At 46.1% G+C, this 70,969-nt stretch overlaps 11 protein-coding genes across 11 annotated transcripts; 4 read left to right on the forward strand and 7 right to left on the reverse strand.

Annotated features, from left to right (window-relative positions):
- Positions 1-12,890: 12,890 nt before the first annotated feature.
- On the forward strand, positions 12,891-13,691 carry CLAFUR5_03624 (uncharacterized protein; the record flags this gene model as incomplete). The annotated part of the gene is made up of 1 exon (XM_047902772.1): positions 12,891-13,691. The coding sequence occupies one exon, from the start codon at positions 12,891-12,893 to the stop codon at positions 13,689-13,691; it is 801 nt and encodes a 266-aa protein (XP_047757431.1).
- Positions 13,692-14,700: 1,009 nt separating this feature from the next.
- CLAFUR5_03625 (uncharacterized protein) lies at positions 14,701-15,240 on the reverse strand (the record flags this gene model as incomplete). The annotated part of the gene is made up of 1 exon (XM_047902773.1): positions 14,701-15,240. One exon carries the CDS (start codon positions 15,238-15,240, stop codon positions 14,701-14,703), a length of 540 nt encoding a protein of 179 aa, XP_047757430.1.
- A 208-nt stretch (positions 15,241-15,448) lies between these two features.
- CLAFUR5_03626 (uncharacterized protein) lies at positions 15,449-16,402 on the reverse strand (the record flags this gene model as incomplete). The annotated part of the gene is made up of 1 exon (XM_047902774.1): positions 15,449-16,402. One exon carries the CDS (start codon positions 16,400-16,402, stop codon positions 15,449-15,451), a length of 954 nt encoding a protein of 317 aa, XP_047757429.1.
- A 12-nt stretch (positions 16,403-16,414) lies between these two features.
- Positions 16,415-17,059, reverse strand: CLAFUR5_03627 (uncharacterized protein; the record flags this gene model as incomplete). The annotated part of the gene is made up of 2 exons (XM_047902775.1): positions 16,415-16,774; positions 16,796-17,059. The coding sequence occupies 2 exons, from the start codon at positions 17,057-17,059 to the stop codon at positions 16,415-16,417; spliced, it is 624 nt and encodes a 207-aa protein (XP_047757428.1).
- Positions 17,060-17,662: 603 nt separating this feature from the next.
- Positions 17,663-18,577, forward strand: CLAFUR5_03628 (putative NADPH-dependent quinone reductase tdiC; the record flags this gene model as incomplete). Its single annotated transcript, XM_047902776.1, has 1 exon — positions 17,663-18,577. The coding sequence occupies one exon, from the start codon at positions 17,663-17,665 to the stop codon at positions 18,575-18,577; it is 915 nt and encodes a 304-aa protein (XP_047757436.1).
- A 205-nt stretch (positions 18,578-18,782) lies between these two features.
- CLAFUR5_03629 (uncharacterized protein) lies at positions 18,783-20,115 on the reverse strand (the record flags this gene model as incomplete). The annotated part of the gene is made up of 3 exons (XM_047902777.1): positions 18,783-18,854; positions 18,908-19,746; positions 19,800-20,115. The coding sequence occupies 3 exons, from the start codon at positions 20,113-20,115 to the stop codon at positions 18,783-18,785; spliced, it is 1,227 nt and encodes a 408-aa protein (XP_047757435.1).
- A 577-nt stretch (positions 20,116-20,692) lies between these two features.
- Positions 20,693-23,607, reverse strand: CLAFUR5_03630 (uncharacterized protein; the record flags this gene model as incomplete). The annotated part of the gene is made up of 3 exons (XM_047902778.1): positions 20,693-20,731; positions 20,896-21,030; positions 21,091-23,607. The coding sequence occupies 3 exons, from the start codon at positions 23,605-23,607 to the stop codon at positions 20,693-20,695; spliced, it is 2,691 nt and encodes an 896-aa protein (XP_047757579.1).
- A 510-nt stretch (positions 23,608-24,117) lies between these two features.
- Positions 24,118-25,284, forward strand: CLAFUR5_03631 (2-oxoglutarate-Fe(II) type oxidoreductase ppzC; the record flags this gene model as incomplete). Its single annotated transcript, XM_047902779.1, has 1 exon — positions 24,118-25,284. The coding sequence occupies one exon, from the start codon at positions 24,118-24,120 to the stop codon at positions 25,282-25,284; it is 1,167 nt and encodes a 388-aa protein (XP_047757580.1).
- A 335-nt stretch (positions 25,285-25,619) lies between these two features.
- Positions 25,620-26,329, reverse strand: CLAFUR5_03632 (uncharacterized protein; the record flags this gene model as incomplete). Its single annotated transcript, XM_047902780.1, has 2 exons — positions 25,620-26,099; positions 26,153-26,329. The coding sequence occupies 2 exons, from the start codon at positions 26,327-26,329 to the stop codon at positions 25,620-25,622; spliced, it is 657 nt and encodes a 218-aa protein (XP_047757581.1).
- Positions 26,330-27,508: 1,179 nt separating this feature from the next.
- Positions 27,509-27,969, reverse strand: CLAFUR5_03633 (uncharacterized protein; the record flags this gene model as incomplete). Its single annotated transcript, XM_047902781.1, has 2 exons — positions 27,509-27,726; positions 27,789-27,969. 2 exons carry the CDS (start codon positions 27,967-27,969, stop codon positions 27,509-27,511), a joined length of 399 nt encoding a protein of 132 aa, XP_047758478.1.
- Positions 27,970-29,107: 1,138 nt separating this feature from the next.
- On the forward strand, positions 29,108-32,287 carry CLAFUR5_03634 (Phospholipase D; the record flags this gene model as incomplete). Its single annotated transcript, XM_047902782.1, has 3 exons — positions 29,108-29,257; positions 29,306-31,609; positions 31,658-32,287. 3 exons carry the CDS (start codon positions 29,108-29,110, stop codon positions 32,285-32,287), a joined length of 3,084 nt encoding a protein of 1,027 aa, XP_047757582.1.
- Positions 32,288-70,969: the final 38,682 nt, after the last annotated feature.

Here is a 70,969-nt window from a genome sequence, read left to right on the forward strand (position 1 = left end):
TCTACTAGTCCGAGGTAGACCTATGTCTCCTAACTTATACTAAGAGAGACATTATACTACTTATCTATATAGACGACATACCTATTATAGTACTAAGGTTAGCCGACATCTAATAGTTCAAGAAGTAGTTCGCGTAGCACTTTAAGATTAAGGATCTCGGGGAACCGGAGAAACTATTAGGGCTAAAGATCACTCGCGATAGGCGTAACGGTACCCTAAAACTCGACTAGAGCTATTATATCCGTAAGGCCCTTACTAAAATAGACATAGCAAAAGAAAAGGCAAGCCTAATACTCTCGCTAATAGATAGTTACGATAATCTCCGTCCTATAGCCCCGAACGACGAGAGATATAGTAAGGATGACTACTAGAGCGATAATAGGACCTAGATATAGCTAATAACTATAACGAGACCGGACCTAGCCTTCCTACTCGGGAGAACTAGTATATATGTCGCGGATCTAATAAAGCGGTATATAAAAGTACTAAAGAAGGTCTCGAGATACCTAAGGTCGTTCCCCGACCTAGGGTTAATATTTAGACGTAGTAGCGGTACCCTAACCGGATACTTAGACTCCGACTACGCGATAGATCGAGTAGATAGGGTCTTAATTCTAGGACATGTCTAGCTAGTGTACAGTACGCCTATGTCCTAAATAAGTTTAAAGCAAAAGTCTATAGTAACCTCTACTATAGAGGTAGAGTTTATAGCGATAAACGCCGCCGCGAAACAATCCTAGTTCCTAGCGGCTATCCTCCGAGAGATAAACTACCCGGGGCTAGTAGGAGACTACTCTTTCTAACTAATAGTCCTAGCTAATAAGAGCACCGTCGACGAACTGAGACTAGTGCGCCTTATAGGGGATAACTAGGCGGCTCTAACCTTAGTTAAGGACGCCTATATCTATAAAAGATCTAAGTATATTAATGTTACCTATAACTACATTAGGCACCTCTAGTAGTAGAGGAAGATCAAAGTAGAGTACTACTATACTAAGGAGATAGTAGCAGATAGTTTGACTAAACCGCTAGCCGGTCCCTAGTTCTAGACCTTTGTATAATAGCTATAGCTAGTATAGTAGGAATAATCGTTCCTTACCTTACGACCTAAGTAGGAGTGTTACGAATATAGGTCAGTAGGTATGTCGTACGGTACTAAGACTGACTTAGTATATACTAAGCTAGTCGAGATAATAGTACGGTAATACTACTATAATACCGTACGAATAGTAGGAGCGACTTAGAGGACCTAAAGTCGCTTAGCTAGTTAGTACGAGACTATCGGAGGAACTACCGTCGTAGGATAAGATATAGGTAAAACCAATAAGGCGTAGTAAAATAGAACTAGGACTAGAGTAATATCCCTCTATATAGGTATAAGAGACGTAGTCTCTATACCGATAGTAGAGATACCTTTAGTACTAAACACTATTCTACTATATACCTTCGTATACTATATTAGTCCTTCCTCCTTCCCTATTACGTGTCCTGACTTCCGTGTATATATATACTATACCTGTTTAATAGGAATGCCCTATAGTCCGGATATAATAGTAGCCTTATTTAGCCGTCTTACTATTACTATAGAAAATGTAGGACCTCGCTTCCCTACTCTAGAGAGTCCGGAAAACCCCTTCTTTAATAGTAGGAACGCTACTAAGTTCTAGGAGAAGTTCAATAATCTTATAGACTAGTATCTACTAAGGCTATTAATTAAGAAAGATAACTTCTAGGGTCGTTTCGAGCGTAACTACGAGACTACTATCCGACGTTTAGTAATAAGATTAGAGGGATAGTAAGTAAGGCGGAGTACCTTTAGGAGGTCCTTCTTAGCTAAATTTTCGAGATTTAATACCTATTCGATATTAGGAAGTCGAGAATATCTTAAAGAGATAGTCCGGGCCGAGAAGGGTAAAAGCCCTAAGGAGTAGGATATAAAGGAGTTTATCCGTCTCTTCGTAGCCTCTAGTAACCTAATTAATCCTAAAGACCTTAATAATAGCTCCCGTAGCTACCTTCCACTTTAGGGGCTCCTAGAGTTAGTTACTAAGGTAGTTTATAAGAAATATAGACTCTATCCGAAGTAGCCTAAGAAGTCTCGGCGCTTTTAAAAGATACTAGACGAGGCGACAAGTATTACTAATAGTAAAGAAGGATAGAAGGCCGTATATACGGACTTTCCGCTTACTTTACCGTAGCTTTATCGGTTAGTTATAAAGTAGATACCGCGCTTAATCTCTAAGATTAATATACTTAATAAAATAGCTGTTTCTACTACTATTAACAATGACCTTATTTAGAAAATAGTAGAAATAAGTATTCGGGCTTACTAATAAGGGCGCGCGGCGGACGTTAGATCCTTTAACTCTAGTAAAAATTAAAGGTCTATATAACTAGAGAACCCCGATCGAGTGCCTAAACCGTAGGTTTACTTAATATAGCGCCCGTAGTTATAGAACCGCGAGTAGTCTAAAGCGCTTAATAGGTGCTATTATAAATAAATAAATAAAAAAAATAAGTAAATAAAAAAATAAATAAATAAATAAATAAAGAAGTAAATGAATAAATAAATAAATAAAGAAGTAAATGAATAAATAAATAAGTAAATAAGTAAATAAATAAATAAATAAATAAATAAATGAATAAATAAATAAATAAAAAAATAAATAAATAAATAAATAAATAAATAAATAAATAAATAAATAAGTAAATAAATAGATAAATAGATAAATAAGTAAATAAGTAAATAAATAAATGAATAAATAAGTAAATAAATAAATAAATAAATAAATAAATAAATAAATAAATAAGTTCATAAAGAAATAACCAAATGAATAAATAAATAAATAAATAAATAAATATATTTATAATGCCTATCTAGCTCCTAAAAGGTCTATAAGGCCGGGGGCTATTAAGGAAGAGAGAAAGGAAAACCGTCGTACGGAGAAAACCCCTCTTTAGGTATTAGTAAGATCTCTCTATTACTTATTAGTTAATCTATCGTACTAGAAGCGGTAAGTACTAGGTAGGTAGCCGCCCCGAGTACTAATCTACCCGGTACCTAGAAACGAGTATTAGTAGCTAGCCGACTATCGAATAGATAATAGGTCGACTATTAGTAGAGGCGGGTCGCCTATCGAGTAGGAGACAGGTCGACCTTCGAGCGGAAAGCGAGCTAGCCGTCGAGTAGACGATAAGTCGACCCTTCCGGGCTCCTATACTCTATTAGTGCTCCTATTACTATTCCTCCTACGCTCGGGGTCGTTATAGGCTACGGTCTACCCGCCTACGTAGTCGTCGGTACTAGCGGAGTTCTACTATATCTATAGATAGGGCGCCTTCGGAGGCTTCCTAGAGCTCTTCCTCCTAGGCTATCTCCCCTATTCTTACTACTTTCTTACCCGCTATCTAGAACTACTATAGTAGGCCGGTCTATATTACTATTCGTACCGCTACTCGTATCCTCCGCGCTATACCTATTATATATTAGAAGTCTATAGCTCTAGTCTCGAGGCGTATTACCTACCGGACTTCTATAAAGCGTAGGTAGAATAGTACGACGTATTTCGGCGTCTAAATACCTCTATATTCGTATAGGCTACTAATACGGGTCTAGGCTACTCTCGGTAGGTAAAAGGGGATCGTAGCTAAGTAATCGAATAAGTTCTACGGAGAAGAGAAGTTCTAGCTAAGGCGCGTATCGAAGATAAGCGCGACGTTCGCCGAGCCGAGGCGTTACGTTATATTCATAAAGTCACGTGACCCGAAGGCCGTAGGCAGTAGGGCTATACCGTAATACTACCCCCCTTCTCAAATCGCCTTAAGCGCCTACGAGGCGGTATCTATCAATTCAAAATAAGCAACGCTCTATAGGGTATATCTATCTAACTCTATAACCTAAAACTCCGGTATATATAAAGATACGACTATAGACGAGCCTAAGTTACGAGCAAAGCGACGTTACTAGCGGTAGCGAGTCCTAAGCGTAGATCGTAGAAACGAAGTGACTATTTATTATGCCTTAGTACGCCTTAGGTTATATCGTAACTAGTACTTAGCGTTAGCGGTACCGGTCGCGTCGTTATTAGTAACGCTAGTACTGTCCGCCGAGTCTATTAGCTCGGTTATATTAGGCTCTAGTGCTTACTATCCGCGTAGAGGTCCTAGAGCGCGAGAGTTCTTTTAATAGTAGTCTACTATAAGTTTGTCTATAGTGCCTTTTAAGTTAATATAAGATTCTTTAGTATATAACCTATCTACCTATTTAATAGTATAGCTAATACTCTTCTTTACTTTTCTAGTCTAGCGACTGTCTACTACTACTACGGTATCGTGCTATTCCTTAACTCCGCTATCGACTTCGGTAAGCGTAGGTTCGTACGTCTATAAAGGGAACGGGTCTTCGGCGGATAGTTATAGTAGGTCGGTATAGAATACGTAGTATATTCTTATACTCGTAGGTAGGTCGAGTTCGTAGACATCGGTCGCTACTTTCTTTATGATCGTGAAGGGGCCTACGTTCTTATAATTAAGCTTCTTTACTAGTCGTTTAGTACGAATATTACGTAAATTGAGCCAAACCTTATCTCCTACCTTATATAACCGCGTAGGTCTCTAGCTATATTTCTAATAGGAATCTAGACAGCTTGAAGTTCTCTTCACCCTGTTTCTTTAGCTCTAAACGCCGCGGAGGTGCCTAGCTACATTAGGTAACTCCTAGGTAATAGTAGCCTAGGCTACGGTACTAACGGCGCCTACGGCTCTAGAGGCGAAGCTCCCCTAAGATAACTAGTAGCAACTTATAGAGGAAGTAAAAAGTATAGAAAGTAATGATCAGCTCCTATACCGGTCTCTATAGGTAATAATCACTTAGCTACGTACGGCGCTTATACTGTCGTATTACCGAGGGTAATAAGAAATAAGGACGACGTCCTAGGCGATTAATAAGGCCACCCGGAATCAATACCCCTATAGCTAGGTATCGGTCGCGGCATCGATACTAGGCCCCCGCCTAACGTACGATACAGTTACGATCCGCATTATAGTAAAGGAAGACTAGGCCGAAGTTACGAAGCTATCGAACAAGGAGCTCGCCTAACGAATTAACTAACTAGGGGTAGTCGTAGTGAACTAATAGTCCAACGGCACTCTATAGATCTATACTAGCTCTACTACTACTAGGAGGCACCTAGAGGTATAGCTATAGTAGGCATCTAAGGTTACGGCATTAGCGAAGGTCTTAACGAAGCAATTCACGATCCTAGTCTACGACATACCTAAGGAGTTCGACCTAACTAACTAAGGTCACCTACGTACTCTCTAAGAGGACAACTCGGTCACCCTAAACTCTCTGATCTAGAAGGCGACTTAGCTCTATAGGAAATGGCCAGAAGGTAAGAAGGCCTCGGCGCTAATAGTATAGCTATAAGACGCGAAAGCGGCGGATCTAGCGATAGAACAAGGCCTAATCTAGTAATATAGCCTCAAGATAGTAGAAAAGTACTCCTTATCCTTTCGTGTCCTCTAATGCTTCAAATACTAACAGTATAGACACCAAACCTACACGTATATAAACAAGTAGGCCTGCTCGAACTATATAGGAGACTATATATCTAGGGACTATATATCGGCTACGAGACGGTACGCGAACTATCCGGGGCACTACCTATCGTATAGCGCGGAATGCCTATAGCGGAAACTAGCGAAAAACAAGGCAATTACAAACAGAACCGTCGCCCTAAGGTTCTACGGCGACCGCGAGGCTAGCCTATACCGGAACTAGCTAGCGGCGGTCGGGTATAAGCGCCCTAGGGCCGAGAACGATGTAAAGGATGCGTAACCTAGGGCGTACGGGAGGCCACGTGCTCTGCTAGCTACGGCGAGGGAATCTAACTAGGCCCGGCTCCCCTTTAGTATATAGCCGATAGGCGTAGACTAGGACGTATAGGGTAGTAGGATATAGGACGATATAGAGGAAATGATTGTCGATACCGATAACTAGCCTCGATACGCTTAGTATTATCTAGTATAACGTCAACTATAGTAAGGATATAGTCTAGAACCATTTCCTATACGAGGCGGACCCGTACGTCTACTACGTCCTAGCAATCTAGGAGCTATAGATTAGCCCGTACTATAAGAGACTAACGACCTATAAGTTACTAGGCTATACGACATACCTACGAGGCGACGGTAGACCCCGTACGTGCTTCTATGTTAGTAAGGATATACTAGAATCCGACTAGGAGGTAGTGTACTACGTAGACGAAGAAGGCGGGGGTAATATTACCTCCCTCTACGTAGGTAGTACCTAGATATATAACCTATATATATAACCGCTAGCCTCGAGGTCTAGCCGCGACCTAGGGGTCTATAGACACCTAGACAGTACGCTTAAGAGACAAGGGTGCTACATCGTAGTAGGAGACTTTAATATATACTACCCTTCCTAGGAAAGCCTTATATAGCCGCACCCTATAGCCGACGAAGTACTCGACTTGATAGCGAGTAACGTAAATGCCCTTAATACCCCGAAGGACCTAGGCACCTAGAAGAGAGGGGGACTCTAAGGCACGATCGACCTCTCCTAGATCTTAGATAGCCACTACTATACGGTAACCTACTATAGGATCGAACATAAACTCGAGGCGTCGTTAGACTATATACTAGTTAGGACCTCTATTAAGATATAGATATAACGTATACTAGCGATAACCCCTAAGCTAAACTAGGGAAAGGCCTACTAGGCTAATATCTAGGCGTACCTCGGTAACTCCGAGAGGCTAGTCTAGATCGCGTAGTAGCAATATAATAGTAAAGACGAGATAGACGAGGCAGTCTAAGGGTTAATAGACGAGATAAGAAAAGCGACCTCGCTTTACGTTCCGCTTGCCTAACTAACGACATAGTCTAAACTATACTAGACGCCGAAGTATACTACGGTAGTAAGAGAAGCTAGGAGAGCCCGCCGGGTATAGACGAGTAGCTATAGCGAGGAGGCTTAGAACGTATATAGGGAGGCATACTAATAGAAGAAAGCTATAATACGGAGGGAGAAAGTAGTCGGCTAGAGGGCTATAGTAGAAGAAATCGCCGGCAAGCTAGCGAGGATATAGAAGCTAGCGAAATGGGCCCGATAGGACCCTATATAGGGCCCCTCCTTCTCTATCCTAGCGCTATAATCGCCTAGTAGCCCGGTTAGTAACCCCGAGGCCAAGGCGCGTCTACTAGCTAGCAAGTTCTTCCCGCCCCTAGTCGAGGCTAATCTAAGCGAAATAAATAGCTCTACTCCCCTAGCCCCTAGTATCGCGGTCTAATAGGAGGTGTCCGAGGGAGAAGTTGCCGCTATACTTAGGAAGTTGCCGGCGAAGAAAGCCCCGGGGCCGGATAGGATCCTAAACGAGCTACTAAAGAAGTGTAGAGCTCAACTAGCCCTAGTAGCTATAGCGATCTTTAACGCCTACCTATAGACCGGATACTACCCGATAGTATTTAAACAATCGACGACGGTGGTCCTACGTAAGCCGCAAAAGGAAGACTATACGTAGGTGAAGTCGTACCGCCTAATTACGCTCCTTAACACTCTTAGGAAGGCGCTTAAGAAGCTAGTTATAACGAGACTCTCCGAGGCGATAGAGGAATACTCCCTACTCCCGGACACCTAGATAGGTACGCGCCTATAGCGATCGACGCTATCCGCGATAGAACTTATTACCTCTTAGGTAAAGGCTATCTAGTATAAGAATAGAGACAAGGTGGCTTCCTTACTTAGCCTAGACATATCGGGAGCCTTCGACTATATATTATACCCGCGGCTACTCTATATCCTAAGGTCGAAAGGACTCCCTAAGTAGCTTATTAACTTCGTACGGTCCTACCTCTAAAACCGTAGCACGTCGATCCTAGTCGGCTAGTATAGAAGCCTATTTTAAGTAGTCTATACTAGAATCCCGTAAGGCTTAACACTAGTACCTATCCTATTCCTCTTCTTTATAGCGACGCTACTCCTAGCTCTAGAATCCTAGAACACCGCTACGAGCGGCTTCGTAGACGACACGAACATCCTAGCGTAGTCTTCCTCGACTAAGGAGAACTATAGGCTATTAGAAGAGAAGTACAAGATCTACGAGGACTAGGCTAGGAGGCACGGGGCTCGGTTTGCCCTAGAGAAGTACAATCTAATACACTTTACGCGCCGGCTACGGTTCTATAATATATAAGCTTCTATCTAGATATAGGGGTATACGACTAACCCGGTAAGTCAGCTTAGGATCCTCGGACTATAGGTAGACCCGGCGCTACGGTAGAGGAAGTACGTATAGGTAATATTACGGAAAGCTAAACAGAATATAGTATTATACTAGAGGCTCACTACGTCTATATAGGGGGCGGACTTCCGGTAGTCACGACTTCTATATACGGCTATTATACGGCCAGTCCTTACCTATAGTAGCTAAGTGTAGTCCTTAGGCGAGAGGGCCTACCTATCGAAGGGACTCGTCGCGCCGCTAGCGAAGATCTAAAACTAATGCCTAAGGAAGGTTACCGGGGCATATAAGTCGATACTAATAAGGATACTTAAGCACGAGATCGCTATACCGCCGATCGACCTATATATCTAGGGACTACGGACCTCCTACTTAGGCAAGTCGGTATAGTACCTAGTATAGAAGGTCATCGCTAGTATAGTCGTAAGGGCCCGCGAATTAGTACTAGCGTATAAGGGTATTCGACCCGGAAACGAGCCGAACTATCGGGTAAGGGACGAATAGCTAGTAACGCGATAGGAAGGTAAGAAGTCGTTTATAGAGCAACTATAGAAAGAGAGGTAGAATAACTAGGGTCTAGGGCATAGTGGACGCCCTTAGCTAGCGGGACAACCTAAGGAATAGTTAGCTACGAAATCCGCGGTTAAGCACCCCCCGAAGCTTATCTACTACCGCCTTACGAGGGTATAGAGTAGTATAGTAACCTAACTACGAAGCGAACATATCGGCCTCTAGGGGTACATATTATAGAGGAAGGTTCTAGGATACACGAATACTAGCTACCCCTACGGCTATCGCTCCTAGAACGTACGGTACGTACTCCTCGTCTATCCGAGGTAGTCGCTAGGAAGGGGGAGTAGATAGTAAAGGCGAGGAACCGGACGATTAGGGCACTTCTTAATAACGCTAAGGACCTACGGCGTATTACGAACTAGATACTAGAGAAGGGCTAGCTAGAATAGTACCGCCTAGTAGGAGTAGTATAGGAAGAGAGGATACGACGTAGCGCGACGAGACCGGCTAGGAGCGGGGGCTAACGGGGTAGTGATATAGACTACGTACGTTCAGAGGGAAAGCTAATATAGATAAGGAGTAGTCGGGGGCGGGAAGGGTTTCTACCTATTCGGGTTTCCCTTTGTACATAACAATAGATATATACCTATATAGGCCGGATAGGGTCCTAGAATAGGGGAATAACAAATCTATCTATCTATATTTCTAATAGTCGGCTTCAAGCTATACTTATATATACTTAAGCTAGTTGATACAATGTGTGTATATACGACTTATATAAGTTACGAAAGCGTCTATATCTTGCTAGCTAATTTTCTACGTAGCTAGTAGTACGTCCGTACGGGTAGGTCTACTAAGAACTTCTATTCTTAGGTTTCTACCTAAGGTTACGAAGAACGGTAATACGCCGGCAGTACTTTTTATATTATTTAAAGCAAACTCCGCTATTAGTAGCTAGTCGTACTAGTTATCTTAGGCGTAATTAATAGATATATATAGGTACTGCTCTATAACTTAGTTCGTACGTTCGGACTAACTATCGGTCTAAGGGTGCTATACCGTCGACATCTTATACTTAATACCTAGGCGTTCGCAAAGCGTCTTCTAGAAGCGACTTACCTACTACGAGCCGCGGTCTAAGTAGATAGAGCGGAATAGGCCTTAATCCTTAATAACGTAGCGGATAATTATATCTATAGCTATCTCGGGCTCTATGTCGACGACTAGTATAAGGTACTTACGCTTTATAAGACGACATATTAAGGTAAGGATGTTCTAAGTATATTAATGTTACCTATAACTATATTAGGCATCTCTAGTAGTAGAGGAAGATCAAAGTAGAGTACTACTATACTAAGGAGATAGTAGTAGATAGTTTAACTAAACCGCTAGCCGGTCCCTAGTTCTAGACCTTCGTACGATAGCTATAGCTAGTATAGTAGGAACAATCGTTCCTTACCTTACGACCTAAGTAGGAGTGTTACGAATATAGGTCAGTAGATATGTCGTACGGTACTAAGACTAACTTAGTATATACTAAGTTAGTCGAGACAATAGTACGGTAATACTACCGAGACACCGTACGAATAGTAATTGCGACTTAGAGGACCTAAAGTCGCTTAGCTAGTTAGTACGAGACTGTCGGAGGAACTGCCGTCGTAGGATAAGATATAGGTAAAACCGATAAGGCGTAGTGAAATAGAACTAGGACTAGAGTAAGATCCCTCTATATAGATATAAGAGACGTAGTCTCTATCCCAATAGTAGAGATACCTTTAGTACTAGACACTGTTCTACTATATACCTTCGTATACTATATTAGTCCTTCCTCCTTCCCTATTACGTATCCTGACTTCCGTACATATATATACTATACCTATTTAATAATAGGTCGAGATTATACTACTATCTTAAGCGTAAAGCTTCCTAACTACTCTAAACCTCTACCTAATAACTAACACCTTATAGAATACGGCCCTTAAGATACTAGATCTAGGTAGTAACTAACGGCCGCTAGTAGTTACTAGATCTAGTTTAAGGAAGAAGAACCGGCTCTATAGGGGAGTAGGATTATAAACTACGACGAGGTTAAGGTTAAGGCCTACCTAATCTAGAGTAATAAATCTCGAGGTCAAGCTCTAGTAGGGATTATAAAGAACCCAAATCCTCGAACTAGGTCTAGCGCGTAGGCATTAAGAGTACGAGCTAAGGCCGCTAAAGCTATACGACGAGAACTCGAAGAGGAGATCCGGTAGGAAGAACTCGATTAGTAGGAGGTAGAGATAACTAGAGACGCCGGTTCTAGGGCTAGTAGAAGCTAGTTAACGGTAGCATTAGGGGAGATTCTTAGAAGAAGGACGCCTAAGCCTCGAGCTAAGTTAAGGTCTACGCCCTCGGAATAGCCGGTAGGGCCTATTAATACCCTATTCGTATAGCGTAAACGGCTATAGAATACGAAGACAATAAGGATTAATAACTACGTCCGATAGTACGGTACTAGAGATAGGCCCGTTACTAAGGAGGAGGGAGTGACCTATTAGATTAATTAAATCCTTTAGACTACGTTTCTAAACGTTAATACCCGGGACTAGTTTCGGTATAGTCGCTAGTTTAAGACTACCTTATTCGGGAGAGTAGTAAATACCCCTAATCTATAGTCTAAGCTTACTACCGTCCGTAAGTTAGCTAGCTAAGAAGGGACTAAAGTCCGTACGAGTTATATCGCTACCTATAAAGACGAGGAAGAGGAGGCTAACGAAGAAGTCTTTCGGGATAATTATTAAGCTCGCTTTATAGGTATATTCTTAACAATGTTATATAGTAGGGATACTATCCCTACCGCCGAGTTGTACGAGAACATTAAAAAGATCGGTCTCTCTAGTATACTAGACGATTTTGTAATAGTACCTAGCCCTTAGGTAGTTACCGAGCTTAGGACTAGTAAAGGTTAGACTCGAGCCTTGCTTAACGAGGGATCTAAAGTCAATATTATTAGCCCGAGGATAGTATATAAGTTTGGCTTACCTATTGTACCTAGCGCCTATCTATCCTTTTAAGGAGCGGGTAGAAGAGCAAAGTTTAAGGGGGTAATTTTAAAGCTTAATACTTACGTATTTAGTATATACTACTAGATCGATATATTTGTCTCCGCTAATCTAGATTTGCCTACGATCCTTAGCCGCCCTTAGTATAGGAAGGTACGACTAATAGGCCGTAACTATAACGATAGATTATAGGAGGGAACAATCGCTAGTAGGAAAGGTAAAAGTATAATGTTCACGGCTATTATAGGTACTAACAAGTACAAAACTCTTTAAGAACTTCTATAGTCCTCGAAAAATACAAACGCGGGTTAATTCACGGTAGTCAACCCGCTATAAGTATTAGAAGTCCGGTTTTGAAACAAGTCCGCTTTTCGAGTCTAGTCGGGGAAACCTTAGTAAATATTAAGATGTAGCATCTTAAAGGGAGTCAACAATGAGGAAGTAATCTAGTAGCCTAAGGCATCTACAATAACTTAGCTTATAGGGAGATACCTTCTCTCCCCTTTAGCTTAGATAGACATCCAACACAATCAACACATTGGTTCATGATATATTGCTGCATGCTCGTGCTATTAGTCAGTTGAAGATTGATCTCTTACTCCACTCCGCTGCTATCAATCCGAACCTGTTCAACACTTGGTATATATATGAGAATCCGCGTTCCTTAGATTAGTCATCGCTCTTTAGCACTTTGGTACTCCTCTACCCACAAGTGACATTAGAGTCATCTAAGCAATACCACCTTCGCTGTATTGCGAGTGAACGTGTCAGAGGCCTAGGCATTCGTACCCGCCGCGAAGGGTTAGTGGATAGTATCCTCGCACGTCTGAATTTAGAAAGGGGCTTTGGCATTCACCTCTCTAACACTTGCGTGACCTGCGTCATTCTTACAAATGACTCTTGATTTATATATCTGATCTGACTTCGCTCCCCTCTAAATCGTCTCTTGTTGATCTTTTCCCTCGACAACTACCATAACACCGGACTCGACCATCACTACTGTCCAATTAACAGCATCCACTCAAACACCACCACGAAGCCTGCCGGGTAACACTATAACGGAATTATGACAGCCTGCCACTTTCTCCGCCTTCCTGGCGAGCTCCGTAACAGGATCTACGAGCTCGCCCTCCTCGAACCTAACGGCATCCCCCTCACCATCGACGACCACACTATCACTTCATCCCGCCGGACTCGCCCTTCTAACGATGACTTCAACTTCGCGGCCAAGTCTTACGCCTACTCCAGAACCCTCCTCCTCGGCCTCCCTCATACATGCCGTCGGATCCGCGCCGAAACTCTCAAGATCTACTACTCTATCAACGAACTCGTTCTCTACTTCGAGGGTGTGCAAGTTCTGGGCTACCGCGGTGACGTCTGGAATGGAGAGAATCAGGGCAACCAGTTGATGAAGTGGTGCAAGATGATTGGTGTCGACAAGGCGAAAGAGATCCGCAAGCTTCGCCTCGATTTCGGGGCTATAGAGGGTAGTGGACAAGGTGACCTATGCCTAGAGTTGGCGAATTCCTTCACGACAAGCGCGAAGAAGATGCTACACCTAGAGCTTAAGCTGGCATTCGAGATCGACTTCGGCCGCTCGTATGCGAAGATTGGGGCACCGAAAAGCACCATCAAGGTTGAGCTAGGAGATCTGGAAGCGGGGAAGGAGGAGGTGAGGGGCGCGGCGAGGCTCGCGTGCGAGCAGATCAAGACGATGAATAAAGTTCTATTCAGCCTGTGGATGTGTGTGAATGGGGAGGAGCTGGTACTGCTGAGCTTTCTTGGCAAGATCCCAGCTAAGGTCGAGTCTCATCTGCCCAAGGCTGCGGGTGACACTATCAAGGACTCCAAAGACGACAAGCAGTGATGAGCGTGTGACGAGATTACCACAGAGTACCATTGGGCATGGCACCCGCTATGCAAAAGTACCGCGAACGAGCATTAGACACTATGATGACATGGGAAAGGCAAACCATTCAGAATACTAGGGGTTTGGTACACGTTCGACCAACAAGTGGGTGTTGCCTGCAAGCATGTTATCTAGCCTAGGTCTGTGCTATGACAGTATATCGCACTTACCTACGGATTGACTCGCTCATCAATCTGTTGATGATTCTTCTCCTAGTCGAGTGCCCCGGTCCAGCATGCAATCCTGAAGGTTTACTCACATTCGCTCGCCCGGTCGCTGAGTCAATGCTCTGAAGTCCCATCGCTTTGTACAAAACAAGTTGATGTTTCACAGACAGTAGCTTGAGATCGACAAGATCGATCATGTTGCACTGCAACTCCTTTCCATTGACGAACTCGTAGACCCACGATCCTACGACGGGAGCTTCCAGCGCCCTAGTGCCTTTGCCATCGACCTCGTTGACCCAGAACACATTCGTGATGTTGGTTCGAAGTCCTGCTTCTAATGGATGCTAGCGGAACTGCATGGTTCAGCCAGTGATGTAGAGATAGGATGCTGACGGACTGGAGGCGAAGAGCCGGCCAGCGGCCGTGTGTGAAGCGTAGTTGTTGAAAGGTATGTTAATGCACGCGAAGCACTTTTGGAATGATGAGAAGACGTGCCGGACCTCGGCGGAAGGTCTCAACAAAGGACATGAAGACGCCTGAGGCGGAGAAACAGTAAACATAGGCATTGTTGCCGTCGTTGCACGACGCCGTCTTTGTCGACCGTCGAGGCGGCGTTCCTATTCATGTTCCAATGGGTGCCATGGAAGACTGCCAGTGGCAGAAAAGCTGCGAATGCGAGTATTGCGCCTTGTGCATGATCCCGTGAAGCGAGATGTCAAACCCATGGAGCATGATTCTTCTTTGCCGCACTATGTCTTGTGATTGCTAAGGTATTATCGAGGAGTTGTGCTGGCAGCAACTCACGACTGCGCGAAAAGATTCCCAGGTCCTCGTATACACCTCTGCTGATAAGTCTCCCATACCCCATCAGTCTCTCGACGGCGCCACCAAAGTCGGCTGATGCTCTCGCGTTTTGTGCTACATCCCACAGGTCCGCCAGTTCCCATCGTGGTGAACCAGACAATAGCATGATCTGCGCCTTCCTGGATTGTTGCCGAGTAGTTCTGACAGTCTTTCTTCCACTGCGGATTGGCTTCCTTCAGATCTTTAATATTCGCCAGATGCTCATGCAGGTTGCGAGTTTGAGGGAATGAGCATTCGTGTACGTTCTCGCTGAACATGCGGAAGTCTGGGCTGCAGTGTTTGTGCACAACGTCATGCTCGAGGGGATTGTCTGAGAGATGTGCTTCCATCAGAGCAGCTGAGAGCGTCTCGAGTAGGTACTGAGTGTCGGCGACGCCAAGAGTCGGAGGTTTATGCGTCCATGTTCGTGAATGTAGAGACGAAGATTGCAACGATCCATAGTCGTCCGCTCGCGTAGTAGAGACGTGTAGAGCCATGATGTGATTGTCGCGACTGGCAATGCGACATTTCATGTAGGGGCCAAACATATATTCTGTATTTCAGAGGTAGGACCGCAGATCGAACAGCCCTATGCGCGAAAAGCCCGAAGGATCATACGCGGGATTAGCTGCCTGAAGCCAAGAACATAGATCCAGCTCGAGCGTCTTGGTCTCCAGCAGATCATGACTGTGAGCTTATAATGCCTCAAACAGAGTCCTTACCATCCGCGCCGAAAAGTGCTCGATGCAAGAGTGCCGCGCCGGCAACCTTGCAGGCATGATCCGACCAGACAAACTCCTTGAGACCAGCAATGATGGCTGACCACGATTGAGGATGTGTAGCATACCACTGCTTGAGCGCGACTTCGAAAAGAGGCCTTTGAGCAGTACCTTGAGCTGCAACGCCACCGATCAATAGCGCCCATACGTGTAGCCCTGACACATCGGCACTCCGCTTCTCAACATCGGCAGTAGTGAGAAGCTCTGCCAGCATAGCGGTGCATCGGTCATTCCAGCCATTGTGAAGTGGAATGGGCAGAATGATTGCGTTGCAGTAGATGATAGCAGTGATCCGGCATACTTCGTAGATTGCGCGGTGAGGCTTCTCTTGCCCTTCTGAGGTCAGCTCGTCCCATGCTGGAAGTGAGAAGAGGCGGTGCAGTGTTGCACAGCGTGCATCGAGTAGAGTCACCAACTCGGCGTCGGTGGGAGTGTGCCCCTGGAAAGTGCTCATGATTCTGTCGAGACATGCTATTTCAGCAAAGACTGATGCAGCTGAGTGCGGCAGGCCACCAGGTAATTTGAAGAATCCGATGCCAGGCCTCCGATCCGAGGTGAGGAACACTTCGACGTCGATATCTTCTGGTAGCACGTCGACCACATGCGTACTCCAGTAGCATGGAAACACAGGTTTGCGTTGATAGCTACCCGCTCGTAAAACATCTACCAAAGCAATCGTGGGGCTTAAACCTGGGGTCCGCAGCTTGTGCAGGCCACCTTGTCTGTTTGTCAACGCAAAGGCAGCATTTTGATGTGCCACTTGTGCCTCAAAGCGACCCCAAAGGCGCAGCATATTCGCCGTCGGTATGTGGGCCTCGAAAGGTAAGTCCATCTCATCCATAAGCCTCGATTCCATCCGATGTCCACTAAGAATCATCATGGAGAAGATAAGTCACTCAATGTCTTGTGCTGACGTGGATTCAAGTCTTTCAATCTGCTCCCGTATGAGGGATATCGCGCTTGCTTTGTGGAACAGCATGAACTTGCCGCCACTACACAGGAAGCACTTCGATAGTAAGTCCCGATAGGCCGTCGCTGCCATGCAGTGTGCGTGGTACAGCACGGGTGAGGAGCAGAAGTCTTCAAACCATGCCTTTGCTACCGCTTGACCCACGGCGGATGGCCATACGGTGGTCGATAGCATGACGCACTTTTGAGAGCTCAAAGAGTCGTGGCTGGCGTCGAACGTGTTGAATGAGGTCGCGCCGAAGGTAGGCGAGATGGTCCTGGGCACGAACCGTACACATGTGTGCTGTGAAATTCTAAGATGTACCTTGGTTTGAGACGAGTCGTCTGCATCCAATCCACGCTGCGTATCTACCATTGGAGGGTGGTGTGGACCAGTCTCTTGCCAGCGACCTGCAGCAGTATCTTGTTCCGTCTTGTACAACGATCGTCTGCCAGCTTCTTCACTTTTTCGACGCCAGGGCTCACCCTTGGCCGCATGTGCCCTTGGCACAAAGCTTTGCTGCTTCTCTTCCTTGTTGGTGCCAGGCGGAGCGCTGCTCACGAATTCGATAGGTTTGCTGTCCATCATGCTGAGGATCATCCTATTCCCACTTGATACACGTCTCGTGCTCGTCTTAGAATTCTGAAAGGCATCGTGCTACTTAGGCGTCTGGCTTCAGCGGTCGTAGCGGTGGTCAGTCCTCACTAAGCACAGAGAAGCTTCAAGCAGGTTGCTGTGGTACTTGAACTTTTGACAATGCATGGAATCTGCACTGTACGAAACAGGATTTAGCTCTGGTCCACAGCTGTGCCATCAGAACGTGGGGCGTGACGTCGATACCGCGAAACAGCGTACTGTGGTATGCCTTGCAAGCTTTCGCTGCAACAAGCATGTGATGATGACAATTGGTGTGATTGTACATGTACACGTTCGACAACAGCAAGACCAGAGTTCTCGACCTATGCCGAGGCCGAGCAGCGCGCTATCATGTGACTGAAAACTTCGGCCACGAAAATCACTTTCGGGCCCGTAAATGCGTTGCTGCTGTACAACACCGAACGGCAGCAGCGCGGGCCTTCGAAATACGTATAGACAACCATGTATCACCACATGAGCGGTAGAAGTATATAATGCCAACCTATGAACCTTATTTGCACCCGAGAGAACCAAAGCGCCCTAACTTCAAACAACATGAACATCCAGCAAGCCCAGATCACCACCTGGGGCTCCACTCCCACCCTCCAAACCATCACACTCCCTCCTCCCGCCCCATCCGAACTCCGCATCAAAGCCCTCGCCATCGGAATCCACCGCGTCGTCCGGTCCCGCGCCGCAGGCTCCCACTACTCTGCCAAAACGCTACCTCACACCCCCGGCATCGATGGCGTGGGCCTCACAGACGACGACCAGAAGGTCTACTTCCTGACTTTCGGTACAGGAACTCTAGCTGAGTACGTTAACATGCCGAAGAGTGCGGTGTATCCCTTAGACCCAGGAGTTGATCCCGTGCAGGTGGCGGCTAGTATCAACCCAGCGATGAGTTCGTGGATGGCGTTCAAGGGACGGACGAGGGATTTGCCGAAGGGGTTTACGGTCTTGATTCTCGGGGTTACGTCAGCGAGTGGGAGGGTTGCGGTGCCGTTGGCGAGGGCCTTGGGCGCGGGGAGGGTATTCGGGGCTGCGAGGAATGAGCAGGCGATGGAAAAGCTCGGACTTGATCGAAGGATTGTGATTGCCGAGAAAGCGGAGGAGACAGAGTTTGGTGACCTGGACGATGTTGATGTGGTGTTGGATTATGTTTATGGGCTGTTGGCTGTGCATCTGTTCAATTCGTTGAAGACGCCGAAGCCGGTGCAGTATGTACACATTGGAGCACTATCGGAGCCTGAGATTACGATTCCGGGAGGGGTGCTGAGGTCGAAAGACATCACGATCAGGGGATCTGGGCCTGGAGCTTGGAGCATGAAGGCTTTCGCTGAGACACTGCCGGAGCTGTTGAGCATTATCCCCGGTATACCTGAGCAGCCAGTAGAGGTGGCGAAGTTCGAGGAGTTGGAAGAGAAGTGGAAATATGATGGACCGAAGAGGTTGGTGTTTGTTCCGTAGAAGAGTCTGTAGGTCAGCATTGTACTTCACCGTTGGGCAGCGTAGCCAAACTCTCGAGAGTCTGTGCTAACGCAACGCGACCACCTGTTTGTTTCCTGAACTTGCGAAGCCTGGGTATCAAAGTTGAGAGCATACTGTACAAAGACTTTTGGCCTGATAGACTGACTGCTGTTGAAGCGTCGTCGTATTTCGTGAGAGGGCCCACTCAAGGTTCACCCTTCCAAACCTCATCAGCGATAGCCCTCACAAGCTGCAGCTTCTTCCTCATATCCTCAATCTGTATTTCAAATCAGCACATACCAAGCAACGTCTTTCACATTCACTACTCACCTCCAACGAATTCCCCTCAGCATGACTAGCAAACCCACACTGCGGACTCACACTAAGCCGATTCAAAGCCTGCTCGACCGTCTGGCCCGACCCTTTAGCGATATAAGTCGCGGCCTTGTAGACTCTGTCGACCATATCTTTCTTATCCTCCAGCTCGGCAAACTTCGAAGTGACCACACCGACCACCACATTCTTGTCCTTCGGCAGATGCTTGAGAGGCTCGAAGCCACCCGCTCGTGGCGTGTCGTATTCCAGGTAGTATGTCGAGACATTCAACTCATTGAAGAGCTTTGACGCTATACGGTCGTAGGCACCCTCGGAGAAGTGCTTGGAGCCCATGTAGTTTCCCCGACAAAGATGGATCCCCAAATGGAAGTCTGCCGGCCGTTCGAAACATGCATTGTAGAACCTGATATAAGCATCAAGCTGTTCATCCGCCGTCTGGAAATTCTCAGGATCCTTCCCCCACCCTTGCAACATCTGCTCGGAGCAGAAATACGCCAAATTCGGATCATCAACCTGCGCATTCCTCAAGCCAGCATCATACAGAATCTTCAACTCCGTCTGGTACGCCTTGGCCAAATCGGCGAAATACTCGTCATCGCTGGCGTAGACGCCGGGGAGGTAAGCCTTATTAGGGCCGTAGCGGAAATGGTACCATGAGGGGGAGGTAAGGGTGAGCTTGATGCGGTTGTGTTGGTCTCTGGGGAGGATGCTTTGGAGGTATTGGAGTTCGGGGAGGAAGGTGGATGTTCCCGTGTGGGAGAGTTTGGATGTGGCGACGGTGACTTGGTTCGGGATTGTTTTGGCGTGCATGAAGGATTTGACGTCTATAGTTCCTAGAATGAGTATATTGTTGAACAATCATTGGAAAGTGGACAGTGTGACTTACCAGGCGCATAAGCCCGAAAAATACTCTGATCATAACCCCCCTCTCTCAAATTAATCTCCTCCATTCCATTCAACGTCTCCATGAACGTCCCCCAAAACTGATGCCGCGAGTACTCTCCATTCGTGATCGAATGAATCCCACAATCCTGCTGCAACTTCACAACATCCTTGATAGCCTTCTGTTCAATAGGAGCCAGCTCATCAGCCTTCGCACTCCCATCCGCAATCGCATACCTCTTCTTGACGAGCTCATCAGGTCTCAGCAAAGACCCGACGTGTTCAGCCCTGAAAGGCGGATTGCGGGGAGGTCCAGACATGGTTCGAAAGTTAAAGCTCCGATCTCTCTAGTGGTTCTACTGCAGTGCCTCGTGTGCGGTAGATCTGCGGTAGTGAAACGTTAGAGGCGATACTGGTGACCTTGATGGCAGAGATGTTTGTCTGAGGTGAATGTCAGCAGCAAGGCAATTTTATTTTGAGAAATGCTCGACGACGAGGTTGACATCGTTCTCCTCTTCTTCTCGACCCAGCAAGTGGAGTTCCATCCAGGAACAAGGCTTGTGAAACCAATGAACGCTGACAGAGGTGGGGCCGCGCAACTGCCGTCCATGGTGTTTTGCCTGAAGTGCTGTGGAGATCTAGAATCGTGTTGCAAGGCCGACGAAGACCGGCGTGGGGCTTGCAACACGAATATGGTAACTACCCCAACGTCAGCAAATTGTCGATACCATATACTCTTTTATACATCTGGTCTTCACATAGATATACACCTCCTCATCATCTCATCATCCCCTCCAAAGATCTCTCCCAAACTAATCCACACCACCGCCAGGTCGATACTGCTCACCCCCAGGCCTCGGACCCGAAGCACGGCGTCCATGTTCAATGCCATTCGTCTCAGGCAGCCTCCTCTCTCGTACCGATACTCTCATACACCTAGCCCAGCTAGCATGCGAAAGTCTGCAATCTCCATCTGTACAATCTTCTTCCAGTTCACAAGTTTTAGTTATGTCAATGTCTACCCTAATCCCCAGCCTAGGTGTCTGGTGGGCATTGTAACAGTTGTCTCGACGGCAGTTTGGATCGTGCCGGCAACGTACAGGGCGTCTGCGATCGCGATCCGGCGATATCGTTGTCGTCCCTGATATGCTGTCCTGCCTGAGTTCTTCTGCATGCTGCTGGTCTGAGTCTCGGAACATTCGTGGTTGTTTGGGCGCTCGCGCAAGCACATCAGACTGTGGTGCGGGTCTTTTCAGAGATGAGGTGACACGTGATGGCTGTTGTACCGGACTCACTGGAGCAGCCACTTCCTCTGTCCATCTCACGCTTTTGGTCGGGCGTTGCTTTCCCGGTGTTTGTAGAGGAGTTGGGAGTGACTGTGTACTTGTGGTCGAGCCTAGATCCGTATGAATACGGCTCACGCCATGCTGCCCGAAGTAGTCGTTAACCAGCTGTACCCTGGAACGTGACGCATGTTCTGATCGAGAAAGGGCCGGCGGGGGCGGTACGAAGTGAGGCTGCTTGTTCACCACAGAATCCGATTGTCCTCTTTGATGCTGCAGCTCTGCAGACTCTTCTGCAGCGAGAGGGCAAGCATTCGATGACCACTCTCCTGGCTCACGGACATCGTTTGCCGGAACGTCCAATTCCTCGGGTAAAAACAACGTATCGTCCTCAGCCTGCTCAAAGTTGCTCGCGAGAGTCAACACATCTCGTATCGGAGGAGGAGGCAATGACACCGTCTCTGGCTCCGCACACTGTGACAAGGACTCCATGGCTTCTTGTGCTGAGTCATTACCTTCTCCGCTTCCTCGGATGACAGGACATAGAATGGCCTCCAATGCCAAGTAGTCCTCTGGGTAAGGCGTATGCAGTTTCTCTCCAGTGAAGTCTATCGCTGTCAGGTTCCAGTGTTTACCAGAACCGAGCTCATCACTCATCAACTCGAGCCCTGAAGGTAAATATGCTTGACTGCTTGATTCTGTAGCTTCTGCTGCGCAGTTGCCATTACAGAGTCGCTGGTAGCCGCGCGGCAGCACACGATTATTGATCCAAATGTTGACTCGGCGATCAGGCACATCTTGATATAGGCGCTCCATAGATCTCCAGTGCTGCTCGCTCAGTGCAGTGGGATTGTTCTCGGCGCCAAAGATGTCATTCTCCACGTATCCACGGCTAGCGTACCTCTTCTGGGCGACGACCGTCTGGCTAGCATTGCGTGGCAATAGGTTGACCTCGCTCGCCTTCAGCTTGGGGACCGTCTCCTTAAGCTCGAGCTCTGTCTGACGAGTTGTCTCAAGGCTCGCTTGCAGCGCTGCTAGTTGCACATCAAGCGCTTTGACCTTGTTTTGTGCCACTTCTGCATTAGATTGCGCCTGAGCCAGCTGTCCATTGATCCTGCTATTTTCGGTTCGCAGCATCTGGATCTCTTCTTTTGCTAAGCCAAGCTTCTGCCTGCACGCGTCAAGTTCCGGGCGCAGCTTGTTCTTTTGGGATACGTGCACCTCAAGAGACGTCTCTTTCTCCGCGAGATCTCGCTTGAGCAACGGGATCTCATCTTGAAGGCTTGCGAATTCTGCCAGCTGAGTATTGAGACGCGATACCTCCTCGTTGCGATGTTGCAAAGTTTGCTCGGAATCCCGAATGCGACTTTGGAGTTTTAAGACCTCAGCGCTGCGGGCAGAAGCGTCCGCCTCGGCCAGCTGCCACCTGTTGGCGAAGATGTAGGTGTAGTCCTCCCCGTAGGACAATAGGTGCTCTATTCCAGCCCAGGCGAGCTCGTAGAGCTCTGTTCTGGAGCGCTCGAGTGCACTAAGCTTAGTACGCAGTTCGCATTCCTTCTTAGCAGAGCGCGTAATCGAACGGGCGGTTTCTGCAGTCTGCGCTCGAAGTCTGTCGTGCTCGAGCTTGAACTTCGCGATGTCTGCTGTCTGAGCAGTCATGTCGCGCACCTGCTGGCGTAGAGCCTCCTGTTCTGCTGAGCTCTTCGCTGCCTCGGCTTCTGCTACCTTCTCCTGCCGACGAAGGTCGTGTATCATGCCGAGATCCTTATTGAAATCATTGATCCGTTTCTGCTGGTTCTCTACCTTCATTCGAAGTTCACCCGCTTCGTTGTTGTCTTTCCCCAGGAGTGAGTTCAGGCATTTCAATTCGTCATCTTTGTCACGATTGTCTGCTAGAAGCTGATCGTTGTGCGTGCTCAGGTGGTCTATCACACTTTGTTGAGCTAAGATTTGCTCCGTGTAGTTCTTCTCGTCGTTCAAGGCACTGTCCAATGTGCCCTGAAGGCTGGCGTTGCTTTGCTGCAAATACTGAATTTCGTCTGTGAGAGTGTCCATCTTATCAGAACTGCTATACGGCTTTGCCAGATCTGCTCGTAGATCCTTGACTTGTTTCTCAAGGGTGTAGTGTTGTAGGTATGCACATTCGAGCTTCGATTGGAGGGTGCTGTTTTCTTGAGACATTGCACCCTTGGATGCGCCAAGTTCGTCAACCTCAGTTTGGGCCGTCGACGCTTTCTTTTCCAGGGCAGACAGGCTGCAGACAAGTCTCGTCTTCTCTTGCTCGCGGGCCTCCAGTCGACCCTCGCAGATCGAATTGCGCTGTTCGAGTTTTTCGACCTTGGCCTGTAAATGCACTCGATCGCTTTGCGCAGTGTTGTTCAGTTCTTGTAGCTCCACAACCTTCTGCTGGTCTGCCACCAACCTTCTCTCCAGCTCTGCCGTCTGCTTTGTAAGACCATCCTTTTCCGTGATCGAAGCTGTAAGACTGGCTGCATAGCCAGCGACCTTTGCATGCGTCGAGGCGCCCATCACCAGCAGACGCGCTGAAGAGGGTTACGAGTGTCTCTGCAAGTGCAAGGACAAGGCGAGCAGATACAAAGCCAAGTAGATTAGGAAAGAGGGGATAATACCAACTCCATCACCAGGCGCAGGTCTGCGTGTGCTTTCGAACTTGTCGCCAGAGGAAGTGGGCCATCTTACCTTGTCTTCATGCATGCGCCGAGAACGAAGCGCTTGGAGAATACATGTACGATGCATCTGAACACGACAGGGATCGAGGCCCTTCGAGCCTGCCACTAACCATCGTCGGTATGGCTTGGGAGATGAAGAGGAGTGCGGTGGAAGAAGTGGGAACATGGCTGTTGGACATATCGTTGCAGATGCATGAGTCGCAGGGACAGCAGAGCACAAAGATCGATTGATGTTGTCGAGCAGCAGGCCGCGAACAGCGTGAGCAGTACTTGCATCTTGCTAGCCCATCAGCAGGTCGAGCAGTCGAGGTAGGTGGTAGCAGGCACTTTTGTCGGTCATCACTCAGCCATGACCGCCGCAACCATCGCTCAGCCTTCCGTTCACAAGCTGGAACTCAGAACAGCGCTTGGTCCAGTTTACCGCGACGCCCTAGACACGCCGCCAAGGGACTGCACGAACGACGAGATCCCAATCATCGACCTCTCGCCCATCTTCGCCGACGCCCTTGATGATCGTCTCGCAGTGGCCAAGCAGATAAAATGGGCGAGCACCACGCCCGGCTTCTTCTATATCGAAAACCATGGCATCGAGGCACAAACCATTGACAATGCCCGCAAAGCTCTGTTATCATTCTTCCATCAACGCCATGAGGATAAGATGAAAGTCCACAAGAGCCACTTCAAGAGCAGCATCAATGGCTACTCACCAGCTCGCACGACTCTGATCAACAAAGCCGATAAGATCGACAACCGCGAGGCTTTTTCGTGGCAATATCTACCCAAGTACGACCCGGATTCAAAGCCTCTGGACGATATTCCCAAAGAGGTCAAGCCATATATCTATGGTGAGGATGCAATCTGGGATTGCACGGCACATCTCGAAGGCTTCAAAGAGGCGACCCTCGAATACTGGTCGGCGTGTCTGACTCTCGCGAGACATCTCGTGCGGACTTTTGCTCTGGCGCTGGAACTGCCGGAAGACTACTTCGATTCCAGGGTGACGTACCCAGGTGCCGATGGTGTGTACAACTACTATCCACCATCTACAGCACAAGATCTCGAAGACAATACCTGTGGCCTGGGAAGTCACACCGATCTTCAACTCTTCACACTCCTCTGGCAAGATGCACACGGCGGCCTGCAAGTCCTCAAGCCTGGCAACTTATCAACTGATCCATATCAGTGGATAAAAGCCGTCCCAGTACCTGACACCATCGTGGTCAACATCGGCGACTTCCTGATGAGACTATCGAACGACACGTTCAAGTCAACCGTGCATCGGGTGTACAACAAGACTGGCAAGGAACAAGTATCAATGCCTTTCTTCTTCGGGCTGAACTTCAATTGTGTCGAAGGTGTGATACCCAGCTGTGTCAATGAGCAGAATTCCGCGAGGTATGAGCCGATCAGTTGTGGTGATTGGTGCCAGCTACGATTCAAGCAGGAGAGTGTGGATTTTGCGAAAGCAAAAGATGCAAGTGCTGGTGCGCCTAGTGGGAAAGTCGTTGCAACGTGAGAGTCTGGATTGTCTGGAGCAGAGGAATCTGCGTTTATCAGGCCACCGCGTCCCTGTACCTCTTCTCCCTCAAATGACCCTCTATCTACGCCAGGGGACGCACCGGCCACGAAATTGGTGCCTCTTCCAGCCCAGAGTCTCGCCCACGTCAAGGCAACATGAGCCTAAACCTCGAACTCATCATTTCGCTTCAGATGCTCCATCTCAACTTCAAGCTTGGCCATTCCTGTGGGCCCTGGCGAGGCGCTGTCGCCGTCGAATCGCCTCAAGTGCCTCATTCGTCCGCATCGTCATGGGCGCACGACATGTAGCTCCCTCGTCTCCACCTGGCCACGTTAAAGCAGCATGACCTTATACTTCGCACTTAAGCCCTCTACAGCCTCGAGCTCCATCTTCAACTCAACTCCCCACTTCTCGCCGACGTGGCCCTCCATCTCTTCAACAAGATCTGTGCCCTGACGCTCCTTCTGCGCCAGGGTCCATTCCACGCGTTCGATGTGCAGATTACGGACTGCGCTTCTCCTCGAGGCATCAATGGACCTTAGCCACTGACCTAAGATACACGCCCCGAGGGTCCACCACTCGACAGTGAAATCCCCTCTGGTGCGGTAGAAGTACGGCAAGAGTTCGTCACGCAGTGTGCGGCACGTGTGCGTGATCGCGGGTCGCATTGATCTAAGATGGCCAAGAGACTGCCTCTTTCGGGTATCGAACGCAGACATGATGCTTTGCGTAGTGCATGTGCCGGTTCTGTCGATTACGAGTCGTCCGATCTTGACCCACAGCTCGGGTGGGAGGTCGAGCAGGCGAAAGGGCTGACATTTGATGTTAGTAAAGAGCACATCTCGAGAAGGGCGATTATGCGGACCTTGACGTCCTCCTTCGGCTTCTTGTTGGCAGTACCGACCTTCAAGGAGTTGCGCTTTCTCTTCAGGATGGTCTGGTTTTCTGGTTGCTGGTCGCAGGTCTTGTTGTCCATCAAAAGTGTCATCTTTGATTTCTGTGTGCGCCTGCTGGCTTGCGTTGAGGTGGTGGGAGGAGACATGCTCGATGTTGTGTTGTGGGAAGGAAGGAAGGCGGTGAGAATTAGTGCTCCTCATGTACTCAGCGCCCGTTCACCGTGCAGGGTCCTTTGATCACATGCACAGCGGCACGTGAGTTCACTCACGAAGTTCGAATGCTTGGAGGCCACATAAGCAAGACACTTAATGCACCGCCGCACCGTCGCACCACCCTATCCCTCGCCCTCGAACTCGAGCTTCACGGCGAGCCTCCAGTCCCACTCGATACTCTACTTAAACGAGTGTCTGCTTGTCTCATCACAAAGCAACGACGGACACCTGATGCACACAGCCGGGGATTCTGAACCTCTATAATAGAAACGCACAAACATTCATGCCATGGGCCTAGATCACTGTTAGTTCAGATCCCCCAAAGCGGAAATGCCTGGTGGGAGATGTTCAGTAAGACATCTGCTCGGCTAGCCCCGGCACTATAAGGGTGTCTATGCCATTGAATCCTCCCAGCCCGCACCGACGATGCAAGATAGCTTGGTGGTATTTGAACCTCACCCCTTTCCTAGCTACGGGTAGACTTGATCAGCGACATACAGTGATTGCGCAACGGAATGACGTGAACCTCATGGTCCCCCATCAATATCACGATAGGACCCATGAGTCTTCACCTCTCACGGTCGAGTGATTGCCATTAATCAAGTTGCATAAGCAGTTAAAGGGCCATGAGCCTTTACTCTTACGATATCGCCAGTGTAGAGCTCTACCTAGTTGCATAGCGAGAGGTCGATTCTTGGGGGTCAAGAATGGTCGTGTATGTGCGTTTTGATCTTTCTGCCATTATTGTGGACTTGCGTGCTTGTTCTTGTAGGGCATAGCTTAGTGGTGGCCGTTCCCTGTCTCTGGAGGCTTCGCGAAAGGTTGTGAGTAAGGGGGTTGCAGAGGGCTCTATGTACGTACAGTCTAGGCCAGGGAGGTACAGGGTAAGGTAAGGTCAGAAGACAACGACAGCAAAAAGAAAAAAACAATCATGCCGAGGCGAATGGTCATCAATGGGATGCAAAGCCTGACGCCAATTACAGAATGCGCGGATGCACTCGTCGAAAGTCTTGCATCGCCGACATGGCATGCGAGGCTTCGACTACGCTATCCAGTCTAGACGTGTTGTGTTACCCCCCTCGATTGTGCGGCCAAAGTTCTCAAAGTTCTCATTACCCCGACCGGTCCCGAGGCATGTACACACACATCTCGAACACATTCGCAAACGGCAACGTCACATTCTGAAAGTCACCCTTCGGCCCTCGCACGTACGCCAGCAAGTCCTTGTATCCCTCTGCGCCCGAGATGGTATTATCAGTCAAGACCACCGCGCCGTGTCGTAGCCTCGGAAGAACGGTCTTCAAGGTCGGTAACGGAAGGGCGGACCAGACTATTGTGCAGCTTTGTTAGAAGATGGTAACTCGAAAGCCATGCCACACAATCGATACTCACTATCAAGAAGCAAAAGATCGACCAGCGGCAACACCACCTTCAACGTCTCCAGCAAATCGCCCACTCGCAGATCAATCTCTCGCTCCACGCCTCCCCCACACTGCTCCCAGTACCTCCGCGCAACCTCGGCTTTCTGCGCTTCCTTCTCAGTCGCGATTACGACCCCAGACTTTCCCGTCATGGCCTTGGTCTGCGCCACAGCCAGGGCGAGATAGATGGTGCTCACCCCGAAGCTAGTGCCATGTTGCCGGTTTCTGATAGGGCTGTCTCCTGGTCTAGCTTGATGGAGAGAATCGTGTTAGACAGACTATGCGATGAGAAAGTCGAGTCCGGGAGGCTGTCGTTGACGCCAGGGCACGCCGCTCGAGATGTTTCTGGCACCATCCAGGTGTAAATCGAATTGAGCTTCTTGCTCGTCAAAGACCTTGACATGATTAGCAGTGAGAAGCCTGGGTGACGTCGGCGTTCGAATCCACACTATACATGCAGAGCATCATGAGGGTAGTAAGCAGTATCTCTGTGCTCTCCGCATACACACCAGCCGGGAAGCGAGACCGGCTCACTCCGCACGAGAAGTTTCCCGGCTCGATGAAGGATTTAGGTCCACGGACCCGCAGTTTCGCAATGATAAGCCTTGCAATCATCAATGGCCATATCGTGCCTGGATTCGACGCGTTACAACGCGTGTCATGCACCTCTTCGGGGTCTCCCATCGGCATGATGAGGACGCGTTGGAAAGTCTCGTCATGAAGCCGAACTTCTTGCTCGTAACCATTGAGAGCGAGTTGCAGCTCCTCGATGTAGGGACAAGGTCGGAAGAAGGCTGCAAGCATCTTGTGTCTGCCAGATGACTTCGGCTCATTGAAGCGAGTGCTTCGTTGGATTGTCGCCCGCTCCGTCTGCCTCCGCAAGGCTCGTGGATCTGACCATTTCTCAGAAGACCTCGGGCATCATCTTTCGAGGTCCGCGGAAGATGGCTCGCCTTCATGCACACAGCTCATCATCAGCCCAGCAGCACAAGAACACGCGACAGCCACAAGAGCACTAGCTTGGTCAACGACCAAGTCATGCCGATGAGATCTAGCCCGTCGCGGTGAAACAGAAGCCAGATCGCTCCTGAAAGTGGGCTCACATGACGTCGACGCACATTGCAGTTTTGCTTCACGAGCCACGAGTGACAAGCATTAGCCAAGCGAACATGTCGTGCTCGGTGCTCCGCGTACATCATTCGCACGTCGAACCGCCTTGTGGAACTGCTCTCTGCTGCTGGACACTACTCCACGACTTCGTTGCCACGACGACAGATCAAGTAAGCCATCATGGTATTAGGCAAGACATCACATGTCAGCCCTGAGGAGCAGAGAGTGCGAGACGAGCATGGCAACCACAAAGACCTCGGAGACAAGACCAAGGGCGGGCTCAGTGGTCTCAGGCAGAAGCTGAAGGATACCAAGTTGTACGATGCTAAGGTACGTCGATCGTCAGACTCACCCTCAACACCGGACTAACGCCCAAAGGTTGGAGCAATTCACTTGAAGCATCGCCTGGGGAAATTTCAGAACCTGGTCAACACAAATCATCGCCACGATGAAGAACATGAGCAGGAGACAGATGCCAAGCGGACCAGGATCGCCGAAGGCCATCGTTTCCAGTCGTTCGCCCCGGAGCGTGACGGCAACAAGATCAAGTGGTATATCGACGGTGCGGACTACTTCCACGCCGTGTCGGTCGCCCTCGAGAGAGCGAAGGAGACCATTTATATTGAAGACTGGTGGCTGAGTCCCGAATTGTTCCTCCGGAGACCGCCCTACTACAACCAGGAGTGGCGACTGGACTACGTGCTCAAACGCGCAGCTGAACGAGGCGTCAAGATCTACGTGGTGGTGTACCGAGAGGTTGAGCATGCGTTGACGTGCAATTCGCAACACACCAAGAAGGCTCTCATGCGCCTTTGTCCTGAAGGCTCGCCTGGCTACGGCAACATCAAGGTCATGCGCCACCCAGATCACAACGTCCTGGAGAACGCCTCAGATATGACATTCTACTGGGCTCATCACGAGAAGTTCATTGTTATTGATTACGATCTTGCCTTCATCGGTGGTCTGGATCTCTGCTTTGGTCGATGGGATAACAGACAGCACATCCTTGCTGACGCACATCCCACTGGCGTACAGAACGAGATCTTCCCGGGCCAAGACTTCAACAACAACCGCATCATGGACTTTCAGAGTGTTCAGGACTGGAAGAGCAACGAAGTCTCGAAAGCTGACTATGGAAGGATGCCGTGGCATGATGTTGCCATGGGACTCGTTGGTCCATGCGTTTACGACATAGCTGAGCACTTTGTATTGAGGTGGAACTTCTGCAAGCGAGACAAGTATAAGCGTGATGACCGCTATGATTGGCTCACTCTGACAGGACGCACCGACGACGATGAGGATCTGATAGGCGTGCAAAGGCCAAAGCATCCCGTCGGAGACTACATTCACCACCCACTATCGCCGCTGGAACATAAAAGAGGCAACCCACGTCAGGGACATAGCGTCCAGCGCCATAACACCGAGAGTGGCCCAGAGAGTGTCGAGAAAGAAGAATTCCACGATGCCCAAGAAAGTGTCGACGAGCACGGCTACAAGAGAGAACAGCATCGCTATGGCCATGGTATCCAAAAAGACCTCCGCGAGCACGGTGTACATCGCCCCCACTTCCACAAAGGCGACAGCGAGAACACGCCAGAGTCGAAGGGAGTCATGTACCAGGAGAACGCCAAAGTGACCGGGAATGACCCCAAGAATGAAGGCGTTGTGTCCGCCTCTGGTGGTGAGTATGAGAAGAGCAAGGGCCACACGTCCGACAAGCTCGAAGAAGGAATCATCAATGGCCAAGGCACAGTGCACGCGCAGCTAGTCCGCTCTTCGGCAGACTGGTCTTCTGGGATCCTCGCCGAGCAGAGCATTCAGACAGCATATTGCCAGATCATCCGCGGAGCCAAGCATTATGTCTACATCGAAAACCAGTTCTTCATCACTGCAACGGGCGACCAGCAAGCGCCTATCCACAACCGGATCGGTGCCGCTATCGTTGACGCATGTGTCAAAGCGGCCAAGGAGGGCCGCAAGTTCCGAGTGATCATTATGATTCCAACTATTCCTGGCTTCGCCGGTGATCTTCGAGACGATGCAGCAACTGGCACGCGAGCCATCATGGACTACCAATACAAGTCACTATGTCGCGGCGACCACAGTATCTTTGGTAGGATCAGGGCAGCTGGCGTGGACCCTACGCAGTACATCTTCGTGTTCAACCTACGCTCATACGACAGACTAAACAAAACCCCCAAGCTGAAAGAACAAGAACTAAACTCCGGAGTCTCATACCAGGAAGTACAACGGGCACAAGCCGAAGAGATCATGCCCGAAGGTATACACGCAAGTGAAGGTGTGGAAGGTGCAGGAACCAGCGGTTTCCGCCACGCCGCCAAGGAGGGCGGTGCCAAGGCTCTCTTCAAGAAGACCAGAAGGACCAGCGTCGATCTTGATGAAGAAGACAAAGTCCATGCGGAAGAGCCTAAAGAGGGTGCTGCGATGCTGGCTGACAAGAAGCGACGCTTTGAAGATCATAAGCATCCGAACACCGAGGAGTTTGAGGAGAGTCTCGACTCGATGGCGAAGAATGCTATGCTTGGACAGAAGAATGTCAGCGAAGAGGGGTATGCCGGACGGGACCAGGGTGGGAAGAAGAAGGGTGATGATGAGCATTCGGAAAATCTCCGACAGCAAGAACTGGAGAACTTTGTGCAGGAAGAGCTGTACATTCACGGAGTAAGTTTCGTGCTGTTCCTTGAGAGGATTGCTGCTGACTGTTTACAGAAAACCCTTATCGTGGACGATCGAATTGTCATCGTTGGTTCCAGCAATATCAACGACAGGTCGCAGTTAGGATTCCACGATTCCGAGCTCAGCATTGTCATGGAAGACACGACCCCTTTACCCTCCAAGATGAACGGCCAAGACTACTCCGCCGGTCACCACGCCGCTACCCTCCGCCGCATGCTCTGGCGCGAACACCTCGGCCTCCTCCCTCCTCAAAACTGGAACATAGAAAACGACATCAACGCCCAACCCCCCGACGACGGCGCCAACGAATGGTTCGCCGGCGACGAACACGACAAATTCGTCGAGGACCCCCTCTCCGACGAACTCTGGACAGAATGGTGCAAGCGCGCAACCGTCAACACGAAAGTTTTCCGGCACTTATTCCACGCAGACCCCGACGACAACGTCAAGACGTTCGAAGACTACGACCGATTCCTGGGAGCAAAGGGGTCCCGGAAAGCCGGCCATATCTACGATGAGTTCCAGCCTGTTGAGATTGTGCGCCAGGAGCTTGATAAGATCAAGGGCCATCTTGTTTGGATGCCGTTGCGGTTTTTGGAGAATGCTGAGATGGCGGAGAAGGGGTTGCAGGTTAATTCTGTTACTGAGAGTGTATATACCTAGTACAGCAGCTCGCAGAAGGCGAGTCGGTCGATACGACATTCATGAAAGTGCACATCACCAACCGCGGAATGTCGCGGGAGTGGTTTTGCGCTTCCTACCTTGGGCCGGCATTGAGTCGATACCGTCGAGTCGGCGCCTTTTGGTTTCGACTGAAGGAGTAAGTCCGTCCAACGGATCTACTGTAACGAACAGGGTAAGTGTCAGCTCATCTCATCAGTACGGTCCCGATCCTGGCATGTCCCAACGTGGCTCTAGGTATACAAACTTTAACACTGCTGGCTACTGCCGGAACCTAACGACCAGGTATCACGTTATTTGTGTGGGAAGTTATTGTACGGGCTTATATAGGGTGTTTCAAAAGCAGGTTGTGTATTGCATATGTCTATCTAGAATAGACCAGTGTTGCTCTTAAAGAGGCTATAGATGACTAATTAGTCACCTAACTCTTAGCGTACGTGGCCTCAAGTTTTAATAATAGGCTATTACCTATATATACGCTTAGATCGCGACATACCCCCTTAGCTCGTACGCTAGAGTAAATGAGCTAATCCTATATAATCGCGTATACCCTATTATAACTATCTCCCTATCTATAGTAGTAACGTTAGGCCCTCGGTATTACTACTACTATAGTAAGAGTAAGTTAGTTATTTTAAGTAAAGTAAGCTAAGGTAACTCAGGTAAGCTTTATACCCCTTCTTACCCCTTTATATCTTACTTTTACTACTACTATTATTACTTGTATAATAAGGTATAGATTATATAACTATTACTAGTAAGATAGCTTAGGTAATAGTCCTATTCTAGTTAGTCATAGATAGATAGATATTTCATTTGCCCGATGTAGTGCCTCTCGGCCTATGCGGGTCTGGAGCTATGGAATACCTAGGGTAGGAAACCTGCATATGCAAGTGAAACCCTCCCTCCTCTACCTCTGATTTGTTGCTGTGAGTGATCTGCTTTCTCCTTCCACCAGGGTGCACTAGTGTCTGGGGCTGAGCCTCCTAGACTACCTTGCCTGCTACCCTGAGCTTTCACCTCTTCCTCCTCCTCCTCCCCCTCCTCTTACTGCTGGTGCTGCTTCCCTCCCTTCGATCCACCTCTCTGTCTCTTCAGCAAGGGAGAATTAAGCTAAAAACTTTTCTGATATAACCCATTTGACCATTCTCTGCAGGTCTTCCTGACTGTTAACAAGGGCCTTGTATCGTCTGTCCCTTGCTTTTGCTCTCCAGATCTCTCTTCCCCTTGACCAGTCTGGGCAGACAAGCAGCATGTGCTCAGGGTTTTGGGAAGGGTAGCCACAGGGGCATGCCTTTGTGTTGTATCCTGGGACTCGTCTTTGATGTAGATATGCTCTAAGCCCAATGTGCTCAGAGCGAATTTGGATTGCTAAGCTTGCCTCAGCCCTCTTGAGGTTGGTGTAGAGGGTGTAGTTGTATCTGCCAAACTGTTGGAGAGCTGCTGGTGTTCTTGGTCTCTGTGGTTTGATTCTCCACTGTTTCTCCTAGAGAAGTCCTGCGATCTGTTCAGACAGTGTCTGCTTCTTCTTGTCTTGTTTGTCCCTGTCTGCCTGTTCTCTGTTGAGCCTCCTGTGCTTCGAGCTGGGCTTGGAGAGTGTAGGCTTCTTCTAGGTCTGCCTTCTTCTGGGGGGTTCTTGTTGGTCTTGCTGGTGCAGAGGGGTCCCTTTGGAGTCTAATCTTTGCGGCTGCTGCATCAATAGCACTCTGGACTGGGTAGTCTGATGTCTTAAGAGCATACTAGCATCTCATCCCAAGAAGATAGTGTTGGATTGGTGGTGTTCCAGACTCTATCTCAAGGGTTGTTGTTGGGGTGGACTTGTATGCTCCCATCACCCTTTTGAGGCATTGGCTTTGGACTCTGTTTAGGGGGGCTTCTATCCTCTATAGGATCTTCTTGTCTGCTGTCCAGATCTGGGCTCTATATAACATAGCTGGCTTGACAATGACTTTGTACATAATCCTGGCTTTCTCGAAGGTAGCTCCCTAGGTGGATGCAGTCAGTCTCTCAATGGATTGTCTGTTCTGGTTTGCCCTTGCCTGTGCCTTCTTGACTTGGGGTCCCCAGCTGAGCTTTGGATCAAGCCAGACTCCAAGCACTCTCAATTCTTGTTAGGGGTGCGTCTTATGGCCCTGGATGTTGATGGATGCCTGCATGTTGTGTCTTGTCCTAGCCTTGCTAAAGTGGATGAGCTGATACTTGTCTAGTGCGAATTTCACTCTATGTCTCTTTGCCCACTACTCATATGTTTGGTGCCTATCTTCTAGGATTCTGCAGTTCTCTTCTGTTGATTCAGACCAAGCTAGGATGTTGGTGTCGTCTACGAAGCCTGAGGCAGATGAGTTGGGAGTTGTCAGGAGTGGGATCCAGCCTTCCATGAACAGGAGGAAGAGGATTAGGGCCAGTGTTGATCCTTGAGGAATGCCAGTAGAGATTGGTGAGGGATCTGATTTGTATGTGCTAAGTAGAAGGCTTGTGCTTCTTCCCTGAAGGTAGGACTTAGTGAACTGAACCATCCAGTTTGGTAAGCCCTTTTGTCTGAGGATGTATAGCAGTCTAGGGTGTGACACATTGTCAAAGGCTCCAGAGATGTCCAGGGAGAGGAGGGTGGCTACTTTGTTGTTCTTCTGATGCCAGAGTGTCTTGACCTGTTTAGTGATGGGTTCAATTGCTGAGAGGGTAGATCTCTGCTTCCTGCTCCCCATCTGTGTGTCTAGGAGGAGGTAGTAGGTCTCCACAAGCTCTGTCATTCTGATTGCAACTAGCTTCTCTAGGACCTTCCCAATTGTGTTGAGCAGGGCTATTGGTCTGTAGGATCTGAGCTTTGTGTAGTCATCCTTCTAGGGTTTCCTGAGAACATAGGTCAGGGACTTCTTGTACTTACTTAGGCAGTATCCAATCTGGAGGCAGCCTGAGAAGATGTTGGCCAGCACTGGTGCAATGATCTCCTTGTAAGCCTTTAGGAAGCTGTTGCTGATCCTGTCTGGTCCTAGGGCTTTGTTTCCTGGGAGCTTCTCTAGGATGCTAGCGATCTCTGTGGGATCTACTGATGCTCTTTGGAAGAGGGGCGTAGGCAGCTGTGCCTCCCTGATGTCACTAAGGTCTGCTTCTACCTAGGCTCCAAAGAAATGCTGTCTGAAGGCTTCTGCTTTTCCCTACATTGTGGTCTGTTTGTTGCCTTGTAGATCTAGAATGTCTGGAAACTGTAGCGAGGGGTTCCTATCCTGTTCTGATTTCCTAGCCCATTTGGCCAGCCTCCACATCTAGTGTGGGTTCTTTGTCAAGATCCCAACTGTTGCTCTCCAGTCTTGGAGCTTGTCCCTTTTGATCTGGATCTTCTTTTCTTGGCAGATCTTGGTGTATTGGTCCCAGACAGTCTGAGTCTTTTGCTGGACCCAATTTCTCCTTGCTCTCCTAGCAGCCTTGACTTTGTCTCCATAGTCCTTGGTCCAGAAGGGTTTCAGGAACTGGGAGTGCTTCTTTGCTAGGATTACTTGGATGGCGATGTTCTGAAGGATGTGTGTGAAGCTGGCTGTTGCATAGTCGATTCCCTCCTCGGTTTGCAAGTTCTAACAGTTTATATGTTCGTTCTCCAGTTCGTCAGCAAGTCTCTCTTTGACCTAGGTCTAGTCAGCTGCTTTCCAGTTTGGTTTGTCTTCTTGAGGTTCCTGTTGTTCTGCCTTCTAGTGGAGGCTTGTCTGAACTGGAAGGTGGTCAGATGAGGACTCAAGCTCCAGGTTTGTATTGTAGTAGAGAAGTCTTGCTGCTAGGTTAGCTATAAGGAAGCAGAGGTCTATTGTGCTAGTGCTGTTCCTTGCAGCCTAAGTCTCTGTGCCTTTTATGGTTGCTAGGCTCATATGTGCCAGCTCTGTCATCCAAATCAGTCTTCCTGCCAGGAAGTGATGGGCTGGGACAAAGTCTGAGCCCCAAGCTGGGTGGTGGATGTTGAATTCTCCAAGCAGAATGTGTTCTCCGGGTTGTTGGAGGGCCTCTAGGATCTGTTCAAGGGTCGCCAGTTTAATGCTGCTCCTAGAGTCAGGTGGGGGGTTGTAGGCACTGTGGATTGAGATCGGTCCTTGGTCAGTTTGGAGTCTGATTGTGGTAAAGTCTCCAGTTGTCTGTTCCACTTGTTTCCAGGAGTCTACACTAAGCAGTTTGCTCACATAGATGCATGTTCTTGGTGTTATCAGTAGACCAAGCTGGGTGAGCTCTGCCACAGCATGCGCATCTTGCATTCTGTTTTGGGGCTGCGCAGTCTTTGACTTGGTGGCCCTGGGCATAGTGGGAGCAGGTGTCTGTCGTCGTTGTGCACTTTGCTGCAATGTGACCATATTGCTGACATTTGAAGCATTGGAGCACCCTGTGGCTGCTGTGAAAAACCTCTGTCATCAGGTTCTCACACTCCCAGAAAAGGCCCCTGTCAAGAACCTTGTTTGCCTGTTCAGCTGTGTTGACCCAGATGATTAGAGATGATGCTGTTTTGCCTGGGTCTGCCTTCCTCTTAAGCCAGGTGGCCTTTGAGATCCTTAGCCCTGGGCAAGTAGCCTAGTTCTGGCCCTGCAGTCTCTGGAGGTCTTCTTCCACCTTGAAGCCTTTTGGCACACTGTGCACTAGGACTGTGAACTGCTGTTGAGAGACTCTAGCTGTCTTCCCAATCTTTGTTGTCCATGCCCTCTGTGTTTCAAGGTTCTGTTTGTCTTGTGCCTGGGCTGTGAACAGCTAGAGGATGCCTCCCTCCCTTGCTCTTGCCCCAACCACCTCCGGCCTGCCAATCCTTTCTCGTCCTCTGGTCGCGTTTGTGCGGTCATCGTGTTTTTTGCGTGCCCAGTCCTATGATGTAGACTTTAACTTAAGCGTATAATTATCTTACCTACCGGTAGATATTAGAGGTCCTAAGTTTAATCTAAGAGTAGGCTATCGCGATCCGAGCGTATATATAGGTAATAGCCTATTATTGAAACTTAAGGCTACGTACGCTAAGAATTAGGTAACTAATTGGTTACCTATAGCCTCTTTATTACGGGCGAGAGGGCTATAGTATAGTCGGGTAAAGATATATATAGTTACGCGAGCTATCTAAGAGGTCTAAGGGAAGGCGAATAGATAAAGGAATTGGCAGGGCGCTAGCGGCCGCTAGCGCGTAGAGTTACGGCCGATAACGTCGATATGTCGCGGGGTAGTACGTAAAGTATATAAGAACCTTAGCGAGTATAAATCTAAGATATAGAAAAGCTACCTAAGAAAACTCTAAATATAAAGCTAAGCGCTAAGCCGGCGGTATATTCGGATAAGAACGTTATATCCTCCTCTACTAGACCCTAATATACCTATATTAGCCTAAGGCGGCTAGCCTAATTGCCTATATACTTAAATCGATAATAAAAGAGATCCTAAAGCTTTAGCTTCCTTTGTCGTAGCTTGCTAGCCTATAACCTTTTAGCTTACTTTACTCCGTATATATAACTATCTTACGCGGCTTGTTACGATCCGAGCGTATATATAGGTAACATCCTATTATTAAAACTTGAGGCTACGTACGCTAAGAATCAGGTGACTAATTAGTCACCTATAGCCTCTTTAAGAGCAACATTTGTCTATTCTAGATAGACATATATATGTCACGGGTAGCCCGCGACCCCCTACTATAGCTCCGTCGGCCCGGCTGAACCGCGGACCTTCTATATCGGGTTAGCGCGGCTTGGCTTTACTTTATAACTTCGCCGCGCCTCGCGCTCCTCTTTCGTAGCTTTGTAGAACAATAACTATCTCGTTCGGACCCTATAATACGCGCGCCCTTATAATATAATATATAACCTGCTTTTGAAACACCCTATATAAGCCCGTATAATAACTTCCTACACTTCTAACGTAATAGTTATAAGCCCGGTTAGCGCTTACTAACATTTACTACGATAAGGAAGCCCTAAAGTAGAGTTTGTATCGTTATAGCACTACTACTATAACTAGTATAGTAGTACCCCTAGGCCTAGTGAACCCGCGTAGAACTTTTACTAGCCTACAACCCATTTTATAGTTATAGCTACTACCGAGACGCCGGTAACTACCGGTGCCCTACCTTAGGATACCGTAGTTCTAAAGAGCTATAACTAATAGGACAAGTTTGACCGTTAGCTAGAGCTCTACGTAGAGTCTTTGAATATCTAGAAGTATATAGATCCTTACTAACTAAGTAACGAGCTAATAGAGCCTACTTACTTAACGTTTAAGGAAATCTAATAAGCGTATACGGTAGGAGACGCTATATTAAGAGATCTTATTAAGCTACGACAAACAGACGTAGACCGAAGGTAACGGATATACGATATCTTTACTACTACGCGATCAAAGCTTATTACCTACCTTATCCGTACGACGATAGAGCTAGGGCAAGAGCTAATATACGGCTAGAATACTCTTAGAGCGAAATACTAGGCTCTTAAGGATCAGTATAGTCTAGACGATATACTACGTAAGCGGTAGCTTACGCTTAAGCTGTCTAGGCTTTAGAAGGCTAGCGTACGTAGAATTAATAACTAGTACTTAGACTAGTTAGTTTTATAGACTAAGATACTTAAGTATAACTACGCCGAGTACGACAACCTTAGTAGACACTTCCTACTTACTATTTAGTAGAAGCAGGCTCTAGCCTACGGTGCTTCTCTATATAACGAGTAGAAGCGTAACAAAATGTCACTACAAAAGCTTACTAAGCGTTACCTCGAATAGATACGCGACACCGTACTAGTAATAACTAACGCTCGATTAGTCTTCGTAACCTTCTCCGGAGAAACCTTAGTAGAAGCAGAGGAGAAAACAGCACCTATAGGTGCTAGTCAAAAGGAGGGTGACCGTAGTAGTAGCCGTAGTAATAACCGTAGTAATAGCCGCGGTAATAAGGGTCGTAGTAGTAGCCGCGGCGACAAGAACAAAGATAAGGATAATAATAGGCTAAGTAGCTACTAGAACATTACCGGCGAGCCCAAGGACACCTATTATAAGGGCCTATTCTTATACGATGTGATTAACCCCGACAAGCGCCTAGTAAAGGATTAGCGCTTAGAGTAGTAGAAGAAGTACTAGAAAAACTTTATTAACTACTACTTAAGCGACGACGGCGAGCGTCTGCTTAGCGTGTTAAATCGTAACAATCGTAAGGACTAGGAACGTAACAAGGCTATTACTAATACAAAGAAGGCATTACTAAGCGATAAGGGCTTTATTAGCCTTACTGTTCTTTCTAGCTTAATTAGCAAGTTGAGCGTCAACTTTAGGGATTACTAGGTATATAATAACTGTTTAGACACTTATATGATTAATCATTATGACTAGGAGGGTATAGAGTTCATTATAGAGCGCCTTACTACCTTAGAAATCTAGGCTAGAACAACCACCTTTCCAATTATAGCGTTAGGGCGTGTTTATATATTAATTAGGGGCCATTTATTCACCTTACTAGATGTAGCTTACTACCTAGGCTTTTATATGAACGTCATCTCTTACATACGTATAGAAAGAGCCGGACTCTAGTAGTACGGACGTAGCAATTCAATGTAGTATAACGATACTAAATTAATAGACCTATACCGCCCTACTAGTACAATCCCTTTCTTTAAGGTAGTTACACTACCTAAGTCACCTATCATTTACTAATGGCCTATAAAAGAGGGCCTAGTACTACCGAAGGTTACTAAAAAGATACGTAACGCGTACTTTATTAGCACTATTAGTAGGGGTACAAACATCGGCGATAAACCTACTAATAGCGTAGTATCTCTAACTACTTAAGAGGATAGTAACCGTATCGTTCTCGTAGTTATAAACAGTACTAGGGGCACTTAAGGTGTAGCTACGTCTAGTAGGACCCCTATTAAACACCGAAAGCTCTCTAGCCGCTAGTAGTATCAAATCTTTGGTTACATTAGCGCTGAACGTATTAAGTAGTTACCGCTTAGAGTTAAGGGGGTGATTATTAACGATAGTCTAAGCGCACCCCTTACTATATATTATAGAGTATATAGGCTTAGTAAAGCTTATAAGGTGTATAATCGGTCTTAGCCTATTAGGGTAATGACTCTATACGGCTATATAGCTATAGACTTAGTAGAATTTACTGTCGCCTATAACGGTAATAGGTACCTCGTCTACTTCTACGATCTAGATACCTATAGACACTTCTAGCTTACTATTAAGAATAGGGATTAGCAATTGGTATTAGCTTGCTTTAATAGCCTACTAAGCTTTATTAACTTTATTGGTCGTAGGTTCGTATACTTCTATAGCGATAACGAGCCCGCTATTAGGAAGGTGTTTCGCTTAGTCATTAATAACAATAAGGTTAAATAGCACGTAACCGCGGAATACGCGCCTACGTAGGACCTAGTAGAAAGAGCTAGAGCTCTGATTATCACTATAAGCAGAACTATTCGTATCTACGTACGATTCCCGGAAAAGCTTTAGCTAGAATATACTATAGTAGCGGTGTACATCCTCTAGCGATCCCCTATCTAGTCAAAGGGCTAGAAGACCCTATTCGAATTAGTAATAGGACAAATTCCGAACGTAGGTCATATAGTAGTATATAGCTCCCTTATATATGTATTTATCTATAGACTAGATCAGCCTAGTAAGAGCGAGAAACTCTAAGAGAGAGCGCTTATAGGCTACCTTATAGGATACGACTCTACTAACATCTACCGCGTATAGGACCTATTAAAAGATAGTGTTATACGAGTTAAGGATGTCCTCTTCGATAAGACTACGTTCTATAACCTATTACGCCTAATAGTAGGGTATACGACCCCTATCGAGAATATCGTAATAGCGGAACTAGCTAAAGAGCCTAAATAATACTACGACCTATATATCGCTTATTACGAGTAAGATATAGTATAGGCCGAGGGGATAGAAGAACAGGCTAAACAGCCGTACACCTAATAACCTCGAGACGTCTACTAAAAGCTCCTTAGGCAAGAACTATACTAGCCGTAATACCGCGAGTTAGTAATATATAACTAAAAAGACCGGCAAATCGAGCACGTAACAGATCACGTGACTTGAGACAATATATAGTAGTTAGTACATAATACTACTGACTACTACGACACCCTATAGCAGTAGATAATAGATGCCCTTACCGTAGAAGACCGTAAGGACATTATAGGCAATACGGACCCTAATCGCGAGCTATATCTATTCACATTTATACTACTAGAAGACGCGTTAATACATAACGCGTCTAATATACTACTCTTCCCCCTAGAGCTAGAGCTCTATACACTAGAGGAGTCTAACTATATAGTTATAGAGAATAGAAAGCGCCTACGAACGGCCTACTTCTACTATATACTATACTAGATTATAGTCGCTAATATAATTATCGGCTAGATATCCGGTATACGACCTAGAACACGCGCCTATCGCGATAAGAGCGATCGAAGCCCTACACGAAGAGGCAATAGCCCTCTAAGGCGTGTTAATACTACTACCTCTATATACCGCGATGACCTTCCGCCCGAACCTTCTAACTACCGAGCCGCTATAAAACACCGCTTCTCCTAATAGTAGATCGAAGCTATAGCTAAGGAGTTTGCTAAAGCCCTAGTAATAGGCACATTTAGATAGGCAATAAAGGAAGAGAAGGATTAGGATGCTTAGTAAGAGGAGGGACTTTAGCCACTACTACCGCTTAAGTAGGTATATAAATATAAACTAGACGAGTACGGTATACTAAAGAGCTTTAAGGCTAGGCTATACGTAAGAGGCGATTTGTAAGGAACACACTTAGACATATACGCCGCTACACTACTAGTAAGTATGTTCCGCCTCTACTATACTATAGCCGTAAGCTTCGACCTAGAAGCCGAACAATTCGATATTATTAACGCCTTCCTAAACTCGGACCTACTATATACTATGTATCTATAACCACCTCCTAGAATCGACAGGCCATCCTATAGACACACCCTTAAGCTAGTTAAGGCCCTCTACGGTCTAAAGGAGTCCCCTTTATTATAGTATAACTCCCTAACCGAGACGCTAGCCTCCCTTAGACTAGTATCCCTATCGGACTCCGAATGTATCTACTATAACAATAAGGTTATGTTCTTCTTTTACGTTAACGACCTAGTTATGCTCTACTACCGTAAGTATAAGGCCTATACTATTAACATTAAGTAGCGGCTACTTACTAAGTACGAGATGTACGAGCTCGGTGATCTCTCCTAGTTCCTAGGAATCAAGGTTACGCGCGATAGAAACAAGCGCTTGCTATAGCTCTCTTAAGAAGACTACCTTAAGAAGCTAGCCACCAAATTTAGTATATCTACGAATACACGTAAAACGATAGTACTAGTAGATCAACACCTTGATTAGACCGTTCTAGAGGGTCATTAACCCACCTCTATCTCTATCCTTACGTACTAACAACGTATAGGATCCCTTAACTTCGCCGCCACACCTACGCGGCCTAACATTGCCTTTTCCTTATCTATACTATCGTAGTATCTGACTAAGCTAACTAAGACATACCTTAAGCTTATAGATCAGTACTTACGCTATCTCCTAGAGACTAAGAACCTCTGCCTTATATATAGCGCTAGTAAACACATCACTAGCCTTTATAGCTAACTAGAGCACCTCGGTAGTAACTACGAGTTCTTTAGAGTATCGGACGCGTCCTACGGCATAAATAATGATAGGACTAGCTTAAATAGCTAGGTCTTTATACTGTTCGGTAGACTAGTAGATTATAAGGCATCTAAACAAATCACTATCACTAAGTACTTAATAGAGGCTAAGCTACTCGGGCTTTTACAAGCCGCCTTAGAGCTTATATAGTAGGAACGAGTCTTCGCTAAGATATACCTTTAGTTTAATCAGCGTACCTACTTATACTACGACAACACGTAGACTATCCGCCTTATTAACTAATAAGGGCAAAAGCTTAATACAAAGCTACGCCACGTTAATATCTACTACTACTAGCTCCGATAGCGAGACTAGCGCGGAGACATTAAGATCAAGTATCTTAGTACTAACGACATGCCTATAGACGGGCTGACTAAGCTGCTTCTACTACAGAAGCATAAGCACTTCGTTAAGCTGCTTAATATAGCTAAGGAAGGCGTAGACCTACGTACCTTAGTACCCTCTATAGCCGTATTAGGAGGTAACGGGCCAATAGACGCCTAAGAAGCCCGTAGTAGCGGCATCACCTTATCTCGAAACGAACACCGAACGGCTTCATCTTTACGGACACCTCTCTAGAAGCGCTAGTAGGCGTAAAACACAGCCACTAGTAGCTACTAATACTATAGACGATAACGAAGCTAGGGCAAAGTATCTACTATTCACCGGTACGGCCCTAGCACTATTATTAACAGGTGTTTCTCGGACTCCTATTGGCTAACAGCGTAAGGGCGAGAAACACCCCTATTACTAGTAGTAGCGTACGCGCGCGATAAAAGCAGCGCGTCTAATTAGAAAGCGAGAAACACCTCTAACTTACTACTAGTAATAACACTACTACCTTGTCACCACATCATCCGCTACTTTCGTACCTTATACATAGCACACACTTGCCTAAAACAAAAAGGTGTCACCACCCTAAGGTGATGAACTTTAAAAGTATAGAAAGTAAGGCACCCCGAAGGTGCCTTTTTAACTTTCCGATACCGTTGCTCCGGTATTACCTATTAGAGCCCTATTACACCTTATATAGTGCAAGCTCTGTCGTAGACAGCCTAGTACATTACGCTACTGACTAGTATCTTATACTCCCTAGGGGTAGAGCGAGCTCTCTTACTATTTGCCGGAGCAAAATAACTTAGTATAGAGCAATTATCGGACAATTCAATAAGTTGAGCGGACGACAATATATGTTTAAGTATACGATAGGACTAAGGCTACCCCTAGATTGAACTTAGGACCTCTAATGTTTGCCGGTAGGTGAGATAATTGTACACTGAAGTGAAAGTCCGTGTAACGGGACTATTACCTAAGCTATCTTACCGGTAACAGTTACATATTCTATACTTTTTATATAGGTAATAATGGCAGTAGTGAAAGTAAGGAATGAGGGAAGGGGTACAAAGCTCACCTTACTTACCTCACCTCACTTCACTTGAAACAGCTAACTTACCCTTACTATAGTAGTAGTAATAGCGAGGGCCTAACGTTACTGCTATAGGTAGGGGGGGTAGTTATAACAGGGTATACGCGATTATATAGGAATCAGCTCATTTACTCTAGCGCACGAGCTAAGGGGGTGTGTCGCGATCCGAGCGTATATATAGGTAACATCCTATTATTAAAACTTAAGGCTACGTACGCTAAGAATTAGGTGACTAATTAGTCACCTATAGCCTCTTTAAGAGCAACACTTGTCTATTCTAGATAGACATATACAATACACAACCTGCTTTTAAAACACCCTATATAAGCCCGTCTAATAACTTCCTATACTTCTAACGTAATACGGCTTAACTCTACTACCTAAGCTTACTACGAGCTTACTAACCCCGTTAGATAACCTCGCCGGGAGCTTCTTACGCGTGTTCGCGCCTTCCTATATCGTTAGAAGCTCGTAGTATTAGGTAGCTCGTATAGAACGTAAGTATAAAAGTACGCTCTTTATAAGGGCGCGCGTACTATAGGGTCCAAACGAGATAGTTGTTATTCTACGAAGCTACGAAAGAGGAGCGCGAGGCGCGGCGAAGCTATAAAGTAAAGCTAAGCCGCGCTAACCCGATACGAAAGGTCCGCGGTTTAGCCGGGCCGACGTAGCTATAGTAAGGGGTCGCGGGCTACCCGTAATAGTACCCCCTCTCTTAAAATATGCCTTAGTCCTCTAAGCGTTATCTACCTTATAAGGCTACTTACCTATCGAGCTCTATAATCGCGCGAACGCCTAATTATCCTCTAGTACCCTATCGTTATCCGATAATATCGTATTCGCTCTATTAAGACTATCCTCGACCGGCTTCCTTCGAGAAATATATTGCCTAGTTACCTAGCTTACCCTAGACCTAAGTCTGTCTTCTGCTAGTACTCGCGTATAATCCTTATAACTAAAGTTAGGTATTATTATAGGCTCTATAGGCTCTACTTAAGTATCGGTATAACTACCGGTACTATTATAGAGCTAAGGGCGGTAGTTTAGACTAGAGACCCTAGTTATAATAGTAGGCTTTCCCGTAACCTAGCTAATATAGCGGTACGTAGTAAATATATACGGAGTAGATTCTATTAGAGGTAAGGCTCGAGGCGACTTATTCGTAACGGTGTCTTTCGGAATGACCCTAATCGTATTAAGCCCGAGCACCTTAGTAGCTAGTAGGGACTAGTTAGATAGAGCTACGAAGCCTATAGGCGTAGACAACTCCGGCCGGTTATAGTAAAAGTCTATAATAGCGGCGGCCGCGTATTTAAATATGTTCTTAGCCGGTTACTAGGTCTTACTATCCTCCTTATTCTAATATCTAAGCTATTTTACCTTATACTAAGTGTCTACTTTACACTTCTACCCCTTCTTTACTTTACCTACTCGCTTACGGGTATATATATCTAAGATCTTCTCTACCTTATATATATAGGTATTACGACTATATTAGCGGCTATATCGGCTTCGGTAGTATCGGGCTCGATAGTTATTAGCGGTAGTAGTACTAGATACTAGCCTTTAAGTAGTAGGAAGTCGGGATGATCGGCTCGCTAAAGTAACGAGGTGTAAAAGTAGTTATCGAGTCCTACTATAGCGTCCGATAATCTTAGTTTATATAAGAGCTTAGCTAGTATAACTTCTATAATCTAGTACGGGCTAGCGTATCTTCTATCGAGCTTCTTAGATAGTCGAGTCGTACGGATGTTCTTAGTACTTAGGTATACCTAGTCGCCTACTTTATAGTCTAGCGGGATACTTCGGTAGCGGTTTACTACTTTAGCTTAGAGAGCTTATAATATCTATATATTGTTAAATAGGTACGGGTGGATAGTAGCGGAGTGGAGTAAGAGATCAATCTTTAACTAACTAATAGCACGAGCATGTAGCAATATATCAGGAACTAATGTGTTGATTGTGTTGGATGTCTATCTAAGCTAAAGGGGAGAGAAGGTATCTCCCTACAAGCTGAGTCATCGTGGATGCCTCAGGCTGCCAGATCACTTCCTGATTGTTGACTCCCTTTGAGATGCTACATCTTAACACTCCCACTCATCTCGTATAGGAGGTTACAGTCTGCTCACTTCCTATCAATAGTACTTGGACCTTTTTATGACAGGTTCAGCTGGCTTACAAACCTCTAGAAGTGTGGACCAGTCTTTGGTTTTGTAAACCCGTCTGCAACCATCTCAGAGGTTGGGGTGTACTCAACAGCAATAAGCCTCCTCCACCAAAGTTTCCTAACAGCGTTATAGGCAATGTCAATGTGCTTCGACTTGTCATGAACATGTGCATCTTTCACTAGGGTGAGGGCAGCTTGATTGTCACCTCTTAATTGGACTGGTCTCAAATTTGATACAGTCTCCTGGTTTCTAGTGATTCTTGGTTGATGGGAACAGTCTCCCACTAACTCTAGACAATCCATTTCCCTTAGCAGTGAAGCTAGGAATTGGGACTGCTTCGCACATGCATTCATAGCCATGTATTCAGCCTCCATTGTGGATGTTGCTACAGACTTTTGCTTCTTGCTCATCCAAGAAACTGGTGCCCTATAGAGGAAGAAGACATACCCAAGGATTGAGACTCTGTCTGCTTTGTCCATTGCATAATCAGAATCACAGTATCTAATAAGGTGTCCTTTTCCAGACTTTGAGAACTGAAGTCCTAGATCAGGGTATGATCTTAGGTACCTAGTGATCTTCTTCAAAGCCTTTATGTGGTAGGTGGATGGGTCACTCACAAATGAGCTCATCCTTCCTAGGGCAAAAGCAATGTCTGGCCTTGTGATTGTTGCTGGCCACATCCAAGTACCATTAATACTCTGGTACTCTGCCTTGTCACACCTCTCATCCATGTGGCTTGAAGGTTTGAGGGCCTCATAGCTGTCCATGGGTGAGTGTGTAGGTGCTGCCTTCTCATGGTTCATTCCCATCTTGGCTAGGCTGTCCCTAACAAAGTGTCCTTGGTCAAGTTTCAGGATTCCTCTCTTCCTGTCCCTTGTGACTCTCATGCCAAGGATCTTTTCAGGTTCACCTAGATCTTTGATCTTGAAGATCTTGCCAAGTTCTCTTTTGAACCAGAGAACATCTGTCAACTTTGGTGCAGCAATTGGAATGTCATCCACATGTATAAGGATTATGATCTCCCTCTTCTTATGGATAAGTAGGCATGGATCCACTTCTGACTGTGTGAATCCAATCTCTCTGAGCTTTGACACACAGAGTTGATTCCAATCTCTAGCTGCTTGCTTAAGTCCATACAAGCTTTTGAGGATTTTGAACACCATGTTTGGTGGAAGCTCAACTCCTGGTGGTGGTAACATAAAGATGTCTTTATGGAGGGTGCTTTCTGTGAATGCATTGTTCACATCCACTTGGTGAAGATGAAGATCCTTCTTACACACAATAGCCATAAACACCCTAAGGGTGTCCTGTCTTACTGTAGGTGCAAATGTCTCTATAAAGTCAACACCAAACTTCTGTGAGAAGCCCCTTGCAACTAGTCTAGCCTTGAACTTTTCAATAGCTCCACTAATGCTTCTCTTAATATCAAAGACCTATCTTGATGTAACCAGATTTGCTCCTTTTGGTGGAACAGAATTTTCCTAGGTGTTGTTACTCTGTAGAGCATCTAGTTCCTTTTGGATTGCTTCCTTCTAAAGATGTCCCCATTTCTTGTCATTTATAGCATCCTTGTAGGATTCTGGAATTGGGACCTCTTGCTTGTATGCAATGGCTTCTACAGTTGCTGCAAAGGCCATTTCCTCAACTTCTTCCAGGAATTCGCTATCCTATAGTATTGAACTGTCCACTGATTGCATGGCTGCAAAGAAAGCTTGGTGAAAAGCAGCAAGGTTCTCTAAGAGGTCCATTGCTTCTCCCACTTCAGTGGTTAGTTCGGGCTTAGGGACTATAGATTTTGGGGCTTTCTGTTTCATGTCATAGCCCTCAACATCATAGTCAGCCTTTCTCTTTCCAAGGGATGATTTAGGGACCGTCACTTGTGACCTAGTAACGTCTATTTCCTAGGGATCTAGGGAGCTTCTCTCAATTGGCTGATCGATTTTCTGAAATTCCCCTACGTTCTCCGGAGGCTAGGGAAGTTGCACAAACAGCTTTCTCGGCTGAGCGACTTTAGGGCTCTCAATTGGCTGATCTATTTCGGGGGGGCTCTGATGGACGCCTGAATGGTAGGTAGATTGTCCTAAGGATACGTTCTTCCTCGGCCTTCCTAAGGGCTTCCTAGCTGGTGCACTGCTTAGTAGATTCAATGTTGGAACATTGAGACCCATATCACCTCCAGGCTGGTCCTCAAAGAAGTCTGCATGTGTGTGTTGTTTAACAGCTCTCATGTCTGGTTCCCAAAAGAGCCAGGCTTTAGCTGTGTTTTCAACATACCTAATAAACACTGCTTCTTTACCCCTATTCATTAGCTTGTCACTTCTTGCCCATTGAGGTTGGGATCTTGTGTCCATATAGACAACAGCTTTGCATCCCCAAACTTTCAAATGGTTGATGGTCGGTTTGATACCATCAAAAGCCTCATCTGGTGAAACCTTGAACCTATCGTAATCTGGGCCATTTGGCAGTTTGTTCCTCATATAAGTTTGGGCCTCTAGTGCTTCAGGCCAAAATTCAACCGGCATTTTAGCCTCTTCAAGCATTGCCCTTATAGAGTCCTCTGAGGTTTGTATTGACCTCTCAACTGGTCCATTCTGTAGAGAGTTGTATGCCTCAGTCGGCTCGAGCCCAATCCCCAAATCCTTCTCCCACTGCTTCACTAATGCAATAAGTTCTTTTGCATTGTCAAGTCTTACTGCTTTCAGCTGCGCTAATGATTTCCTCTCTGCTTTGATCTTCCAGTTCTGGAGAGCAACTGGAGCATCTTCTCTTTTCCTAAGAGGAAAGGTCCACTTCTTCCTAGAGAAGTTGTCAACAATCTCAAGCCAGTATTTGAATCCTAGTCTTGAGATTGGTAGTGGGCCACATATGTCAATAGATACAAGGGCAAGTCTTTCAGGTCTTCTCTCTGTAACTTTGCCTTTGTACTTCTTCATCTTTGCTATTGAGCATACTCTGCACTGGTGAAAGCCATCCTTAGGGATAGGAATGGGTTCTTTCAAGTCTGTTACCTTGTGAAGATTCTGGAGCAAATTCTTCCCAAAGTGCGCAAATCTTCTATGCCAAAGCTCCCACTGCTTCAGGTCGGTCTCTGATTGAGCAGTCACAAAGGCATTCTCCATTGGTGGTGCACATGATGAGTAATGTGCCCGTTCTTGTAGGAGAGGAGAAATCTCATCAATGAATGGAACCCCCCCAAGGAGCTTTGTCTGGACAACAGTCTCACCAGAGGGGGAAACAAGAGAAAATGATGGAGGTTGCACACCAAACTGCTTGCTAAACTGGTTCCATGAAACCAGGTTCACTCCTAGCTTGGGTACAAGCAGGACATCTTCCAAAACAACTTTTCTGCCAGCTCTCCCACTCATCTCTGCATTCCCAATATGAGTGGCCAATAAAAACCCACCTCCCACTTTGATCCATTTCTTCCTTGTCAAGGGAGTCATAGATCTAAAGAGGCAGCTTTGGTCAGTCATATGGGATGAAGCACAGGAGTCAAGTAACCACTCTGACGAGGGGAACTTGCCTTGGACTTCTGCAGTTGAGTGAGCCACTTCATCATACTCATCATCATCAGACATTGTCTCTGGGGATGAGCTGCATGGTGACTCTTGGGCGGAGAAACCTTTTCCAGTCTTCTTTGCTTTAGAGGTATAAGACTGGGCCTGGTTCTTCTGGAGTGACAGCATGTCAGAGCTGAGTTTCTTCACCATTTTCTTAAGTTCTTCCATAGAGGACTTCTCTCTTGGTGTCCTCCTTGAAGTGGGTGGTGGAGTTCTCTTCTTCTTGACATGTGTTGTATTCTGGGAAGATGGTGGTTGGGAATGAGATCTAAGGACCTTTCTTGCCTCAGGCAAACTAGGGCAGTCCTTGATCAGATGATCCTTCTCACAGAGAAGGCAGGAGAGTGGTCTTGCTAGACCTGAGGGCTTGACCCAGGTGGCTGCCATGCCATACTCAGCCTTAGAGGGATCCAACCTGGCTTCTTGAGCTTCAAGGATCTTTAAGGTCCTTTCATGATCCATCTTTGGCTGAGCCATGATAGTATCCCTGGCTACATGGTAGTCAGGTGGCAGTGAGCTTAAGAGCTGGGTCATCCTCACATCAGCTTTCCTGTAATGCTGACCCTCTGGGTCAACATCAGCAATCCTTTTTCCAAGAGAAACCAGGTGTGTCCATGCAGATCTGATGGTGAACTCTTCACTCATCTCAAAGGTCACAAATTGCTTTGTGAGCTCATGTGCATAGGTTGGTAGCACCTGGCTATACTTGTTCCAGAGATACACCCACTTCTCAGCAGCTCTTCCAGATTCACATGAGCCCTCAAGCTCAAATTCATCTTCTTCTGTGATCCTACTAAGGATACTGAAGTTGCATACTGCATTGTGTCTTGTCCATGTTGGCGTATTGAGGATCTCTTTGGTTGTAGCCTCTTCTTGGAGTTTCAGAGTCTTGCCCTTGATGTTGTCAAAAGACACTTCCATTAGGTCATCAATTGCAAAGAATGCTGATTGGCTCTCCATCTTGTATCTCTGAAGGTTGAACCATCTCTTCCAATTGTCCCTCCCAAGAATTGGGATTTTGCCTCCCTTCTCCTCTGTCTTCTCTTGGTATGAATCCATAATAAATTGGATGTAATGAAACAAGGTGTATATGTTCCAAGGTGGTGGCTCAGATCCTGCTGAGGCTTCTGGTATAGAATGGGAAAGTTCGTAGGTGTGGATACCAAGGCCTGCTTAGTAAAGTAAAGAAGGAGCGGTGTGAGGTCTCGGGGCTAGGACACAGGTCTGTCTCTCCTAGCAGAGCTTCAAATGACTTACTTGAAGTCCTTCTTGATAGTATCTCGATGCAGTTCTGCCTACAGAGTATCTTCAAGGTATTGGCTTTGAGTAAGCCGCACAGAGTCCTTGTCTGGGTTACCTATCACTTAGTATCGAACTAAGCTCCTTAATAGGATAGACGGGGTAGACTTCTGATTCCTAGATGTTTTCTGCTACGATAGTAAGGGATACAAGTAACCTGTACTGATATAGGTTACTCTTATTCCTACACAAACCCGGGCTTATAACCTGTTAAACAGGTACGGGTAGATGGTAGCGGAGTGGAGTAAGAGATCAATCTTCAACTGACTAATAGCACGAGCATGCAGGAATATATTAGGAACCAATGTGTTGATTGTGTTGGATGTCTATCTAAGCTAAAGGGGAGAGAAGGTATCTCCCTACAAGCTGAGTCATCGTGGATGCCTTAGGCTGCTAGATCACTTCCTGATTGTTGACTCCCTTTGAGATGCTACATCTTAACATATATTTTCTTAAAGGTACTTATAAAGGTCGTAAATCCGGCGTACGAAGGCTTTAGCCGATCGCGTATCTAGTCGCTAGAGAGTAGTTAGTCCTCCCTCTTTTCTAGCGCTTAGGTCTATGAGCTCTATAAACTTAGGGTTATAGCCTAAAGTAGCGTAGAATAGCGACATACTAGTAGTTTTGGAAAGGTAGTTATTGATCGCGAACTGAGCTAGACAAAGCTATTCTACCTAGTCATCTTATACCTCGTTAGTAAATATACGGAAATACTATTCTATTACTTAGTTAGTACGTTCCGACTGTCTATTAGTTTCTAAGTAGTATAAAGAACTTAGCTTACGACTTGTACGAAGCATCTTATAAAGTTTCTTCTAGAAGGTAGTAACCTATTATTTACCGCGGTCTAAAGTAATAGTATTAGGAAATCCGCGTCGGGAGAATATATACTTAAGGAAAAGTCACACCGTATTCTATATAGTTATCGCTCCGATTAGAATCAGCTCGACTTCCTTTGTTAGCCTATCTATTACGATTATAATATTCTTATAGGTTATACTATCGAGGGTACTATTAGGAAGTTCGACTATAAACTCTACTACAATATACCTCTAAGGTCGGTCCGGTACTAAAAGTAGGTATAATAATCTAGGTAGCTAGGAGTATAGAGATTTCGTCGTACGGTATATACGGCAATTCGCGGTATATCTACGTACTAATCTTACTAAGCTAGGCTAATAGAATTCTCGTACTACGAGTTTATAGGTTCGAGCTCGTCCTAGATATCCTACTACTAGAGCGTTATAATTTATTCTAATAAGCCGAGTCCGTAGGGCCTAGTTATCGGGTACCTATAGGCTCTAACTATTGTACTAGTTTCGTATATATAATATATTACTATCTACCTTATAGTACGTAGGGTATATCTTCGCCTTCTATAAGAGTAGAGGGATAGTACTATCTTTCCGTAGTATCTTAATTGCCGCCTTAAGTTCTTAGTCTAGGGCGTAAGTAGTCGTTATACGGTACTCGAGTTTAGCTTCGACTTCGACTTTATTCGTAGTCTATACTTCCTAAGCTAGTACTAGCTATACTTATAGTACCTATTCTAGTTCTAGAATAAACTCGATTACTTTAGGATTTAGGGGAGTCGTCTCTTCTTCTTCGGGCGTATCTTCGATAGTAGCTCGTATAGAGTCGATCTTAAGGAATCGCTCTAGCGGAAGTAATGTCTAATACTAGTGCTAATTTCTCGGATCGTCTACCTCCTACGGAAGGTCCTAGCTACGTCTCGTTAGGCTATCTAGCTTCGTTCCTTATATACCTAGGCGGTATATAATCTAGAAGTTAAATTGTAATAGAAATTCTACCTATCGCGCTTATCGGCGATTTAGCTACTTCGTAGTCATAAAATATTCGAGGTTCTTATAGTCTATAAACACTTTGACTAGATCGCCGTCCTCGTCTACTTCGTAAGTAAGCTCCGGGCGCTACTCTTCGAATGCTTTAATAATCGCGAGTAGTTCCTTATCGTAGATCTCGTAATTATACTCCTAGGGGCTTAGCATCTTCGAATAGAAAGCTATAGGATGTAACACTCCCTACTCGTTGTATTATAAGAGCATACCTATATTAATGAAGTCTAAGGAGTTAGTCTTAACGACGGTCTACCTACCCGGTATATAGTATACTAGTATACCCGTATTACTAAACGCTACTTTTAACGCCTCGAATACCCTCTAGCAATTATTAGTCTAGTTAATTCTACGCTTCTTATAATTGCTAGGCCTATCTAACTTCGTCAGGTTAGTTAATAGGGATATAATACGAGAGAAGGCCTCGATAAACCTACGGTAGAAGTTTATAAATCCTATAAAGGCTTAGATATCCTTAAGATTAGTTAGTACTTCCTAGGTCTATATATATTCCAATTTCTCCGGGTCTATCCCGATACCCTAGGGTATAATAATAAGGCCTAGATATTTTATACGTTCCTAGTAGAACTCGGACTTATCGATATTAATAGTAAGCCCGGTATCTCGTAGCTTAACTAATACCTTTCGTACGTATTCGACGTATTCCTCTAGAGTGTCGCTAAAGATAAGGACGTTATCTAGATATACTAATATAAAGCTATCTAGATGTTCCTATAGAACCTTATTAATATATAACTAAAAGGTTACGGGTCCGCTATAGAGGCCGAACGGTAATATAAGGCATTCGTATATACCGTAGCGTATTACGAAAGCTATTAGCTACTCGTACCCTTCCGCGATACGTAACTTATTAAAGGCTACTATAATATCTAGTTTCGTAAAGTACTTCTTTCCGTATATACGGTTAAGCGTTTCCTATATTAATAGAATAGGATAGCGATTCTTAATAGTAATAGCGTTTAGCCTACGGTAGTTAATATATACTCGTAGCCCTCCTCTAGCTTTCTTACTACTAATACCGGTACCGGTGACTAGCTTGTTTTCTAACCGGCCTTATATACCTTGCCTTCTAAAGTCTATTTGAGTAACTATTTCTTAACGGCTTTATTCTCCTTCTCGGCTAGTCCGTATAGCTTTCGATATAGCGGTTCTTAAGGTCTACCGGGTTTAATATAAATCTCGTAGTCGATACCTAGTCGGTAAGATAGGTGTCCCTCGTAGTCCTTTAGTAAGAAAGTATCTATAATGTCGTAGTATATAGGCGGGAGCTTCTCTTTAGGATTGTAGTTAAACTACTTATTTAAGAACTAATCTAAGTCATTAGCTACTATCGCGCTTATTTTAAGGCTATTATCGTTATTATCGTTATCCTCGCGCCCCGTAGGTATAATATAGAAGTATTCGGCCCTAGGCCGGTACGCGTATATTAATACGGACAAGGCGTAAGATAGGGCGTAAACGTATTAATACCTTAGAATCGAATAACTTCTACGAAGAAGAGAAGATAAGAAAGTCGCGAAGCTACGCTAAAGTAAACGTCGAGGTTAGGGTCTAGGGGCTAGGCGCGCTAGCGTACTAGGTTACGTAACACTAAGTATAGTCTTACGAGGTGAACCGTAATACTAGCCCCCCTCTTAAACTACCGTACGCCCTCGTACGTAGAAATATATCGCCGCGGGGTATATTCGTAAGGAAGAACCGTACTATTAGAAAGCGCTAGCTTACGTCGGGTTGACCGTAGAGAGACTATATATCTTACCGTAGTAAGCCTTAAGTCGAGAGTCTATATTATACCGTAGTATACCTTAGATAAGCTAACTATATATTAAGCCTTAGCTTACCTTAAGTTGTATCTATATTACGCGGGCGTCGTAGGGTCAACTATCGGTAACGATATCTAGGTCGTCTAATATCTAACCTTTAGGCTTACGCTATCTAGGTAGTAGACCGGCCGCTAACGGGTTTTTATAATTATAATCTACTATCGCTTCCTCGGTACTACCTTTCAATTTACTATAAGGCACTTCTATAATAGTACTACCTTCCTAACGGACGGTATACTTTATATACTTCTTAGCTCTACTAGTCTATCTACTGTCTATAATCGCCTTAACCGCGTATTTATCTAGCTCCTCGCTATCGCCTTCGGAGGCCTTGATAAGTAGTTGACCTTAGCTTTAATTAGAGAATAGGTCGTCATTTACTAGGCGTAGTACGCTAGTATAGAACCTCGGGTATATACGTATACTTTCCTAAAGGTCGAGCTCGTATAGGTCTACGTTAATCTTACGGGTAATTGTAAAGGGATCTATATTCTAATAGTTAAGTTTCTTATAGGGCCTTCGAGTACGGATGTTTCTAGTATCTAGCTAAACCTTATTACCGATTGCGTATCTTAGTATAGGCTTATACTTATTCGCTACGGTATCTACGTACCGCTCTTAGGTATATCTAAGCTATATAATGTAGTATACGTTAACGTTCTCTCTAAAAGTCGCGAAATCTTCTACGTACTACTTCGATAAGGCCTATACTTTCGAAAGCTTAGTACCGTTACCGCTCGTAGCGTAAGGTAACACCTCTATTCGAGGATTACGGCCTAGCGTTACGAAGAACGGTAATATACCTATAGTAGCGCTCTATTAATTGTTTAGAGTAAACTCTACGATAGGTAACTACTAGACCTAATCGTCCTACGTATAGTTAACGTACGCGCGTAGGTACTATTCTATAGCTTAGTTCGTACGTTCTAACTACCTATTAGTCTAAGGGTAAAAGGTAGTCGAGATCTTTATACGTATAGCTAGACGCGCTATTAGAGCCTTCTAGAATTAGCTTACCTACTAACTACTACGGGCTTATACTACCGTATCGAGTAGGCCCTAATCCTTAATTACGTACTTTAATACGGCGTCGTCCGCTACCTTAGGGGTCAAATCTACTACGGGCATAAGATGCTTCCTCTTAGTAAGTCTATAGGTTAGGGTAAGGATAGCGTTATACTTTACGCCCTTAATACTATAACTATCCGGTAGCTCTACTAGATAATCGAGTACTATATTACAAATATAGGTTAGTAGGTATATTATACAATACTAAGACTAACTTAGTATATACTAAGTTAGTCGAGATAATAGTACGGCAATACTACCGAGACACCGTACGAATAGTAGGAGCGACTTAGAGGACCTAAAGTCGCTTACCTAGTTAATACGAGACTATTAGAGGAACTGCCGTCGTAGGATAAGATATAGGTAAAACCGATAAGGCGTAGTAAAATAGAACTAGGACTAGAGCAATATCCCTCTATATAGGTATAAGAGGCGTAGTCTCTATACCGATAGTAGAGACACCTTTAGTTTTAAATACTATTCTACTATATATCTTCGTATACTATATTAGTCCTTCCTCCTTCCCTATTACGTGTCCTAACTTCCGTATATATATATACTATACCTATTCAACAGGTTATAAGCCCGGGTTTACTTAATAGGACATCGATATACTAAGGAAGTACGACGTAGGGTATTATACCCTATACCTAGAATCTATACGGTAACGTACTAATAGACTCGGGGAGTCTACTATACGGAACGCTACTAATAGACTCGGGGAGTCTAAGCTTATTCTAACTACCGTAGTTGAGTAGAGCTTGCTATATATCTAAGGCTACCTTCGCTATAGAAGACTTAACGAGTTACGAGGGCCCCCGGAAGGTCGGCCCTACCCTTACTCGTAAGAACTAGAAGCGCTAGTTCGTTATACTACGAGACTATCTCGAAAGCCGGGAGGTATTCTAGGTTATCGACGACTCGTCGGCTAATCTCCTAGAATCCGTTACGCCTAAGATCACTTCGAAGGCGAATAGTATAGCGAGATATACTATCTTAGAATATTTGTCCGAGGAGGATAACTAAGAAATCTTAGATATACGAGATACAAAAGAGATCTAGAAACTTCTATAGAAGAAGTATAGTAAGGTCTATAAGGCATACGTAGTAGCGCTTATAAAACAGCTAGTATCGTTTAAGCTACCGGACGATTAGACAATTAGAAAAGGGTAGACATATCTAGGTAACCTATCTATATAGATTGCCGAAATAGATAGTAAAGAGACCTACTATAAGGACCCTATCCGGAGGTTTAAGTAACTACTAAGCAGCCTCCCGGACGTCTACGCTAGTACTAGAGACACTATCCTAGCCTAGCTAAACCTAGGCTAGGAATCCGCTATAACCTTACTTAAATCCTACGAATTACGGATCTAAGAGAGTAAGGGCGAGACCGCTCTATACTCCTAGAGGTAAGGGGGTAAGAGCGGCTACTTTATCTACGATAGTAACTACCTAGTTATATTGTGCCCGGGACTAGATTCCGTAAAGGAGTTTATTAAAAAGAAGAATACCTAGAAGTAACTAGAGAAGAAGTCCTACAAAGAGCTAGTCCGGGATCTAGAGAAAGCCTAAAACGCCCTTAAGAAGTCTAGGAAATAGTAGAAGGATAGGAGAAGCCAATCCGATAATAAGATAAAGGTAAAGGCGATACGAGCCTATACCTTACGAGAAAGCGATACTAAGGAAAGATACGACGACGAAGTCGCCTATTCTACTACTAAAGTAAAAGGCAAGTTTCTAGCCTCCGAATAGTTACTAGACTCCTATACCTCCTTATATATAACTGATAATAAGTCTCTATTCAGATCGCTTAGGAAACTAGCGAGAAGGAAAGTAATTAAAGTCGGTAGGGGGTACCTAGATATATTCTATAAAGGAATAGTAACTATAGGAGGACTAACGGGGAAATAAATCACGCTAGAGAAAGTCTTGTTTATTCCTAATCTCGGAGTTAATCTAGTTTTATAGAGGTAGTTTAGTAAGCAATTCGATATCGAACCTCTAAACTTTATACTTAAGTATAAGAGCGGAAAGCCTATCGTATAAATAGTACTACGAGGGGGGGTACCGGTAGTATCTTAGATATCCGACTCCCTAAACTAGGTAGATAATAGGCCCCGGAGATATTACCCGCGGTTAATATTCCTAACGAGGAAGCTCTAGCCGCGGTAACTATAGAGGATTAGTAGGAGCTTCAGTATAGAAGATTCGTATACCTAGGTAAAGGATTACTCCGGAACGTCTATAGGGTAAGTAATAAGAAGGACCCGATTCCTATCCCGGACGAGTATAACTATAAGGTATACTCTATTGCGAATATACGGAAGTTTAAAGGCGCTATCGTAGAACGAAAGAACGAAAGACTTACGCTTATATCTATCGACATCTACGGACCCTTCGAAAATACGACATCTAGGCTAGGTTTTAAATACTAGCTAGAGATCGTAGATAACTTCTTAAGAAAGAAGTAGGTAATCCCGCTTAAGAACAAATCCGACGTACCGTAAGCACTACGATAATAGCGGCTAACTATAGAGAAAGTATCGAAATGCTACGTAAGAGTAGTACGGAGTAACAATATACCTAAGCTACTAATAGTTCTAAAAGAATAGGAGAAAGAATCGGGTATTTAGTACGATACGACGGATACTTACAACTCTATACAAAACGGAGTAGTAGAAAGGTCAATCTAGGTATCGGAGAACGCGATCCGCGTAATACTCGAGGAATCGGGGATGCCGGTAGAATTCTAGCCTAAAGCGGTAGAGGTATAGGCGGTTATACGTAACTTACTACCGAACGGACCGTTACTTAACGGTATCTAACTTTCGCCGGAAGAAGCATTTACTATTAAGGTACCAACGGTAGATCACCTAAGAGTATAGGGTTATAGGGTAGTAGTTTACGTAGAACCGAAATTATATCTAAAAGGGCTACGATAGGATAAGTTAATAAACCGGGGTAAGGAAGCTATTTTCGTTAGATACGGTTAATCGACTAAGTAATAGTTGTTCTAGGAGCTAGATATACGAGCTATTAGGTAGTATAGCTAAGTAGATTAGTTCGAAAATAAGAAGGGGGGAGTATTACGGGTAGTGATCTATAAGACGATAGTATAGGGTTGCCGTAAAACAAGCGTTATTCGGTAAGGCTACGAAAGAGAAGCGCGAAGCGCGCGAGATATATAGGGAAGCGCTAAGGCGCTAGTACGCGGAGAAGAGCCGCGGCGCGACGTTACGGTAGTAGTAAACCGTAATAGTACCCCCCCTTTAGATTGCTATTCGTCCTCGGACGGCTCTGTCTCTATAGTAGTATATCTACGAAAACTATATTATCCTCTAGTCTACCTTATTTAGCTTAATGTCGATCACTATATCCGTCGGGCGGCTAAGCTAGTACGGCTATATAGAGGCTTAGGGTATATTACGATAAGATACTAACGGCGACTCCTTAGAGAAGCCCGATCCTTATAGAAGTAGGTATACGCGGTTCTATAGTAGCCCTAGCGTAGTAAGTATCCTAGGATAAAACTCTATCGTACTCGTATTAAGTCTTATCGAGCGGCGTAACGTCCTTACTTATAGCTTAGACGCCGTTACGGGCGTATTAGTTTACGGTATAACTACCGGTATAGACGTACTCACGTTCTCCGTAGGCACCTAGCTAGACTTAGTATAAGATCGTAGTATACTAGATAGATAGATTTGTTATTCCCCTATCCTAGGACCCTATCCGGCCTATATAGGTATATATCTATTGTTATATATAAAGGGAAACCCGAATAGGTGAAAACCCTTCCCGCCCCCGACTACTCCTTATCTAGATTAGCTTTCCCTCTAAACGTACGTAGTCTATATCACTACCCCGTTAGCCCCCGCTCCTAGCCGGTCTCGTCGCGCTACGTCGTATCCTCTCTTCCTATACTACTCCTACTAGGCGGTACTATTCTAGCTAGCCCTTCTCTAGTATCTAGTTCGTAATACGCCGTAGGTCCTTAGCGTTATTAAGAAGTGCCCTAATCGTCCGGTTCCTCGCCTTTACTATCTACTCCCCCTTCCTAGCGACCACCTCGGATAGACGAGGAGTGCGTACCGTACGTTCTAGGAGCGATAGCCGTAGGGGTAGCTAGTATTCGTGTATCCTAGAACCTTCCTCTATAATAGGTACCCCTAGAGGCCGATATATTCGCTTCATAGTTAGGTTACTATACTACTCTATACCCTCGTAAGGCGGTAGTAGATAAGCTTCGGGGGGTGCTTAACCGCGGATTTCGTAGCTAACTATTCCTTAGGTTATCCCGCTAGCTAAGGGCGTCTACTATACCCTATAACCTAGTTGTTCTACCTCTCTTTCTATAGTTACTATATAAACAATTTCTTACCTTCCTATTATATTACTAGCTGTTCGTCCCTTACCCGGTAGTTCGGCTCGTTTCCGGGTCGAATGCCCTTATACGCTAGTACTAATTCGCGGGCCCTTACGACTATACTAGCGATAACCTTCTATACTAGGTACTATACCGACTTGCCTAAGTAGGAGGTCCGTAGTCCCTAGATATATAGGTCGATCGGCGGTATAGCGGTCTCGTACTTAAGCATCCTCGTTAGTAGCGACTTATATACCCCGGTAACCTTCCTTAGGCATTAGTTTTAGATCTTCGCTAGCGGCGCGAGGAGTCTCTTCGATAGGTAGGCCCTCTCGCCTAAGGACTACACTTGGCTACTATAGGTAAGGACTGGCCGTATAATAGCCGTATATAGAAGTCGTGACTACCGGAAGTCCGCCCCCTATATAGACGTAGTAAGCCTCTAGTATAATGCTATATTCTGTTTAGCTTTCCGTAATATTGCCTATACGTACTTCCTCTACCGTAGCGCCGGGTCTACCTATAGTCCGAGGATCCTAAGCTAATTTACCGGGTTAGTCGTATACCCCTATATCTAGATAGAAGCTTATATATTATAGAACCGTAGCCGGCGCGTAAAGTATATTAGATTGTACTTTTCTAGGGCAAACCGAGCCCCGTGCCTCCTAGCCTAGTCCTAGTAGATCTTATACTTCTCTTCTAGTAGCCTATAGTTCTCCTTAGTCGAGGAAGACCACGCTAGGATATTTGTGTCGTCTACGAAGCCGCTCGCAGCGGTATTCTAGGATTCTAGGGCTGGGAGTAGCGTCGCTATAAAGAAGAGGAACAGAATAGGTGCTAGCGTTAAGCCTTACGGGATTCTAGTATAGACTACTTAAAATAGGCTTCTATACTAGCCGACTAGGATCGACGTACTACGGTTTTAGAGGTAGGACCGTACAAAGTCAATAAGCCACTTAGGGAGTCCTTTCGACCTTAGGATATAGAGTAGCCGCGGGTATAACACGTAGTCGAAGGCTCCCGATATGTCTAGGCTAAGTAAGGAAGCTACCTTATCCCTATTCTTATACTAGATAGCCTTTACCTAAGAGGTAATAAGTTCTATCGCGGATAGCATCGATCGCTATAGGCGCGTACCTATCTAGGTATCCGGGAGTAGGGAGTGTTCCTTATATATAACCGCTAGCCTCGAGGTCTAGCCGCGACCTAGGGGTCTATAGACACCTAGACAGTACGCTTAAGAGACAAGGGTGCCACATCGTAGTAGGAGACTTTAACATATACTACCCTTCCTAGGAAATCCTTATATAGCCGTACCCTATAGCCGACGAAGTACTCGACTTGATAGCGAGTAACGTAATTGCCCTTAATACCCCGAAGGACCTAGGTACCTAGAAGAGAGGGGGACTCTAAGGCACGATCGACCTCTCCTAGATCTTAGATAGCCACTACTATACGGTAACCTACTATAGGATCGAACATAAACTCGAGGCGTCGTCAGACTATATGCTAGTCAGGACCTCTATTACGACATAGATATAGATAGATAGATTTGTCATTCCCCTGTTCTAGGACCCTATCCGGCCTATATAGGTATATATCTATTGTTATGTACAAAGGGAAACCCGAATAGGTGAAAACCCTTCCCGCCCCCGACTACTCCTTGTCTAGATTAGCTTTCCCTCTGAACGTACGTAGTCTATGTCACTACCCCGTTAGCCCCCGCTCCTAGCCGGTCTCGTCGCGCTACGTCGTGTCCTCTCTTCCTATACTGCTCCTACTAGGCGGTACTGTTCTAGCCAGCCCTTCTCTAGTATCTAGTTCGTAATGCGCCGTAGGTCTTTAGCGTTGTTAAGAAGTGCCCCAATCGTCCGGTTCCTCGCCTTTGCCATCTACTCCCCCCTTCCTAGCGACCACCTCGGACAGACGAGGAGTGCGTGCCGTACGTTCTAGGAGCGATAGCCGTAGGGGCAGCTAGTATTCGTGTATCCTAGAACCTTCCTCCATGATAGGTACCCCTGGAGGCCGATGTGTTCACTTCGTAGTTGGGTTGCTATACTACTCTGTGCCCTCGTAAGGCGGTAGTGGATGAGCTTCGGGGGGTGCTTGACCGCGGATTTTGTAGCTGACCATTCCTTAGGTTGTCCCGCTGGCTAAGGGCGTCCACTATGCCCTACAACCTGGTTGTTCCACCTCTCTTTCCATAGTTACTCTACAAACGATTTCTCACCTTCCCATTGTGTTGCTAGCTGTTCGTCCCTTACCCGGTAGTTCGGCTCGTTTCCGGGTCGAATGCCCTTATGCGCTACAAGGAAGGAATCGTATTTAGCAAGCTAGCTACGAGATAAGGTGACAAGTCTTAACCGCGCTTTCCTACTCATCTAGCACCACCGTGTAGCCTCGTTTCGAGAGGTTAGCCCGGAGCAAAAGCTTCCCTCTACGCCCTCCCTCCCTGTTTGCTCCTTAAGCCAATATCCACCTCTATAGGCCTAAGCCCTTTAGTGCTCTCTATTGACCGACATGCGCATCCGTCCTCTCGGGCTATATAGACAGTGTCAGCCGTCGCTACTAGTATACACTACGCCCCAGGTTTTGACGCCCTTCGCGTTACCGTAGCCTATCTCTAGAAAGCGGCCGTCTATGCCTCGCAGGTTTGCTCGGGGCACACACCACGCCGGGCAGCGTACTCCTTGCGTTTCCACCTACTAACCAATATGAAGTTCCTTATCACCCTGCCCTCGATCCTCCCCGATCACAGAACTAATCTACTTGTATTATACGTCTTTTCCCCGTCCTAACAGCCGTCTTTTCCTTGCTCAGGCTATCGTCTTTTCCTCGTCGCAATCTACTATGTCAGACTAGGTGCGTTGTGTAGCGGGACAGGCAGTGCCTTAGGCAAAACCCTCGTTCCTATACCGGGTGTTTAATAGGCCCTTATAGGCTTCGTCGCGTGTCCACCTACCCACCGCATTGCCCGCTAGTAAACACCAGATTGTTTCGTAGTCCGCTCGACGCCGTTACATAGTCCGCTCAGTTGTTGTTCTATAGTCCGCTCGTCTAATGTTCGTCGCTCAGCCCGCTCGGTTTACGGTCTCCGGAGGTGAAAATTCTGTACTTATACTAGAGGTGTCCTGTCGAGCGTATAGGCCACGGTTCCGCGCCCTTCTTATACGTAGAAAGAAGAGGGACTCGCTCCCGACACGAGTACACGCTCGTCGGATAGTTTTCATACCCGTTTTGCTAGTAGTCCTCTGTTCGCCGCGGCTTCGCCTACGTTACGCGCCCGTCGCGCCCACGACGCTCTAGCGTAAGAATACTTGGCTCTCTCGTAGCTAGACGAGAGGTTCGTAGCCGACACCACGTACAGGTGATTCTCGTCGTCGACCCGACATAGATATAACGTATACTAGTAAGAACCCCTAAGCTAAACTAGGGAAAGGCCTACTAGGCCAACATCTAGGCGTACCTCGATAACTCTAAAAGGCTAGTCCAGATCGCGTAGTAGCAATATAATAGTAAAGACGAGATAGACGAAGTAGTCTAGGGGTTGATAGACGAAATAAGAAAAGCGACCTCACTTCACGTTCCGCTTACCTAACTAACGACATAGTCTAAACTATACTAGACGCCGGAGTGCACTACGGTAGTAAGAGAAGCAAGGAGAGCCCGCCGGGTGTAGACGAGCAGCTATAGCGAGGAGGCCTAGAACGTATATAGGGAGGTATACTAACAGAAGAAAGCTATAATACGAAGGGAGAAAGCAGTCGGCTAGATAGCTATAGTAGAAGAAATCGCCGGTAAGCTAGAGAGGATGTAGAAGCTAGCGAAATGGGCCCGACAGGACCCTACACAGGGCCCCTCCTTCTCTATCCTAGCGCTACAATCGCCTAGTAGCCCGGTTAGCGACCCCGAGGCCAAGGCGCGTCTACTAGCTAGCAAGTTCTTCCCGCCCCTAGTCGAGGCTGATCTAAGCGACATAAACAGCTCTACTCCCCTAGCCCCTAGTATCGCCGTCTAATAGGAGGTGTCCGAGGGAGAAGTTACCGCTATACTAAGGAAGTTACCGGCGAAGAAAGCCCCGGGGCCGGATAGGATCCTAAACGAGCTACTAAAGAAGTATAGAGATCAACTAGCCCTAGTAGTTATAGCGATCTTTAACGCCTACCTATAGACCGGATACTACCCGATAGCTTTTAAATAATCGACGACAGTAGTCCTACGTTAGCCGTAAAAGGAAGACTATACGTAGGTAAAGTCGTACCGCCTAATTACGCTCCTTAACACTCTTAGGAAGGCGCTTAAGAAGCTAGTTATAACGAGACTCTCCGAGGCGGTAGAGGAACACTCCCTACTCCCGGATACCTAGATAGGTACGCGCCTATAGCAATCGACGCTATCCGCGATAGAACTTATTACCTCTTAGGTAAAGGCTATCTAGTATAAGAATAGGGACAAGGTGTCTTCCTTACTTAGCCTAGATATATTAGGAGCCTTCGACTACGTATTATACCCGCGGCTACTCTATATCCTAAGGTCGAAAGGACTCCCTAAGTAGCTTATTGACTTCGTACGGTCCTACCTCTAAAACCGTAGTACGTCGATCCTAGTCGGCTAGTATAGAAGCCTATTTTAAGTAGTCTATACTAGAATCCCGTAAGGCTTAACGCTAGCACCTATTCTATTTCTCTTCTTTATAGCGACGCTACTCCTAGCCCTAGAATCCTAGAACACCGCTACGAGCGGCTTCGTAGACGATATAAACATCCTAGCGTAGTCTTCCTCGACTAAGGAGAACTATAGGCTACTAGAAGAGAAGCATAAGATCTACTAGGACTAGGCTAGGAGGCACGGGGCTCGGTTTGCCCTAGAAAAGTACAATCTAATATACTTTACGCGCCGGCTACGGTTCTACAATATATAAGCTTCTATCTAGATATAGGGGTATACGACTAACCCGGTAAATTAGCTTAGGATCCTCGGACTATAGGTAGACCCGGCGCTACGGTAGAGGAAGTACGTATAGGCAATATTACGGAAAGCTAAACAGAATATAGCATTATACTAGAGGCTTACTACGTCTATATAGGGGGCGGACTTCCGGTAGTCACGACTTCTATATACGGCTATTATACGGCCAGTCCTTACCTATAGTAGCCAAGTGTAGTCCTTAGGCGAGAGGGCCTACCTATCGAAGAGACTCGTCGCGCCGCTAGCGAAGATCTAAAACTAATGCCTAAGGAAGGTTACCGGGGTATATAAGTCGACACTAACGAGGATACTTAAGCACGAGACTGCTATACCGCCGATCGACCTATATATCTAGGGACTACGGACCTCCTACTTAGGCAAGTCGGTATAGTACCTAGTATAGAAGGTTATCGCTAGTATAGTCGTAAGGGCCCGCGAATTAGTACTAGCGTATAGGGGCATTCGACCCGGAAACAAGCCGAACTACCGGGTAAGGGACGAACAGCTAGTAATATAATAGGAAGGTAAGAAATCGTTTGTAGAGCAACTATAGAAAGAGAGGTAGAACAACCAGGTTATAGGGTATAGTAGACGCCCTTAGCTAGCGGGATAACCTAAGGAATAGTTAGCTATAAAATCCGCGGTTAAGTACCCCCCGAAGCTTATCTACTACCGCCTTATAAGGGTATAGAGTAGTATAGTAACCTAACTACGAAGCGAACATATCGGCCTCTAGGGGTACCTATTATAGAGGAAGGTTCTAGGATACACGAATACTAGCTGCCCCTACGGCTATCGCTCCTAGAACGTACGGTACGTACTCCTCGTCTATCCGAGGTGGTCGCTAGGAAGGGGGGAGTAGATAGTAAAGGCGAGGAACCGGACGATTAGGGCACTTCTTAATAACGCTAAGGACCTACGGCGTATTACGAACTAGATACTAGAGAAGGGCTAGCTAGAACAGTACCGCCTAGTAGGAGTAGTATAGGAAGAGAGGACACGACATAGCGCGACGAGACCGGCTAGGAGCGGGGGCTAACGGGGTAGTGATATAGACTCCGTACGTTTAGAGGGAAAGCTAAACTAGATAAGGAGTAGTCGGGGGCGGGAAGGGTTTTCACCTATTCGGGTTTCCCTTTGTATATAACAATAGATATATACCTATATAGGCCGGATAGGGTCCTAGAACAGGGGAATAACAAATCTATCTATCTATATCTATGTCGTAATAGAGGTCCTGACTAGTATATAGTCTGACGACGCCTCGAGTTCATGTTCAATACTATAGTAGGTTACCGTATAGTAGTGGCTATCTAAGATCTAGGAGAGGTCGATCGTGCCTTAGAGTCCCCCTCTCTTCTAGGTGCCTAGGTCCTTCGGGGTATTAAGGGCAATTACGTTGCTCGCTATCAAGTCGAGTACTTCGTCGGCTATAGGGTGCGGCTATATAAGGCTTTCCTAGGAAGGGTAGTGTATATTAAAGTCTCCTACTACGATGTAGTACCCTTGTCTCTTAAGCGCACTATCTAGGTGTCTGTAGACCCCTAGGTCGCGGCTAGACCTCGAGGCTAGCGGTTGCATATATAGGTTGTGTATCTAGGTGCTACCTACGTAGAGGGAGGTAATATCGCCCCCGCCTTCTTCGTCTAAGTAGTATACTACCTCCTAGTCGGATTCTAGTATGTCCTTGCTAACATAGAAGCACGTACGGGGTCTGCCGTCGCCTCGTAGGCATGTCGTATAGCCTAGTGACTTGTAGGTCGTTGGTCTCTTATAGTGCGGGTTAATCTATAGCTCCTAGATTGTAAGGACGTAGTGGACGCGCGGGTCCGCCTCGTATAGGAAATAGTTCTAGACTATATCCTTGCTATAGTTAACGTTATACTAGATAATACTAAGCGTGTCGAGGCTAGTCATCGGCATCGATAATCATTTCCTCTATATCGTCCTATGTCCTACTGCCCTATACGTCCTAGTCTACCCCTATCGGCTATATACTAAAGGGGAGCCGGGCCTGGTTAGATTCCCTCGCCGTAGCTAGCAGAGCACGTGGCCTCCCGTACGCCCTAGGTTACGTATCCTTTACATTGTTCTCGGCCCTAGGGCGCTTATACCCGACCGCCGCTAGTTAGTTCCGGTATAGGCTAGCCTTACGGTCGCCGTAGAATCTTAGGGCGACGGTTCTGTTTGTGATTGCCTTGTTTTTTGCTAGTTTCCGCTATAGGCATTCCGTACTATACGATAGGTAGTGCCCCGGACAGTTCGTAGTTGATGTATAGTCCCTAGACATATAGTCTCCTACATAGTTCGAGCAGGCCTACTTGTTTGTGTACGTGTAGGTTTGGTGTCTATACTGTTAGCATTTGAAGTATTAGAGGACACGAAAGGATAAGGAGTGCTTTTCTACTATCTTAAGGCTATATTGCCAGACTAGGCCTTGTTCTATCGCTAGATCCGCCGCTTTCGCGTCTTATAGCTATACTATTAGCACCGAGGCCTTCTTGCCTTCTAGCCATTTCCTATAGAGCCAAGTCGCCTTCTGGATTAGAGAGTTAAGAGTGACCGGGTTGTCCTCTTAGAGAGCGCGTAGGTGACCCTAGTTGGTTAGGTTAAACTCCTTAGGTATGTCGTGGACTAGGATCGTGAATTGTTTCGTTAAGACCTTCGCTAATGCCGCAACCTTAGATGCCTACTGTGGCTATGCCTCTAGGTGCCTCCTAGTAGTAGTAGAGCTAGTATAGATCTATAGAGTGCCGTTAGACTGTTGGTTCACTACGACCACCCCTAGTTAGTTAATTCGTTAGGCGAGCTCCTTGTTTGATAGCTTCGTAACTTCGGCCTAGTCTTCCTTTGCTATAATGCGGATCGTAACTATATCGTACGTTAGGCGGGGGCCTAGTATCGATACCGCGACCAATGCCTAGCTATAGGGGTGTTGATTCCGGGTGGCCTTACTAATCGCCTAGGACGTCGTCCTCATTTCTTGTTACCCTCGGTGATACGACAGTATAAGCGCCGTGCGTAGCTAAGTGATCATTACCTATAGAGACCGGTAAGGGAGCTGATCGTTAGTTTCTATACTTTTTGCGTCCTCTATAAGTTGCTACTAGTTGTCTTAGGGGGGCTTCGCCTATAGGGCCGTAGGCGCCGTTAGTGCCGTAGCCTAGGCTACTATTACCTAGGAGTTACCTAATATAGCTAGGCACCTCCGCGGCGTTTAGAGCTAAAGAAACAGGGTGAAGAGAGCTTCAAGCTGTCTAGATTGAATGAGGTAGAACTCCCTTAGTCCTAGGGGTAGTAGCCTGCTTTATATATCGTTAGAATTACCGTAGTATACTAGTAACTCGGTCCTTATTAGGTACCTAGTCGTACGGCGGCTTAAAGTCGGCGGGTATAGACTTTGTCGGAAAGTTATAGTAGAAGTCTATAATAGAGGCGGCTACTCCTACTAATACTTCTAGTAGCTCCTAGCTCGGCTCGCGGTATTCTTTCTACTTTACTAGGTACTTATACTCGTCTTACTTCTATAGTAAGTGTTTTAGTAGTCTTCCCTTTAGCTTAGAATATTTCCTATCGAGTATATCCTCTATAAAGTACTCTTTAGATATTTCGCTATAGTCGTCGCGGGTGATCTCGATTAGAGGCGGCGGTACTAGGATCTGTCTAGGTTCGGGGTTATTAGTAGCTAGTCATAGGAGCGAGGCGTAGAAAGTATTATAGAGATTGCCTAACTAATCGGGTATTATAACGCGGTAAGCATTTTAATACGAGAGTACTATAGTAATCTCGTACGGCCCTACGTTCTTAATATCGAGCTTCTTAGACGGGCGTATTATTAACTAGTTAGTAGTGTTAATATAAACTTCGTCGCCGATATTATAATTCGGAGGTAGCTAGCGATATACGTTTATAAAATCTACTTATAACGCTTAGGCTAATATAATTTCTTGCCTTAGGTATACGTATATCTGATTTATACGCTTAGTAAACGCATTTGTAGATTCTATATCGAGTCGTTACTTATAGGGCATAAGCTTTATAGGGGTGGTTACACTAGTATCCGTAAGTTCTAGGTTACGACCGGTATTAGCGTAGAAGGGTAACACTCTAGTAGTAGCTAATATATAATTGTTAGTAGTAAACTCGGCAAGTAGTAACTAATTAACCTAATTATCTTAGGCGTAGTTAATATAGGCCCTAAGGTAACGTTCTATAACCTTGTTCGTGTTTTGAGACTATCTATCGGATTCTAGGTAAAAGGCCGTCGACAGTCGTTATTAAATGCCGAGTAGGGAGTAAACTCGTCTCTAGAACGTAGACGTCTACTAGGAGCCCCGATCCGAGACGATGCTCGTAGGAATACTATAACGTACGAAGATATAGCAGATAGAGATGTATACGATATCTAGGGCGTCTATCTATAGTACTAGGATTAGGTGTCTCTCCTTAGTAAGCCTATCCGTAACTATAAGGACGTTCTTATACGTTTGTCTATCGGTTAAGCTCTTACTTACGGGCAAATCTATAACGAAGTTAATAGCGATATCCTCCTATACTCCGAAGGGTACCGGTAATAGTATAAGGAGGCCCTAATACTACTAATTTTACGGAACCGTTATTCTATATATAATGTTAAACAGGTACGAGTTGCGCAGCAGTGGAAGACGGCGGATCACACAAAAGACGAAGAAGGACCCAATGGGATAGCGTGTATCTACATACAGTATCGCCGGTGTTGGTGTAGGTGTTTCAGGAGGGACAGCTGTACTCAGGACTTGACTAGCAAGCCCTGATTACTAATCCCCCTAAGCACTCAATGTTGACCCTATGACCTGCATATTCTCAACACTCCCACTCAGGTCAGAAGGTCTCAAACAATCCCTTATACAAGCTAGAGCTGCCTCACAAAGTTTTGAAACTGCTGGCCATTGAGGGGCTTAGTCAGCCCATCAGCAACTATGTCCTTTGTGTGGCAGTAATCCACTGCAATCTTCTTTTGCCACTAGAGATTCCTGACATAGTAGTATGCCACATCAATATGCTTTGACCTGTCATGGACATGGGCATTTTTGACAAAGGTCAAAGCTGCTTGGTTGTCACCCATAAGCTTCACGGGTCTCAGCTCATCAACAGTACTGCTTGCCTTCATCCTAGGTTGGAATGAACACTCTCCAACCAGGTCAGGACACCTCATCTCTCTAAGGACTGCAGCAAGAAACTGTGACTACTTAGCTGCTGCATTCATGGCCATGAACTCAGCCTCCATTGTTGATGTGGCAACAGACTTCTGCTTCCTACTCATCCAGGACACAGGTGATCCACAAAGGAACCACACATGTCCAAGGATTGAGACTCTGTCTGCCTTGTCTATGGCATAATCAGAATCTGAGGATCCCTGGAGAATACCTCCTCCTCTTCTG

This window comes from Fulvia fulva, chromosome 2, assembly GCF_020509005.1.
Source record: "Fulvia fulva chromosome 2, complete sequence".
NCBI classification, from domain to species: Eukaryota; Fungi; Ascomycota; class Dothideomycetes; order Mycosphaerellales; family Mycosphaerellaceae; genus Fulvia; species Fulvia fulva.